This window comes from Pezoporus wallicus, unplaced genomic scaffold (genome assembly GCF_028554395.1).
Source record: "Pezoporus wallicus isolate ANWC-B61680 ecotype Strahan unplaced genomic scaffold, APGP_CSIRO_Pwel_v1 scaffold_2584, whole genome shotgun sequence".
NCBI classification, from domain to species: domain Eukaryota; kingdom Metazoa; phylum Chordata; class Aves; order Psittaciformes; family Psittacidae; genus Pezoporus; species Pezoporus wallicus.
The window spans coordinates 5834775-5901683 of record NW_026642851.1 but is presented as its reverse complement, the minus strand read 5'-3'; the positions used below and the strand labels follow the sequence as shown (position 1 = coordinate 5901683).

The 66909-nt window shown below is 41.4% G+C and overlaps 2 protein-coding genes across 3 annotated transcripts; one reads left to right on the top strand and one right to left on the bottom strand.

Moving 5' to 3' along the window:
- The first annotated feature begins 9710 nt into the window (after positions 1-9710).
- C1QL3 (complement C1q like 3) lies at positions 9711-18341 on the top strand. The gene is made up of 2 exons (XM_057432745.1): positions 9711-11007; positions 15542-18341. Exons 1-2 carry the CDS (start codon positions 10420-10422, stop codon positions 15719-15721), a joined length of 768 nt encoding a protein of 255 aa, XP_057288728.1. The 5' UTR covers positions 9711-10419; the 3' UTR covers positions 15722-18341.
- On the bottom strand, positions 16832-39332 carry PTER (phosphotriesterase related). 2 transcript variants are annotated; one of them, XM_057432740.1, is made up of 6 exons: positions 39267-39332; positions 28556-28991; positions 26179-26444; positions 22615-22755; positions 19112-19318; positions 16832-16966 (listed from the first exon to the last, which is right to left on the bottom strand). In XM_057432740.1, exons 2-6 carry the CDS (start codon positions 28985-28987, stop codon positions 16939-16941), a joined length of 1074 nt encoding a protein of 357 aa, XP_057288723.1. In that variant the 5' UTR covers positions 28988-28991; positions 39267-39332; the 3' UTR covers positions 16832-16938. The 2 variants fall into 2 exon arrangements, with proteins under 2 accessions (XP_057288723.1, XP_057288724.1); XM_057432741.1 differs by lacking the exons at positions 16832-16966; positions 39267-39332 and having other exon boundaries at positions 18480-19318; positions 28556-29103.
- Positions 39333-66909: the final 27577 nt, after the last annotated feature.

Here is a 66909-nt window from a genome sequence, read left to right as displayed (position 1 = left end):
GCTGGGAGAGTTTGCTTTGATACGAGGATTCCTTTCCAAGTCAAGAATCCCTAATTCCTAATCAGAGGTTGTTGGAAGAAGCGGTAGTGAACACGCAGTGTGTTTTAGCAGCTACAGTGCCCTTTAGCCCTGCTCAGACATGCACTTCCCATTACCCCTTTACACATGGCAAAGTAGCAGCGGTACTTGGCACCATGGTAGGCAGAAACCCCCTTTGCAGTGGGCCAAGGAGCTGCCTGTTCCCTTCTCCTACAGCAGCCAGGAAAGTGTGTATCCGCTACTGGGGAAAAAAAAAAAAAAGGAACACCACCAAAAAAATTTAAAATATGCCTTTCCTTTTGGAGAAAGGACTTTTCTTTTTTTCCAAGGACTTGGAATTTGCTCCCCTTCACAGTGTGCCTGTGCGAGATCCTTTGGCCAGACAGACACTGGATGTTGCCTGGCTGCAGACAAGCATGCCCCTTGCAGACGACCGCCAGCGCTGCTTTACTGGCCTCAAGCTGCTTGATGTTACCAGCAGCAAAGGTGTTTTCTCTGTGGGTACTGCACACAAGCAAGCACTCTGCTTTCCCGGCACAAGTGGGCAGCCTCATCCTTCTCAATTTTGTGAGCTGTAAAAGCCTCAAAGCAGCATTCTCTGTACAGGGGAGCAGTCAAGGAGAGCTATGCTAATTATCTTGGGTAGAGGATCCTTAGGTCTTTGCCAGTTTTTATCAAAGCATAAAAAGCAATTATTAAAATTAATGCAATTTACCATGTGTTCTACTTCTAGCAAAGCTATTTTTGGCAAGGGTTTCCATCTGTCCCATTCAGCAAGATCAGCCACAGACTTTTGCTATTCCACTTCCCACAGTTCTCATGTGGAGCTAGGCAAACACATGCCTTTTTGCAGAATCAAGAACCTCAACTGCAGCATGTAGCTTACCTGAAAATGGCCATCACCTACCTTGTGGTGAGTGGCCTCTGCATGATGAATGCTTTTTCTTCTCTCCCTATTGCTCTGTCTGCAGGGTGACAAAAATCAGCTTCTGTCTGTATTTTCACTCTACCTGAAGCAAGTGGAGATTAGTTCGTTTATGGTTTTATACGGCTGAAGATAAACCAGTGCAAGGGGAATAAATGTGTAAAGAATAAAGACCCGACTCCAGGATGGCGTCTGTGGGCCCAGAGCATTCAAAGTGTTCCCACTAAGAGACTCTGGAAAACTGGCAGTAACACCTGTATAAACAGGAACCCAGCAGGACTGATTGTCCAGAGTGGAAGCAAGTGAATTCTCTGTATGACTGGAGTTCTGGGGATGGTTTTGCATTTGCCATCCCCTCACAGTCCTCTGGCAGCAACATCCTCTGCACTGAGACCTCTTCTCTGTCCAAATGAAAGAGAGCCCTGCAAAGGAAATAGCACAGGCAGCTCAGTCTATCCTTTGTGCCACTCGTCTGAAGTTGCGCAGATGGAGGAAGCTGGGCAGATGAAGAAGGCTGTTCTAACGTGACACACTGAATCACAGCGGTGAGCCGGCTTATTTTCATTGGAAAATACAATAAAACAACTGTATTTTTACCTGTCCACTGAGCATAGTAAGAGGGAGGGAAGCCCAGATGTGATGCTATCACTGAGATAGACCCCTCACCCTGCTCCTCTTTACCTGGGGAGAATACGTTAAGCTGTAGCCCTATATGTAGTACATATACTAGAGTAGCTGCTTATTAACATTTTAAAATAAAGAAAGATGTAATAGATTGAGTGAGGAGATGTGATAATGACACAATTAAGAATGGAAACCTGTTAAAATATATGTTAATTGCCAAATTGATGTCTGTCCCTGTGAATAAATAAATAAATAAATGTGGGATATAATCCCTAAGGAGATTATTAATACATAAAGAGGGAACTCTGACTCTTGAGTCTTTAGACTCAGCCTGTCTGATGGCTGTATCCCATGACATCCATGCTTGGCAGCACAACAGCATACTGCTTTCCACTTGCCATGCTTCCTGAATAAAGGAACCTGAGTGACAAATCTGGCAGCAAATTAGTTTGTGCTTAAAGTCACTAATATCGCTACCTGGTGGGAGACAAATGTTGGAAGCACAGTTGCCAGACAAGTTGTCTGGAGGAAGAATTTGGTCAAAGCTGCCTTGAAGTTTCCACTGTTCACCTTCACTGCAGCACTGCCCTGTGCATCCAAGTACAAAGATTCCTCCTGCAGACACACTCTCTCTGCTGTGTTGTGCCAGACTTAAAATGAAACTCCTGAGTATGTTTATTTCAACACCGTGTCACTACAACATTATGGCTAGAAATGCTGCTCTCCAGAAATAATGTTCCCTCTGTAACCTAGGTCCACAGCAGTCTCCCAGTCACATTGTCTTAATCTGCTCAGAGGCACTGCCCTCTCCTCGGGTATTTTCTTCTTATTCCTCCAAGCTCTGCAGGGAGAAGTGGCATTTATTAGGATACTCAGTGCAAATTCTTCCCATTTCATTCTCTCTCACAGGCATTCAATTCAATAAAAGATTCTTGCCTCTTTTAGATATTTAAAGACTGACATTAGCGATTTAAAGTTAATTAAACAGAAGATTCAAGGCTAAAATCCATTCTCACAAATAGCAGTGAAACTCTAGTATAAGTATAGTGTGCTTCACTGCGTAGTAACACAAGAGTGAGGGCTCCTTCCAGGCCAATGGAGTCACTGATGTGTAAAGTGCAAACAGCATTTGGCACTCTATCAATTAACTCAGTAGAGTAACTCCACGTGTGAGCCAGTGATTGAGAATATTTTCATGGAATATTGTGTATATTATCCTGCTCTTCTGGATTGCATTTAAATAATAAAATACTAAATATGTGCTTATATATATACATATTCATGTATGTATAGGTATAATGCACAAAATTAGCTCTAGGTAGTCCTGTGAGGAGCAGGGAGCTGGACTCGATGATCGTTATGGGTCCCTTCCAACTCAAGATATTCTATGATTCTGTGATAAAATAGCAGGTTGCTGAATTGCAATAAACACAGATTTTAGTGTTTTGTTCTGCTTCCACAAAACCATACACATTTCTGTTTTACATTTGTGTGCATATACGTGCATGTGTGTGCCTCTGCATATTATAAACATATGTATAATGTCTCACTACATGACAAGAAAATTACAGTTGAGATTTTTTCTTCCTGGAGAGTAGGAAATCTCAGTCCCCAGATGGTAGACATGCTCCCCAGCCAGTCGCATTCCTCTTCTCCTCCAATGCTTTTTGGATTTGTGCAGCAATTTTGCATAGTAGAGTTTTATTGCTGTATGGAAAGAATACCAACTGTCTAGCTGAAAATGTATATATTGCTTAGGAACACATGCATATCTCAGAAGATGGTAAATACTTTGATTTTTCTCTCCAATCTACATCCTTTTTTTTGTTGTTGTTGTTATTGCTAAATGCATAAGTGCAAGTTAAATTCACAAATACCAAACCCAAAGTTACATCCAATGCAGGGTAGCCTATTAGTAATGGCATTGGCAATGCATTATGCTGGGAAACATACACAGTGGTTCTTCTGCATGGCTCGTATCTCTACAATGCATCAAGGAAACGTCTCAGTCCCTTCCTCATGGTGCAATACAATCAGTCCCCTCTGGGGATGAGAGCACTCCCTGTATCTCCCTGTGCTCTGCAGTGCTCCAAATGTGACGCAAAAAAGTAGATCTCACTTGTATTAGTTAACTACTCAACCTCAGTAGCGCAATTCAGAGTTTGTGATGGATCAGGCCTAGAGATCAATATTGCAGCATGGGTTTTTTTAAAGATGCACAGACAAATTTCACAAATTCTGATCACAGGTGCCTTCCATAATAATCGAAGGCTCAGTCTTTGATCTTGCAGGATCACCCCGAAGTCCACTGTATGCCATTTTGTCGTAAAGAAAATTATTTGGGATCAAAGTGTCTCCCACTTTAACTAATGAAACAGATAGGAAGAAAAATGAATGATCAGAAATAACTGCAATTTGAACAGTAATTTACACCATTAACTACTCCAGAAATCAATAATCAGGCACAAAAAGAAAATCAGTTGAGGGGATGACTGAAGAAAAAATAAATCTCTTGGGCATCTTGCCACTCCGGGGATTTTAATTTTGAGTTTTCCACTCCCAGCCATCCATTCTTATTGCTCACCCATCAACCTCCTGATGAATATAAAGGACTCCAGTATGAAGCGCCAGAAGATTGCTGGGTTGGTAGAACAATGGAAAGGGAGTCCTTTGGGTTTGGAGGACGAAGGGTAAATTGCAGATGACAGTTTAGAAAAGCTTGTCTCTGCTCTTGCCTTTCCCCCCCTAACATCTCTTTTTAATATCATTGGCAGGCTAATAACCATTTCAAAGGTAACCAAAATCATACTCACAGGCAAATCACCTGGAAATCTCCTCCTGATTGACTCTAACAACTGACATAATTTTTAATAGAAGTGCAACATGATTTATGCCTTTGCTTAGTGGTATAGTTTTAAGCAGGGACAAAGTGGCTGTTTAATCTTACTCCCATGTTAGAGGCATTTATCTTCCACCCCTTTGTATTTACTATTTACATCTTCATAAGCATGCAGACACTGTAGCCTTCACTATTAGCAATACTCCTTGATTTAATAGCACTTATGAGAGTATCTCTGTATTTTGAGAGTTATTAATGAACATTGTGAGTTCATCTGTGTGCCTGTTTATGACAGGTTATCTGCTATGGATTTTGATCAGGAGGGAGTTGAGGGGGCTCAAACAAAAATCTTACATGAAAAATATTACAACCGCTGATGTGGTTACATAGGCAGTTACAAAAGCCGACTTCTACACCAAAAGAGTGACAAGTTAAAGTACCCATCCTACAGAAAGGGAGAGGTGTGGTGTGTAGGTGAAAAGGGTGTTTTCAGCAAGTATGGCTGACCTAGACTGTGAAATGGACCCTGCTTCAAGCAGATACTATCCTGGTGCCTGGGGGCACAGGGTGTCCAGGCTCCTGTGATGAAAGCTGGCAGAAGTGCTGTGTAAAAAACCTCACTGTTTGAAACCCAGATCCTGAAATGCAGTGCATTTATTGGCAGATAGAGGCTGTTTGTGGAGGAGTTGTTTACTGGTTGGTGCAAGCGTTGCTCAATTGCACCTCCATAGCACCATGGCTCTTGGAAACCCCACTAGAAACTGTCCAACTCACAGCTCCTCCTGCAAAGGAAAGCATGGGCCTGCCACTCGGAAGGCGTGACAGATATAAAAAGGATCTCAGTGGGTGCATCTTTACCCAGAGACTGTGAAGCTGATGCTAGGTACAGATCTTTGCAGTTCTATACCATCACCAGTGCAAGAGCAATCAAGTGGCCAGGCACCACTGGGGCTGAAGTACGAGCATCACTGTGAAAAAAACACAAAGAGAGAAGGAGGTTTGCAGCACGGGAGAAAGGAGAGGAGAAACCTGCAAGAACAATCTTTTATGCTTGCAACTAGTGGTTTAAACTTTGGAATAAACAAGGTCACTTGCAATTATGGGTATCTTTTATTGCTAATTACTGCTATTTATGTTGGCATTTATAAAGTGGCATGCATGATTATTTCATATACTTAAACTTGCTCAGTTGAATGTGTAATCTTTAGCTCCCTATGTGTTTAAGACTTATTTTTACACACTCAGACATGTTTCTGTATCTGCTGTAATTCACCAGTCAAAACATGATATACATGACTTGGGTACCGATCTTTCCATTTTAATTGACACCCCACCCAGTAACTAGTCATGTTTGACTGCTTTTTCAGATTAAAAACTAAAAAGGAAGAGTTATGTGGAATTTATTTGCAAATTCTCTTTGTTGAGCCCTGTCACTTTAGTGACAGCCCTCCCTGAATTCTCCCTCTTTCGGGTTTGAAAAGTGGTTGTAACCCTTTCAAGCCTGGACACATTTTCTTTAGTTCATTTTCGTGTTTGCCTTTGCATTCAGAGGCAGATCTTCAAAGGGCATTATTAGCAAAACTAAATCCAGACTATTTCCAATTGCAAGCAAACACAAAGATGGCTCAAATCCCTGAATAGCAGAGAATACCCTGCAGAAGAGCTTCCGACATTCCAGAGGGCAGGTTAAACCTTCAAAAAAACAGCACAGCAATTTTTTTCTCTCGTATGTTGAAGATGATTTTCCTTCCATGAGCATAAAAGTCTAATTTTATTAAATAATCCAGTGGGCAACTTGCACCACTATAAACACAGATGGTCTTCAGTCATGCTGACCAAAGCAAGTTTCTGGGAGAGCTTAGTTAACACTGCCTATACCAGCTTCTACCCAAACTGGTACAGGATGTGTCCCTGTCCAGAGCCTACTACATGACACATGCCCTGAGACTTTAGCAAACTGAGTGAGCAGAAGTGAAATAGGACACCAGGAATGGTTGAGGCAGCAAAGGTGTCACCACCACGGTAACTTTGAGCCATCTGATATGAATATTTGTCCTCCTTTTATGATATATTTTATTTTGTAGCATTGAACTCACATATTGGAGTGAGTGCCTGTTTTTCCTTGATCCGATCACTTGTATTCAGGTTGGACACATAACCTTGGCACACATAGTTAAACCAGTGCATATAAAGGTACAGTGCAGCAAAGCCTTAATTTTTAAGTTGACTGAAATTCAAAATGCTTCAGTAAAGTAATAATAAAAAAGAGTTAAAATATAAGGAAGAGCAAAACAGATGCAGATAGGAGAGAGCAGAAGCAGTATGGAACTTGGCTCAGCGTTCGAACACTCCTTTGTTCGGCATATGCCTTTTTCCACATTACTCCTGCTCACCGTAGCTGGTATCGGGCTGCCCTTTCTCACATGGTATTTTTGCTGGGTTAACCCTTTGAATTTAGCACGTCAGGCATAAGAAGCCATTTTGTGCCTGGCAATTGCAGAATGTGTTCCCCTGTGTGCCAGTGGATGCGTTCTTACACCATTTTCTCCATGTTTACCCTATATTAGCGCTGAGGCAATGTCACACGTGTAAAAGGGACATGCATGTTATGCTGTACATCTTTAAGGCTCTGAATGAACATTAACTAATTAGTCAGTAAGGAAAAGAGCTGTGAGAAGGCTCTTTCAAAGAACAGAAGCTGCAGGGGATACAGCTTGAACACCAGCTGCGGTCTGAATGTGTAAAGGCCCAGAGGACGGGAAGGGAAACAAACAGGCTGAAAGGCTGGAGCAAGCCTGCAAGAGGGCTCCAAAAATACAAAGAAATTTAACGTTAAGACCGGTTGCAGCTCACATAGGTACAACTAAGATATTAAGAATGGACTGTCAAGCTCGACTGTTAGCCTTTAGCATGAGAGGAGATTGTATTATAGCATAAATGCTACTCAAGCCTTAATTATAGTGAATCAATGCTCTGACATACCACTTTAGGAAAACAAAGGTCCCATGATAAAAAGAGGTTTCTACATTTCCTTTAACTTTGCTCCAGAATACTGAGAGCTCCAGTGAAAAACTGAGCCCTTTGGTTTCCCATTCTTAGTTTTCTTGGACAATGAATATTTTTTTCCTTAGAAACTAAGGATAATCTGGTAACTAAAACATGGGTCTGGCATTCAAGGTCTCAGGCTGTATTCCCAGCTAGCTCACAAGGTCCACTGACAACCCACCACCAGTACTTTCCCTGTTCTCTCAATTCTGCTTACTCAAGGTGTGATTTTTGTGGCTGTCTTCTTTGGGAGAAAGTCTGCAAGAGTTTAGAGTGAATGAGCACTCTTGGCAATATGCACGCGAATAAAATTATTTGTCTATTGAGAAGGTGAATGTGGTTGGCATGGTAGGACTTCACTTCGAAAATCAGGCTTATCAATAGCTGGAGTAAGAAACTGAGAGCGTGCTTGATGCCAGTAAGTCACCCAGCATCACTATGGTTTGACAGGGCATGAGAAGTTGGTGCCTATTTGAGAGCAAAGTGTTTTTCCCAGCGTCTAACATGGCTGTTGCAACGGAGGTTTATGGGCATCTCTGTCATGAAAACCACTTGGGTTAGGGATAACTAAATACAACGCCTCAAGGGCCCAGCTACAGGCTGAGACGGACCCGTCACTCTTGCCATAACTTTTCCACCTGCCCAGATGAAAGAGCACCGCTGAAAGCCCTTTCCTATGGGGTGAGGAGAGCAGTGAGATATGAGCATAATCCTCCAAGTGTGCTCAACTGCCTTCCTGGGTCTTTAGGGGAAGCCCCTAGCTGAGGGAACTGGCTAGCTTGTGTCAGTGCCAGATAAAGCATTTTTTAAAGACAGAGCATTGGAGGAGAGAAAGAAGGAAGAAGAAAAAAGAAATAAGGGGGGGGGGGGGGGGAGCAAGGGATATTTACAAGTGTGGGAAATGGAAGCTTTATCGGAAGATAAGCATCTGGGCTGGCCCGTCTCTACGAAGCGTGGACACACTCGCTGCCTCTGAGTCTCTCAGGAAAGAGCAAAAGGAGCTGCTGACATTTCTGCTGAAAGGGAAGAATCAATGAATCTTTGTTTCCCAACGCCTGCTTGTTTGACCTTATTGTGTTGCGGAGTCGAAAAGGAAGAAAAGAGAACGGGTGAGGGGAGAGGGGATAATAAAATCCAAGACAAGATCACAGCCCTCTGATCGCTGGAGATGCCATTATTTGGTTGTTGTCCTATTTACCGCTGTTGCTCATTTCTGATTCTTGCCTCGCTGTAATAAGTCACACTCGTTCCAGCCATCATCCCTGTATTGATAGGCAAATGTCACCCGCGTTTGATTGACGTCCATTGCTCCTGAATACAGAAGTATGATTTAGGAATCAATTCTGTTTGTTTATTTAAACAGCTCTTTGTGTACCTTGTATATCTGTAAGCAGGACAAGTTCCTTAGTATTTTCTCAGGAGAAATGCCACTAATACTGCACATTCACCTTCCCACTCAGTCACGGAGGTGCTCATCACCCCTTAGGGGAGGAGAAAACTTTCACACACAAATAGGAAAATTAAAAAGATCGAGAATTTTTTTTTTTAAGGAAGAAAAATCAGGACTTAACAAAACGCTTTGCTGGCCCCGGGTTAAGCCAGAGAGATGTTTTTCTTAGGTCCAGGCATCTGTTGATCTGCGTATGCCCGGCACTTGCCTTTGGCTTCTACAGAAAAGGCAACTCTTTCCCCCGATGTCAGTTTGCTAGCGAAGCGGCGGCTGACTTTAACACCGGGAAAGCACGACAGTCGGTGATGAGTGCCGTCAATTCCAATTCACAGAACGCACCGCTTCCTTCTCTGCCTTCATGGTTGCAATCGGGGAAGGGGGAGAAGAGGGAGATCCGAAGTTGTGAGAGATGCTAATCTCTGTTACTGCGCGAGGTGGGAGGTTTATGTCAATAGGCAATGGGCAACTGTAAAGCTTCCCTACATTTAAAGCAGTATTTCCCAGAAAACACTAATATGTCAGGTCAGCCTCAGGGAAGCCTTAAGCAGGTGGATTGACCTTTTAATTCTCGATCGGCGACCTGAAGGGTACCCAGAGGCTGCTAAACACATGTCTTCCTTTCGGTCTGCTCCAGAAAGAGCTGTCATTGCGAGATGCAGCTAGTGAGTGAGGCTCACGATTTCACTGTTCATCCGTTTGCGGGAGGGGAGGGGGAGGGAGAGAGGTGTGGGGGGGGAAATACATATTTCCCACACTGCCAGAGTAATGCCAAACTCTCTGTGAGTGGGAAGAGCAGAGCAGATGCTGGAATGAGATGCCAAAGCAGCTCCCCTTTCCCCTGCGCTTTTGGGTGCCTATAAATTGCTCCAGCGCGCTCGTCAGCCTCCTCGTCTCCTGGCAGGTGGCACCCGGGCAGGATCCCGCTCTCTCTCCGGCTCCAGCTCGGGCTCGGGCTCCGGCGCGGCGGTGCGGTTCGGGCTCTCGGCGGCGGGCAGCGGGGCGGCGGGGCTGCCGGGAGGCGCGTCCCCGCTGAGGACTGTCGTCTGTGCGAGGGGAGGAAAAAGAGGAGAGAGCGAGCAAGCGAGGAGGCGAGCGGGGCGATCGCGAGAGGAAAGGCAAGTTCCAGGGAAAGTTGACTCAGACTGGCACAGCCTGCAAAAAAAAAAGTCGATCGCCAGCAGGAGCATAAAAGTGCGGGCGGCCGGGGCGCGGCGGCAGCGCTCCCTCCCCTCCGCTGCTCTCCTCTGCTCTCCCTCCCGCCCCGCGGCCGCAGCGGAGCCGCGACCCGCTGAAGCCCCCGCCGCCACCGGCAGCGGGAGGGCGACGAAGCCCCAGGGGAGCCGAGCTCGGGCGGGCTCGGCGGTTTTTCGGCTCTGAGGAGGTCCCCCGCCAACCATCAAGATTTTGTCCAAAAGCAGGCAAGAGGATCGCCCTGCGCTGAGCCGGCTGGTGGGCAGCAGGCGGCGGCTGATCGCTGCCGGCGCGCTGGGGGTGGTGATGGTGCTGCTGCTGGTCATCCTCATCCCGGTGCTGGTCAGCTCGGCCGGCACCTCGGCGCACTACGAGATGCTGGGCACCTGCCGCATGGTCTGCGACCCCTACGGCGGCACCAAGGCGCCCAGCACGGCGGCCACGCCCGACCGCGGCCTCATGCAGTCCCTGCCCACCTTCATCCAGGGGCCCAAGGGGGAAGCCGGACGGCCGGGCAAAGCGGGGCCCCGTGGCCCCCCGGGGGAGCCGGGGCCGCCCGGCCCGGTGGGGCCGCCGGGTGAGAAGGGCGAGCCGGGGCGGCAGGGTCTGCCTGGTCCCCCGGGCGCGCCGGGGCTGAACGCGGCTGGGGCGATCAGCGCCGCCACCTATAGCACCGTGCCCAAGATCGCCTTCTACGCCGGCCTCAAGCGGCAGCACGAGGGCTACGAGGTGCTCAAGTTCGACGACGTCGTCACCAACCTGGGCAACCACTACGATCCCACCACCGGCAAGTTCACCTGCTCCATCCCCGGCATCTACTTCTTCACCTACCATGTGCTCATGCGGGGCGGCGACGGCACCAGCATGTGGGCCGACCTCTGCAAGAACAACCAGGTGGGCACCGCGACGGGGGATGTCGCGGGGAGCAGGGGACTTGAGGGCAGCGGAGACCGGAAGGGAGTCGGGTTTGTTGAGGGCAGCCGGGTACCGTGAGGGGAGCAGGCACCCGTGGGGAGACGGGGTCTCTGAGGAAGCGGGCCCAAGAAAGTGCATTGGGGTAGTTCGGGGGTTGGAACTAAGCGATCTTCAGGTCCCGTCTAACCCTGATCATTCTGTGAGTCGGCACCAGAGAGGGAAAGCCGGGCTCCCTGAGGGAGTGGGCGCCGTGAAGACAACTGGCGGGGAGGGGCGAAAACCCTTGGGGGAGTTGAGGGGAGCGGGCGCTCGCTGCTCCGGAGCCGAAGGGGGCCCTGCCGGCTCCGCCTCGGTTGCCCCGCCGGCCCGCGGGGTGAATGCGGACTCAGAGCACTCTTTCCCCCGAGAGTCCCGCCGCTGGCTCCCGCTCTCAGCCTTCTGTCCGAGCCCGCTCTCGGGCAGAGCAGCACCTGTAAGCCGGCCGCTTCCCTCGTCCGGTTCTCAGTGTCGGCCGCAGGCCGCGGAGCGCTAGCCGCAGCATGCCGCTCCGGGAGCGGAGGGCGTCGGGGGCGGCTGCTCCCGCGGGTGCGAGCGGGACAGGAGATCCCCCACGGAGCGGAATCTCGCTGAGAAGGAACAAGAGCCGGGGGAGGCGGTGAGCTCAGAGGGGTGATCCTGCGTGGGGAAGGGTGAGATGTGAGCGAGGAAGACACCCACGGGACGGGGCTCCCACGCCCGATTTGGACACGCTCAGACCCTGCTGGGAGCGAAGTCTCCCTCTGACAGGGAAAGCCGGTAGCAGTGAGAGCACGGTGCCCGCAGACCATTCCCAGCGGCGGGCCGACACACAGCCACTGCCCGAGGTCTGCCGGCACCCCCGACAGGAGGGAAACGTTCGGAATAATTAAAGACCCAGCCGTGCTAGCGTCTGAGAGACAGAGGAATCATCCATTTTAATTAGGGTGAAGGTTGGCACCGCGCTCGCAGGGGCCGTGCCTGTCACATCGCCCCCGAGGAGCGTACTTCGCAATTTTTCCTTTCTTCCGTGCGCTGCTCGCAGACAGAGAGCTTGGCTCTAATTATGAGAGCGCTTCGCGATACCGCCATGCCTCCTGCCCTGAGTGCCGAGGGCAGCACGGGGTTCCCCGCGTCTCTGGGAGCCCCGTGGTGCTTCCCCGGCCTCCACTGAGGAAGGAGGGCGAGGGACCCGCCGCTCAACAAGTCCTTCCCCGCTCGGGTTGTCCCGGCCCGCAGCGGGTTGCCGGCTGCAGGCTGTCCCAGTTTGGGGTACCCGGCGCTCTGCCCGGGCTGTTCACCCGCTGGCGGGCTGGGCTGGGGGTTGATCCGGTGTCCCCGCCGTGTTCGTTCGCTCGCCGGTGCGCCCCGTCCCCGCAGAGCATCGCAGATCAGCGGAGCCCTCAGCCCGCCGGCCCTTGGCGCTCGGCGCAGGCGGGAGCGACGGCGGCCGGTTAATTCATTTAATAGAGCACTTAACCTTCTGTTTATGGCCCCTCAGAAGTACCAAGGAACCAGAATAATGAGGCCATCAGCAGCAATTAATTAAATTAGAAAATGTCCACCATAAATACTACCACAGCAGATAAAGCAGGACTAGTAAAGAGAAGTACATCGCTACCTACTCACTTCGATTTCTTCAGACAAAGGCAGTATTTTCCACCTAGAGGATACCATTTTATTGGCATTAAAACATTCTTCTGGTTTTGACCCCCATTTATAATGTTTTAAAGTGTTTATTTACCCAAACCCTGAACAAAATACACACCAGCACATTTTAAAAAGTACTCAATTATTGCATTGAACCTGAAGTCTAATCGTTCCCAAATGTAACTGCTTCCAGTACCAGCCATGAGACAAATTAATCTCGCAGCAGTTCAAAGGGGGGGGGGGGTGTGTGTGTAATGCAAGAAAGGGCAGAGGCTTTATGTATATAGTTGTATCTCTCTATGCAAAGATAAGAGTTTAGGTAAATACAAACTATTTAAAATTGATACATAGTTTTAATGTAGCAGTGCCTCCTTTTGATGATGATTTATGCTTGAAACACTAAACGCTGATCTGACAGCGGTTAATTTTGCGTATTATTTGTGAGAAAGCTCAGACATTTTGGAAGGAAGTCGTTGAATGGGAGTCTGACAAAGGTCACATTATAAATCCGGTGTTTTCTAACAATGAAAAGACCAAACCCCTGAAAAGTGAATGACTTACAGGGGGAACAAATCATCCCTAAGCAGTGCGCAGGTAGAACCTCAAGGTCTCTGCTGTTAACACATTGCCTTCTTTAATGGTTATGAAGCTTGATCTCACCTTTAAGGTAAACTGAGATCACACAGCTTACCTTAGATCACACTATTTAGTATGTGTGTGCAACCTGAGAGCATAGCTTCATGAGAGAACTTGCACGCAACTTCTGAAATGTATAGCCCATTAGCCGTTTCATTTTGAGATACATTTACCGTTTTGCAGCAGAGAATTCATTTGAGACTGTTCTCCTAGCCTTTGCTCTGGCTAACCAAACAAGCAGGTAAAACCCCCAAGAATAGCACTGTAGAGTATAGAGGGCATTTATTGCTATGCAGAGGGCAGGAAGATCGGTACTTTGGTTTCTAGACTTTCAATACTGTCTTTTTTCCTTTTTTCTCTTCAGCCAGTATGTACTGTATGTAGAATCTTAACAATTAAATATTCATTGCTGTTGTAGTCAGTGACCATGTGTTGACTCCCTTAAGATAGTCACTAATGCAATTTGATATCTCCTTTACCATCCACAGAAGCACAACATTTTAGACAAATCCACAGAAGTAGCACTTCATTACCATGTAAATGGGAATCTGGAATGTACTTTTAACCATTTTGTTTGCCACTATGCAAGACACTAGCTCTCTATGAAAGTTTTCCTACCTCACCTGTAGCCTTTTCTCTCCTTCCCATTACCCCCTCTGTTTACACTCTCACCTTCCCAGCGAGTGTCTCAGCCCATTATTTCCTTTGCAGGGTATTTCCAGGGTTAATGGCCCAGACTTCCAACTCCACCCTGCCTGTCATTAATCCAGAGGAAATACCCAGTGCTTAGAATAATTATTGCTTAAACACCAGCAAAATAGCTCGTCTATTTTGTAACAATCCCAGGCAGTTCAGGACCAAGAAATCCTGAAATAGTTGGGGTTTATCATCCTGCCGTGTATCAGTTTAAATTTGCAGCCTGTCACACCCCTGCAAGCCTTGTAAGTCTTTCTCCCTCTCTTTACAGGATGTATAAAGAATTTCCACCTACTGTGATTTTTTTTCAGCTCCATAATGCCATAAGAACCCGTGTGGTAAAAGAACGTTTCAGTATTAATGTGAAATCCTATCACATGAAAATTTAATTTGGAAATTTATCATTTAAACTTTGAAAGGAATCCATTGAAAATTGTGAGTTATAGCCTATTTTTTCAACTCAGAACAGATAAAATCCCACATATAGTACACCAAGTCATGCATTATTACTTAGTTCAGGTTTGCAGGACCACTAAATCACTTACTGCTCTGTAACTATGCTAGAACAAAGCCAAGCAGATGATGTGTTACACTGAAATAAATCACATACAACTAAGTTTAAATATTTTACTGAACAGGGTCAAATTATATATAAATGATTTGGAGATTTGCAATGGCACGGGCTATTCAGTGCTGGAAACCAACACGCATCTTGAAATCACAGATTACTTCCCGTTTGCTAGTAATGTCAAACGTAGTCAGCAGCGGAATAGCAAGGGAGGAATGCAGAAAAAAAATTAGGTTTAAGTGAAAGGTGCAAATGAAAAGCCCTCAGTGACTTGTATATCCCAAAACCTCCTAGTGCGAAGAGCCACTTGCGTGTGATTTTGCACATTTGCATCTCTTAAACCACACCAAAATTAAACCTTTGCTCGCTGAAATGTGGCAATAGCAGTTTCCCCAAACCCTGACCAGGCTCTTTACCTGCTTTGTGTGCACTGGAGTGTGTGTGTGGTTGGGTGCGGATGTTTTGTATTCTTTTTGCAGCATAATGCCATTAGTAGTACAACAATAAATCACCTCTGGGAAAAGTCCAGCCAGGTATTATCAACAGGGCCTCACTGCGGATCCTCACCAGTGTCAATCACTCGTCCCACTCAAAGAAAAGCAATGCCAATGTAAAACTGGCACATGACCAGATTCAGTTGTCCCAACTCCAGCTGTTATTCCGCGTGTATTTAAAAAGTCTCCAAACATCTACAGGAGTGCAGGTGGTGGTTGTGTATTAATAAGATGACTGAGAAAGGATAGTTCTTAGTTACTGCTTTCATTTCAGAGGTTGTTTTATAGGAGAAAATAAGCAATAACCGTAGGAAAGAACTACAGTATATGTTGCCAGGCATTTAATGTGGCAACTTGTGCATGCTGAATAAAACATTTGAAGATATGCTTTAATTTCACCATGCAGGAAGAATTATCCGAGTTTTCTTAACCACTCATTATGTATTTTATGTAGGTTCGAGCTAGTGCGATTGCTCAGGATGCTGATCAGAACTACGACTATGCCAGTAACAGCGTGGTTCTTCATTTGGAGCCAGGAGATGAAGTTTACATTAAATTAGATGGAGGAAAAGCACATGGAGGAAACAACAACAAATACAGCACATTTTCTGGATTTATTATTTATGCTGACTGATAATGAGTAAAACAGACCCACCAAACCAGTCCAAAAATGAAGCTTGCTCTTCTAAGCAATGGATTTGCGTGGCAAAAGTCAATGAAACAAGCACCCCAGCAGAGAGAGACCATCGAGCACCTCACTAGCGGGGGGGGGGAAAGTCGAATGCTACCTGATTCACATCTGTACAACACAGAGAAACCTTATGTTAAAAAATTGCAAAACAAGTTAAACAGATGTGCGATCCAGTACCGCCAAAGCAAATACTTCCTCATTGTCAGTGTCCATGTGAATGAAGTCCTACATAGAGCAAATTTTTATAGAAAAATAAAACACCACCTAAGGACGCTGAGGTATTTTTTCAATGTATATGATACTTTGATGTGTTATGATCTTGCTGCTTTATCCATACTTCAGCTTTGGTTCTTGTGACTTACTTGCTAACAATGATGCTTGGAGTCCACTCGTAGTGTGATAAGGAATGATTTTCCAATAAAAGGAAGGGGTAATCAAAATACGCTTTCTCTCTCCAAAGGAATTGTTTCACTTGTACTTCTCTTATCCTTCTACATAAAACTAGAAATTAATCAGCTTCAAGCCTTAACTCGATGTTCCTGCTTTGTAGGTTTACATTAGACTTTTGACATCAAATCAACCCAGTGGAGTTGTTTAAATTTTGTTTTCCCCTTAACTGTGTTCTAAAAGAAAAGGGATAGAAGAAACCTTTCCTTTTTCTTACTTCCTGAAAAATACAGCTATATAAAATAGAATATGAACTATTCTATTGGACCAAATCCCTGATTCCACCAAAGCCAATGGCGAAACTCCCATTGATATTAGTGGAAAAAAAGATGATTTGGCCTTTAAATTGTAAACATGTAAATATATATATTTAGACAATTCTTACAGGCCCATTCCTGATGGTTAGTAGTGTAAATATTTAGCAAGGCTGGCATCCACATCCTCAGACTAAGGTAGAGTGTTTCCTTTGCAGCAATTAGTTGTCATTAGTCTTTTAGCGCTTAGTCTGTACTTGGGTACAATTTCTAATAAAATATTTATGACTTAACATACTGCAGACGTTCAACTAGAATTTCGCAGGAGTATAATGGGTCAAAACATTACTTGTCTTAGGTGTCTTGTCTCACTGATGTTAGTGGGCTTATTCCTACAAAGGAAGAATGGGAGATCTGACGTGTGAGAAAATGCTGTCACACAGACCTTTTCCATGGTAGCTAGTTACCGGTTTGTAGTAAGGTGTGCCTATGAAATGGACACAAATAAGCATATTACCAAAAATGATAACACATATGCAAAGAAAGAAGCAGATATTTACATGCAAAAAAAAAAAAAGTGTGTATTAAAACCTATTTTTCTCAGTCATATAAATATATATATAGATATATATAAAGTCTCAAAGTTTAATCCATAGAAAGGATTAATGGCTTGGAGAATTAAACTAAACACAGGCATTATGAGTTGCATAGTTATAAAAATGCTTTAAAATCAGTTAATACCAGTAATGTCCATAGAGTATTTTTATTCAGAAAACGGATTTATTATTTGGTTTGGTTTGGGGAGGGGAGGCAGTCTATTTCTCTCAGGTTAAAACTTGCAGATCTCATTCTAAACCGAAATTATTATAGCAGGATAATTAATAAGCTCCTTAGCACAGTTGGTTATGTTGCTTAACATTTTGGCAAAATGAAGGTAACATTTTCATAACTTCTTAAAGAGTAATAGAAGCTACCCCCAGCATTTCTGTTTCATGTACTTTGCCAAAAGCAACCCTGTCTAATATACTAAGGGTACAGACTCAGATTTATCTGTACTAAGATGCTGAATGTGTCTGCCACTGTGACAAAAAAGCTCTCTGATGCTGGCTGCTCAGTAAAAGGTTTTATGAATCTCTCAGAAAATCTCTTGTTTGAACGAGTTAAGCTTATTTTAAACAGAAAGTGTTACTCTTCCTGTTTTGACTTGTCCAATTCAAAACAAGTATTGAGTTAGTCTAGGCTGACAGATCCAGTCTAACTCAGCTAGGATTTATAAAGGGACATTGTGCTGCCAATTCCTTGTTTATTATCTCACCAGGCTGGTAACACTTTTACTTTATGACAAAGTGCCAACCTATACCCGTACATTGCAGTGATTGTTCCTGGGTTGTTTTTTTTCCTACAAGGTAATGTATTTTATTAACAGATGTGTAACAGACTTCAGGTCTGTTCGCTCCGTGGCTGCTTTCACTGGTTAGTACACTCACAACAGCAGTGTAGCTACAGATTCTTTACATAGTATTCAACAGTAGCGTAGCACGCTAGAGATCATTTACAGCTTGCAATGTGCATTTACTAAGGTATCTATTGGAAAAGTGTAATACTACCAGATGATATGGTCCAAGTTGAAGAAGTTTTTGAAATGAGGCTACCACTGCTACTGCATAAGACCATTTTTTGGATAAATCACCTGCCCTGGTTAAAGTTAGACAAGAGCAAAGAACACACTTTATGTGAAAAACACATAGAAGGCAAACATTTCTTCCTTTTTCATCATATCTTGATATACTGATTTGTAAAGACTTATATCACAACCTTTGTTATAACTATTACAACTCATTAAAACTGTATTATGTAATACATTTTGACTTTTGGTGTTGCCTCCTTACAAAAGAGAAGCTGGTCTGCGAGACGTTTCACATGATCGTTGTGAGATGCCAAAAGTTCAGGATAAAAAATTGGTTCAATTAAAAGAAGACATCCACAATAACACACATAGCTTAAGAAGTCATCAAATTGCTTTATTCAAAAATATATTTTCCACGTGATTTTTGCACTCTCAGTTAAAAATAAGTTGATAAACTAGAAAGAAACAATATCATTTTAGAATTACTTGAGATTCTTTTTGCCTTCTGTTGTCTGTGGAAGCTACACAGAAGTCACAGATCTTTTAGCAAGCATTATTTAAAGAATGTAAGGATAATTAGAACATTGTCAATATTACAAGGATTAAAATCGCCCCCCTGGAGAAGGAGAATTTAATTGAAAACTCTAATTTCCTTCAAAGTCCAGATGATGCATCTTCAATAATACTTTGGGTAACATTTAATAGTAGTATTAGATTACCCTGTAGAAACAATCATTTTAAAATTTCAGTAGAAAAGATTTTGCAGGTAGGCTCATATCCAGTAAATTATTCATGGACAGACTTCTAAGAAGGAGAAAATGCAGAGAGGATATATATTAGTTTTTCTCATTAAAGAGAAAAATCATAATCAGTTTGTTCACATCTAACTAGTAACTTCCAGCTTCTCTGAAAAGAACCATGTTTTAAAATGACTGCTCTCCTGAAACAAACGTGAATTTTATCAAGGTTCCTTATAAAATAGGAATGTTTATTCATTATTCTTACTTAAAAGTCAGCCACCGCTTTGGATTCGCTAGGAGTATTTTATCAATTTTGTCTTGGGATATGCCTCTAATTAGCATTTTAGGAATTATATTTTTAAGGATATGTGAATATCCATGGCCTCCATATTTCATCAACCTATTCTTAGTATGCACATCATGAGCAATCAGAATTCTGTCTTCATAGCCTTCATCGACCAGCATACGAATCCTGCAAAAGTAAAAAGCATACCTGTCAGTGAAAGGCTCCCACTGCAACAGCATAGAACTGAGCAGGATTTACTCTTTTTCCTCATTGCTGGACTGTATAATAATGGAAATACTTATTTTCAGCTACTCAGAAGACATATTCCTTATATGCAATTGAAAATAAAACACGTAATTTATTGACTGAAAAAACCCCAAACACCTCTGGAAACATACCACCACATCTCAAAATGGAGAAAGGAAACACTTTGCAGTTGGTACATGACTTTGCATTCCCAGCCCCATTAAGTCCGTGGAGGAATTCAAGAGCTTCAGCATCACGAAGCACGAGACATGGGTTTTACATACACAAGTAAGTAGTAACTTGCTACATAAACTTCTCAGCAGGTTAATTCTTGCTGCTCTCACAGCGCTAGTCCCATTACATTTGTTAATGACCAGACTCTGTGTGTGACAGGTCCTTTGAGAAGCCCAGCTCAATCACACAAATACTTCCATATCTTTAGTTAATTCCCATTTAGCAAACATTCCATATAGACAGTTATCATACAAACATGTTTCAAAGATGTTTGTTAAAGAAGATAAGACAGGTGTTGCACAGTGCATCTGTCAGGAAATGAGAGGAGTTAGTACAACAGCCCAGCCAAAAAGGACTTGGAAAAATGACAAGTCAGCTTGGAAAAAGAAGTAATCCGTCTGGTCACTGCCTTGTAGCAAGCCCGCCACAAGCCCTTCTGTTCCACTTTTCACCCTGGTAAACTTAATCCTTTGCTCTGCTCACTCTTTAAAATTTATTCAGTGGGTGTCTAAACTCCTGTTCTGCATGACTGTTATGTTTCCCACTAGGCTTCAGTTTAGTTCGGCAGTAGGTTGCAGCATTTAATGCAGAGATGGACAGACCGGACCTAGGAAGTGCTTGCTCCTCATGAAGGCACCCAACTCTATTATTTGCCAGCACTGTGAAATTCTAATTCTTAACTTCCTGACTGTGCTTTGAACAGCAAGAAAGCAAATACCAGTTTTATAAGGAACTACACCGTATCTGAAAGCCCTTACTGTCAGGTTTTATTACAATTAGTTATGAGGAGATACATGCAGCAGGATCAAATCAATATGGGCAGCAGGAAAAAGGCAAGTAAGATAGAACTTGGTAAAATATGAGCATCTTCCAAAAACCTACCATAAGCTGTGCTTTTTAGTGCACAGCACTATGTATACTGTTGTATTACAACATCACAAGTATCTTTTCCAGCCTAAAATTCAGACAGACCACAAGCCAACCAGAGAGTAAGAACAATGACACTGGAGTGACTAAGTTTTTTGCAGACCAAACATCTTAGAATCATCTCCCTTCATGTCTGGATGAATTTCAGGGGCTGGGAAGCATATGGTCCTTTATATCCCGTACTCATTCTTGCTTTTTGCTCATTATTGTAAGTTTTGTTAGTACTTGCTTCTGACTCAAGGAAAAACTGCCCCTGAAAAAAATCAGTTCTTTTACTTGCATTGACAGTAGGCTGCAGCAAAAATATGGAAGTACACACATGGCTAAACTGTGTTTGAGTACGTATGGCACGACTACAGGAGTTTACGTTTTGAATAGACAAGACCCAAATATATATTTTCTCTTCAGTATTTTCATCAACATATTTAATGTCTATTTGACTTCCACTTCTCTGGTGCAGTTTTGACAAAAACCAAACCCTAAGGAGATGATTGCCACTGTCATCCTATATCCAGTGTGGATACATCAAAAGCCCAGCAAAACCCATTTAATGGCACATCTAACTCAAATGCGCATACTCACACCATACAATCAGAACACTTTTTCTGTTTTCTTCCTATCAACAGCCTGCTGCAACAGATACTCAAATGCCAGAAAGCTGAAGGAGAGACATCAATGGCTGAACAAGTATCATGGATGGAATGAAAACTTTGCCATGGTTGAACAAACACTTGCTAACCACGGCATACCCCATTCTTCTACACACACTCCTCACAGCCCTGTGCACACGCTGACCTCCCATGGCACAGGAAAGGGGGGGAGGCACAGGGGAGAGGAGCAGCTTTACCCATTCTAAATGTGAAAATGGTGTATTTGGTGCAACAGTTTAAAATACCAAGTGCAAGACTCAGAGCCCTGTTAAGACAGAGATAGGATTTCTCCTGTGAAAAGCAGCAGCAAACACTTGGCAGTAAGTGGAATAGTAACCATGACACCTTCTTAAGAAGAGAACAGTCTGAAAACAGAGAAGATTAGTTTTGAGGTTAATATGACAATGAGGGGGAGGGAAGCTGTGTCTGAAATGTAAGTGAAAGCTGAAAAGTTACTTAATTAGTGATCAAGGATCACCAAATGTTTCCAATCAAGGAATTCTGAAAGGAAAAAAAAGACACAGGCAGGATGGCAGCCCACCCTCAGAAACCTGCCACTTCACTGCACACGAACATTGTGGACAAACAGCAGAGGAGGCTCCCACCTCCAGCGTGGAAGGAGTGAGATGCCCATTCCCAGCTGATCCTACCTTCTCTCTTACAGTTTCTGCAAGGAGTGCATCTCCTTGGCAATACCTTGTGTTAGCACAGCACAACAGATTTGCTGTGCAGCTGAGCTGAGACTGCATGGGCTGACAAGCAGCAGGGAAGAGGTATCCTGCCAGTGGGGCCAATATTTTCACATTGTGAGTGTGAGGAGCATAGGAGTGCTGAGGAGATGGGAATTACACCTTTTGAAAGAGAGAAAGGGCAAAAGGAGAGGGGAAGGAGAGATGGTAAAGTGCCTGGAAGAAAAACAGTGTGGTTTTCAGGATGGAAGCACAAATCTACCTAGGACAACCAATGTGCTCTGCTGGTTTACTGCATTTGTGAGGAGATGTAACAGGCTCAGATGATGCTTGGCAGCAGGACTAGCTTTCCAATACTGTGTTTCAAATAAAAGCCAAACCTTAACACGAATCCAGTATCTCCAACCTTTTTTACCGACTATATAAATGCAGTAAATGATAAAATTCAACCAGATCAGCACAGAATTAGGACAGAGAATGAAGTGAAAAAAGCTCTTGATCTTCTCAAGTAACTTTCCACAACACTATGATTCTACATCTTCCTTTGCAGACAGAAGAAATTATACATGCTGCTCTAATGATGTGCCAGCAGCAGGGGAAAACTGTCATTATTTTAATATGAAGAAAGGTAATTTTGAACAGCAAGCAGAATCACTGTGACAGCCTTAAAACAAGTGCCAATAATATTCATTTGTCAATGGCAATGCTATAGCTTAAACTGCATGGAAGCAGATACCTTGTAATTCTGTCATTGTCGCTCGGCATGTCAATCTCAGGGTGGAAGTGGTAATGAAGAAATTCTGTACCAAATAGGTCATACTCTAAATAGCACCCAAGGTCAGCAAATTCCAGAAGTTTCTTTTTATCAAATATGGTCCTGAGGAACATATAAAACAAAGTCAGCATTGTAAAGGGAAGAAAAAATCATTATAACAGGAAGAAAAAAGAGGATAGGTATTTTGTGGCTTCCTACTTCAAGAAACAAAACCAATAATCTAAGATGTAGTTCACCTTTTTGGAAAACAGGACTCCTGTTTGACACATGCAACTTAAGCTCATACACCTTTCACCTCCATCTGGGACTTCATGCATTAAAACAAAATAAACCAAAACAAACCCAATTCTTCCCCCATGAAATAATGAAAACATTTATGATAATCTTTAAATGGAAACAGGAAAGTTACTTACTTTTGATATCACTAACCCTCTCAATAGACAACCTAGCAAGGAAGGACATTTAAGGAGGAGGTTAATTCATAGAGACATTTAAGAAAGACAATGGATTAGTTACAGAAGACAGATTTACTTTCTCAAAAAAGTTACAGGAGACAGCTATATCCAGGGCTCATTTCATCTATCACACACCAGTAATACACAACTTTGTCTTTAGTTTCTATTCTGTACACTGACGTTTCTAGATTGTCATTAAAACAGCAATATATCATTGTCTGCAAGGGGATCTGGCCAGAATGCTTTAAGGAAATGTTCTCACCAAAATACATAATGGCACTGTGAGTACCTGGAACTTGGGCTTTGCAGCAGATCTGAAAAGTGAAGGAACAAAGAGAAACAAAGCTACTAAAACCTGTCACTCACATGGGAAAGAATGGCAACTGAAGTAAGAGCTCTCTGGAATATATCTTTTTTCCTTGGAAACATTTTTGCCAAGAGTATAAGCTATCCAAAAAAAAAAAAAACAACCAAAAAAATCCCAGAACAAAACCCCTCAAATGATACATTATAATTTTATCTTTATAACCAAAGTACAATTTTTTTCATCTAGGGAATAAACACATGTCCACAAGAATAGCACAGTTAACCAAAAGGGCAGTTGTTAGGTTTATTACTGCAGATATTGATGACACAAAGTAATTCTACCCTCTACAATGACATCACAGTCTGTTGCCATGGAAATGGCTGATGTCACAATCTCAATATTATGACTTTACAACAGGGCCAAGTAGGAGGAACAGATGGGCTGAGAGAGAAACTCTTGTTGAAACAAACCTGCCATCAGCGGGAGTCTAAAATTTGCCAACTGTAATTAATAAAAAAGCATTATTTTAAAATAAATGTCACAGTTTACAGAGATTGAACATTTATCACCAAATGAGTTCTCAAAGTGCAGAGCAAAAGAATGAGTTATTTTAGATCCAGCCCTGCTCAGTTCACATGAAGATGGTAGCCAAGAGTATTCAATCCTGTGCAGGTGTCAAAACCCTCACAATGATGCATCTCAGAATCAGAGCCAGAAAAGCGTCTTTTTAAAACTATTGCTGGTGTTGTGCTTTTGGGTGCTCTGACCCAACAAAGAGCAGGAGAGAGTAATTTCATCATCCATTGGATCCCCTTGTAAACCACATGGATGTAGCAGCAGCAACAGTTACCAGCTGGAACTCCTAAATATCTGTGCTAGAATTAGGTGTTTGGGCAGCAACGTTCCTGAGCAGCCCTGAATGCATGGGAAAGGAGATGGCACACAGGGAAACATCCTGTACTTTGGACCTCATCCACACAACACCAGAGGGACACCCATCAAACCATTACTAAGCATTCGTAACAGTTGCTGTGAGTCTTCTAACAAAAGTTGCTCAAGTGAATGTATGTTGATATCTACCAAGATACCTTTATAACCTTGGCCCCTAAGAAATGGGCAAAGCCAAGACCAAGTAGCTTCTGCTTCCCAGCCTTTATCTACACTACAGTTTCACTAAGGACGCTTGCTACTTTTTGTTCCAAGATGCTAAACTGAAAAACAGTCTTATCATTTGATTGTAAATCCACCTGAAAACTACCATTCTGTCTGTGTCAAAGCAGACATGAAATATGGAGCTATGTACAAATTTATCTCACATTTAAGGGACTGGGATGCTCCCATGTGGATTCTTCTCACTGGAGGAGACTTAAAATGTTAAGTGCACATTGCACAGCCAAACTTCACAGTAGTTTAGAGACTATGCTACAGCAAATGCCAACCCAAATGTGTGAAAGTAATGATAGAAGGAGTGTAAGAAAATGTCATATTGTGTACCAATGGCTGTTAGTGAAATTGCACCTCTGTTTTGCCTGTTTCCCTACTTACATTGCCTATTTTCCACCAATAAATCACTGAATTCAATGATTTACAACAGCATACAAAGGCAAAACCCCATACCTGTGTGTTTATGTTGTATCAAAATGCCTGCACAAGTACCGACACAGGCAGCTTGCTCAGTCCTCTATTGTAAAAAGATTTATGTAATCATTTTTTCTTTAAAAAGGAGAGAAAAATATAGCTACAGATACAATGAAATGCAGGTAAATATATAAAGTAAGCTCATATATGATCAAATAAAAATAAAATTTCATCATACTGAATTTTATGCTCCAAAAATTCCCATGTAAAACATTGATCTCTGTGTGAATACAAAACACCTGTAGCTTTATTTGCAAGCTGTTAGAGCCTGTATCTGTTAGGAATTTGGTGCACAGTTCTCTTGCCTGTATTACACTCACACAGAGGGCAAACAATCCAATTGCTGAGAGTCATATGACCACAAACAGTCTCCATTATTCAGCAACTGTCCAAACTGATCAATGCTTGGATATTTTCCAGCTCACCATGAGCAACACAAGGTCACACAAAACAGATTTGGTAATAGAGGCTGTGTTTCTAAACTGAAGAGAGAAAAGCGCCCTAATTCTTCTCCATGTCTAATGTGAGGCTCCTGGTTTTTGTTCTCAATGAAACTAAAAGTTAGCTCTCTGGGCAATGCTAAGAACTATCTAAACCCCAACTATTTTCTTTTTAAGCAATATTTCTTCTGGCTGGTAGAAGAACGTTAAAGATCTGCCTTCTGCTTTGATACAGAATCCAGCCAAATCAGGGAGTTCTCCATTAGCTTTTGTGAGATTTCGGTAGGCCCTTAAGAGTGCTCCAGTTTTACAAAAATGCCAGAAGCCCAGAGCTTCCCACCCAATTTGGTGAAAGGGGATCAATTTCTAATGCTTTTGTGCACGGACATGAAATAATGGAATTCCATTTTTTTTTTTAATGCGGCTACAGTTAGTCCTAATCTTGCTCCAGGCCTTCAAAGAGAGCATTAAAACCACCAAAATCTCTGTATCAATGTGAATCTCACAGATGATCCTGACTGAAGAGCTGGAAGCTGATGAAGCTCTATATAAGCAGTTATTTTTAAGTCAGTAAACTTGAAGATAATTCTTCATGCCATGATCCCAGTGCACAACAGAAACCTAGCTATTTGCAGCTGCTATGGGTTGCAGCAACACTGCCAGGACAGTAGAACAGTCTGCTTACCTGTCGAGGTGAGACATGACTGTCTTTGAAGCATCAGCCCCAGCTTCCTGCAGAATGCGGATAAGCTGGAAAGGTGAATTGCTGTGCCTGCCAGGATGGATGATAATGGGGCACCCAAGCTGTGACTGAGCCTGCGCTGTTGCCTGAAGCACTCTGTGTTCACTCTGAGTCAAAGGCCAGGAGCAACCTATTTCTCCCACTACACCACACTTGATGTCAGTCCCATCCGCTCCATTGAGTATCTCATCAACAATAATGCCTGTAAGCTAGAGAAAAGGAAAATGACATTTTTTGTTATTAATACTATTTGTGTTAAATAGCATCAAGTTTGGGCTATGAACACTCTCCTAGTTATACTCCCAAGGTCTTTCTGAACTTACTTAACAGTTGGGTGTGTGAAAACACGGTGGTTAAAATCTGATTTCTGTCAATTAATGTTACGCTAGCCATTCACTAAGACCAAAATAAACACAGAAGCATATCGATTTAACAGTATCCACTCACACAGTTGTCCAGGTTTGAAAGGAAAAGAAAGCTGGTCTACATGTAATTTGAATACTGATTTAGGCTGAGACTAATTTTTCTTAAATCTGTGCCTCACAGTCCTGAAGCAGATTCAGAAACAATTCAATGCAATTTTTTGTGAATAAGGCAACCTTGTCATTCAGATGGAGAAGGGAAATCTCTGCCAGATGCTGAAGAGACAAGTTTCAGGCAAATCTTGCTTGTGTGAATGCCAATGTAAACCTCAAGAGCTCCCCTGACTTACCAGAACTACACGAACAAAACTCAGCTGACAAATTTACAGGGTCAAAATCAGCCTGTTTTTAAATATCAACAGGCAAACAGGACATCAGAATCTCCTAATAAAAGCAATTTGCTATAAAAACTATAGCTTTTCTTTTCCAGAATAGGCCATGTATCTTAAATCATACATTCAGAACCAAGAGCACAAAATGGCACTAATGATCACCTAACTCTTTGGCCTTGAATCTTAAAGAAATCATGATTTCAAGGAAGAATAAAGTGAGCAAAGGAAGAAGGAAGGTTTGCAAGCAAATCCAGAAAACTAAATTAATCTGTAACTTATCTCTACTCCACAACTTATCTCCTCAACAGCCTCATACGACATATTAGTAAATACTTAATCTATATAAAAAAGTCAGCCCAAGGTATTACAGTTTACAGCAGGCTTCTGCCCAATAATTTATCCTATAATTACGCATCTTCTGCTTCACGTCTAACCAGTCTGCCAACCATTTCTGTAGACAGATACAGAATTCACTTCTCTCCTGAAGAGCATCTCTCAAAATACTCAAATTGTCTTTGTCTAATCATAAAACATATCATCATGTCAAATTCACTGGCAAATAAGGAACCACCAGTTATCGAGGATCAGTCATTGCACAACCCTTTCTAACTAACTGTCTTCTGGACTAGATTAAATATTGATGACCTGCTGTATACAGGACATCTCTGGGTCTCCAGCAGTCCATATACAAAAGGGAAACCTTTGCCCCAAGAAATCTATTTGTTATCAAATTTCAAACAATGGAAGAATATTAAGGAAAAGTAGTTCTGTTCCACACAGCCTGGGCCACTGTGGCTGGCAGACCTGCTCAAGTTACGCCCATTGATTTCTAAAATTAATTTGGCTCATTTGTAAACTGTGACAGATTTTAAAAACCTTTTCCCAGCTCTGTTCATCTCATTCACAGCCTCCTGCCCTGGAGAGTTCCCTTCCCTCTTCTCGCTATCATCACATTTTCTTAATAAAAGCTGAATGAATATTTATAACTATAGGAATATCTGGGGACCTCAGTCATTATTAACACATTGTCTTAGGCACCACACAAACAATCTGATGTAGACTTTGCCCTGAAAAGTCTGGACAAATGGTAGAGAACAGAGATGTAACACACAGCCTGAGCAGAACAACGATTTGCAACTGTCCTGTAAATACTACAATTATTTACGCTTTTTATAAAAATCCTGGGTGGTCTCATTGGGAAGCAAAGAAACAGAAAAAGACAGAAGCAGCAGAAAGGATATACTCCTTCCTTAAAAAATGTAAAAATAATAGGATAATTGGTGCTGTATCAGATACCCACAGACGAAGTACTTTATTTCCGCTTTACTGTTGCATTATAACAAATTTCATCAAACAGAGCTTAAGAATTGGAAATGCTGACAAATGATCCCAGGACACACAAATAGTGCTGTTCCAGGTATAACACACAAGCAGTAATGCTGTTCCCAAGGTTTTCATGTTGAGAACTTCTAGATTTCATCCATTTTGCTGGAATTCCTCTCCAACTTTGACTTACCCAGGGATAATTCATAAGAGAGAGACTCTGAAGCAATGGTTAAGACTTACCTGCTCCACTGTCATGGCCTGTGTTTGAGAAGAATGAGTAAAACCCACATAAAACCCAGCACCAGCAATAATATGGACTCCAGTTTCTTCAGCAAGTTTCTTCAAAGTATTCATATCTCGACCAATTCCTGTAGTCGTGTTTTCCACAATCGTCCCACCACCTGCTGCTTTAAAATGCAACAGCTCCTCCTTCACAGCATCTGTTTCCTGATACAGAAGAAGGTTTTCCTTATGGCTGTAGGGATTTTGCTTAATCCAAAACAAGTTCTTCATCTCAATGGGCCCATCAGACAGAGGCTCTTGGCCTGGAGAAGGTGGCAAAAAACTGCTGCTGTAGTTCATGGCCAAGTGTTCATGAGTCAATGTATAGCCAAGGTGGTCTGGCTCCACAGGGCCCAAGACAGTCTGTACTTTCCCGCTCAAGGAAGGCATTTTTCTTCAACAAAAAGGGAAAAAAAAAATCAGCTTCTAAAAGAGTCTGGGAAAGAAGAAGAAAGGAAAGAACATTTCAGAAAGAGCAAACCTTTCTTACACAATTTCTGAATTCCCTCCTCTCTCACACACATGTACCTACAAGCTCTGTGTGTTTGCTGAATGAAATGTTTTGAAACGTTTTCAAATGCTACTTCCAGTAGAGTGCTCAACGTGAAAAACATTTATTTTACCTAACTATGCTTGTATCAGTACTCTAGCAATGTAAACATATCACACTCATCATCAAAGGAAATCGTCATCACTTATTGCGCTATAGTCAGTATCACGATTAGAGAAATGTTTCCTATTTAATTAACAACCACTGTATGCTCATTTAGGATTCTCTGCTTGACATCAGCTGTCAGATTTTGCCAGCTTGAGCCACCATGAACATACTCAGCACCAAGGCTGAGTATTCCTGGTACATTCAGTTTATTCATCTGTGTCGTCCAAGACACACTGTAGCCCGCGCATGCCGAGGAAGCTGTCTGTGTTTGGACACCTCATCTGTCCGTCTGTATGAGGAATGCAGTGATGGGGACAATCTTCTGTTCCTTCAGCTTCAATGGATCTCAGGTTGTTTTGCCAGCTGTACTGTAGAGGTCTGGAACAGCCCAGGACAACTCTCCCAAGGCTAACAACAGCTGCTGAAGATACAGGGTGGCCCTCAACCAGCAGCGAGAAGCCAAAGAGATTTTCCCATCAGCTTCATTGGCCAAATATTTCATCAGTTAAGAACAGACCTTAATCTAACAATTTACATGGCTCAGCCTTTAAGATACATTCATCTTTAACATGAACAGAACAATGCTCTTCCTCAGAATCTGAAATGAGTTATGACAGACACACATTGACTCTGCTGTCTGCAGTTGCTTCATGTCAAACGCATCTGCCCTGTGCCAGCTTGGCCTGACTCACTGAAGGTTAGAATTAGCTGCAGCTCTCACCATTGGGATTTGGGGGGAGGTTTCTCACTGGGGAGTGGGGGCACTCCTGACTACCCAGTTCTTGTTAGATCTTCATGACGCTAGTTGCAAAGGCTTGAGGATATATAGTTATAATCCCTAGTCAACCAAAATCATCAGTTATGAAACAAAATACATGTTTAATCATGTCCAGAGGACAGGACTAACTAGAGCATGCATTATTGATTAAAGAGAGAGGTCTTTCCCATTTCTGTCTCCCTTTTAGTGAATAATGTCATAAATATGGTTTTGTTACTGGTGATGCCCTCAGAGGACATTTTCCTTTTAACTGCTAAAGTTAATCTACCAGGATGCCAGAAAAACTGAAATCTGAAGGGCACTGAACTCTACATATCAAAGGGCACAAGAACATCGAGGTCTCTCTGGGGATACTTTGATCTCACAAGCAGCAGTCATTCTCAAGAGTACCAATGTACAAGTGACTCAGCCCCTGGAAAAGGCAGTTATCACCTGCCTAGTGATGTCTGGAGTGCTGGCAGTTATTTTAATACGGAAACTTGGCCATCCATAAGAAAGAGAAAGGACTGACTGTCTTGTGTAAAAGCACATTTAGGAAGAACTGTTCTTTTATGAATTTCCTATCTAGACTAGTGTGTTGACTTGTTTGAGAAGGCAGAAGAATAATTACTCTCAGAACAGACTGCTGGCTGATTAATATAATGATTTATTTTTTGCCAAATAAATTAAGAAGTGCATGATTTCAGAAAATATTATTCTTGAGCAAATAATCAAAAGCAAAATACCTGTCTTAGTCAGAATCTGCTGCTAGCTGCAATTCAATTAAGTTGTCCAACCCAGTCATTAATTCCATCCTTGAACAAAGCTGGCGCTCTATAGAGCAACCCACTATTCTGGAGAAAGTTCAATGATCTGAGTCATTCCTAGATGCACAGCAAGGAGCCTAACATAAGTCTATGATAACTGCATTACATTTGCTTCACCCCATCCCTTTTTTCTTAAAACGTTAAATATCTACATGCTGGTATTCAGTAAAACCCTGACAGCATAAAGAGTGATAACTACTGTCTGCATTGCAGACATGCTTTTCTTTCCCCATGTTCATTGGCAATTTTCAAATCCATTCAGGAATTTCAAACACATTTCAAATTCAAGTTAGGAAAACAAACCTATATAAATATTTTGTTATATAATCAAATACGTAAGTACTGAAGTTCTGTTACTAAAACTTCACACAAATTTATTGCAGTTTGTTTCCTTAAAAAATTTCCACTTCAGTTTTTTAGTTATTTAATAGTGCAGTTACTAAAAAAATAGAATGTGAATTTTTGCCCACTTTTAGATTACTACTTTAATGAAAAGTTGACTTTCAACGTTTGCTCCCACTCATTCTTTTCCAACACAGCTAATTTAGATTACCCTCAATTAGTCTGGCCTGCCCACTCAAAAGACCTACCGTTGCAGGCGTGAGATCATCTTACAGCCTGAGGTGCTACAGATCTCCTGACTTATAGCAGTAAAAGAAGATCTGAAATTACCAGTTCCAGTGAAAGGTTTTTCTTATAGCAGATACCAACCCATTCATTTTTAGACTCTAGATTTCAGATTATAGCATACACACAGAGTTTACACAATCAATGTCTAGTACTGAACCTTTTGATTGAGGCCAAGGATTTTTATAAATACAAGCAGCATCACAAAAACAGAAACTGACACTAACAGCATTTAAAGTAGGCCTAATTTTATCTGCATGAAAAATACGATTAATATTAATGTTTGCACTTGCTTACTAACACAGTTTTAGAAACCCACAGCTTTTAATAAAAATATGAAAAATAAAGACAACCAACAACCTGTGACTGGAATAATTTTTAAAACCACCATCTTGATATCGTTCCTGCTGTCATTTACATAGGCAGCATGCCCTGATTAAATGCTCTAATGATATATTATTCCTAATAATATTCACCTGATGGAAACAGAATTTAATTAGTGTCTTTAAAACAAATTCTAGGTGCAAGCAACTTTTAAATGCAGCAAGGACTGCTTAATTTAAGCATGTATATGTTAGTACAGGATTCAGTGTTTGTGTGCTTTACTAGTGACTGGCATGCCATGTTTTACTTTCTTCTGAGGAAGTTCCTTCTTTCATACATCATGGACTGAATTCATATCACCTCCTTTAGCCATCTAACATGAGGTTTGCCTTCTACAGAAGAGCATTTTCACAGCCAAGATGGAAAGATATATCCATAGGTAACTCATCCAGCCTATTTTGCATGTTTGTAATAGGACACGAAAAGTCACTTTCTGTAGTATCAGCCTCCTTCCAAGGACTATGGAGGGAGCCAAGAAACCATCCTGGACAAGAAAAGCGTATTTTAGGTGGTTCTATATAAGATGTGTGAATTATATTTCCTGAATCCTAGCCCAGTCTGAGGGAAGGGGAAAGGTGCTGATTCCTATGACAGAAGATAAATAGGTAGCTCTTACCTGGCAATAACAGGTATTTTGGTTTAGGAAATCACTAATTTATGCTGTGGTGTTGCCATGGTATTCCTGCACAGATCAAGGCTTCCGTGCTTCAGGTACCATATAAACAGAGAAATAAATGGTATTTCCTGAAAATTACATATTTTGATAAAAATTAAATTATAATTGCTTTAAGATATAACCAAAACTTGTATTATTTCATAACAGCCTTGAAAATACACCTCAACATTTCTGTAATAAACTGTGGACAAATCTTTACAACCAATCAAATGGTGCATAAAATACAACTCTCGCCATTAGCCAACCATTAAATACTGGTGAAGTAAATGTTTTTCCTAGGGGTACTGTTAAGAGAAAAGAGACTTGCTGCTAAAAAGGTCCTGGTACTGCATTCCTGACTCTGGTAAAAACTCCACTGAGTTCAATAGATGTTTTGCCTGAATACTGATGACAAGATTTGTGTTCCTGCATTTCCCATCTGAAACCTGCGCTTCAGTCATTGTGTCATTTTAATGGTATCGTAATGGGAAGTCTCTTTAGGTTTGGATTAGCTGCTTCCCACAGTAATCTCATATTGCAGAAACATTATAATTGCATAAACACAGTTTCCACATGCTAACGCCGCATTTGTTTTGATTCAGTAAGCACATTTTAATGGTATTAGCATAGATTCTCCCTAGGCTTACATGGGAATCATTTGATTGCCATTACATTACAAAGTGAGATTACAGTGACACTAAATCCAGATTGCTGTGGGAAAAATTTACCAAAAAAAAAGCAAAAAGAATAGCTCAATAGGTATTTATTATAGTCAGAAAAAGTTAAACACAGCTGCTATTTAGGAACAATTTAGCCTTGGCTGCATGAAGAGCACTGTAAGCGGGTCTTTCCTTTATAACCATGCAGTCCCAGAATATGTGACATAGCACACATTTGCTATATACTTACAGATGGAGGAAATGCTCAAAGAGCATTCAGTTCTATTCTGAGCTACCTCTACAGAGCATGGGAAGCCCCAAATTAGAAACACATGACACATCTGTAGTAAATTACCATTAGTTGGTCAATGCCGTGTTATCTCACCATTCCCCACATGCAAACATTGTGTGATGAGGAAAGAGTTAGCAAGACAAAGGAAGAGGAGAGGCAGAAAGTGTGTTAGGAAAAATGTAAAAAAAGAACTTCCTTCTCTCTTCTTCCATGCTTCTGCCAACCCTGAGGAGGTTTACAGGGTGAAAGGAACTCTGCTGCCAGCACGGTTCCTCCTCTATCCCACCAGACAAGCAAGCTGTCTAACTTCTCTGACAGATGTGTGCCAGATCTACCTTACTTTCTAAAAAATGTATTCACAAGTGCCAATTACAGGACAAACATGCCTGAAAACCAGCTTTCTCATACGTTGGCTTTTTTGCTCAGGCGTAGTGTCAGGAAAGTGCAGCTACAAGGGCTGTGGAGCAGAGCTCACCACAGCTGTCAGCGTGAGAGCAGCAGTAGGACTGAACTTGCATCTGCTCCAGGACAGGTACAGGCTTACCTGTCATTTAGCCCAGCAACATCCTGTGTGTCAATGTCCAACACTGGTGTCCACCAGCCTACAACACTATTCACAGGCACTCTCACAGCACCACTGGTTGTCTGTGTTACATGAGATAATAGCACATCTCCTACTGCTTCTGGATTACTCTGCCCATGAAAACAGAATTTGGAAATGGTGTATAAGTACTATGAAAAAATGCAGGTTTCTGGGCAAAATACTGTCTCTTCTGCAGAAAGGGAAGATATGCTTCTCTGAAGGTGATGCAGATTATTCTCATTACAGTCATCACTGTTCTTCCCTGTCTTCAGAATTAACAGTGGCTGGAAGTGACACTGCTCTTTTTCTTCTCCCATACTGGAGCTATGAGATTATCATGATTTGCTGAACTTCAAGCTAACTCACAAAAGTACGGCAAGAAAAATAATCTAATCTATTCAGAAGGAGTGTATTGTTTTCCATTTTTCACTTCCTTCATACTCTGTTAATTACAAAACCCAAAGCAAAATGAGTAACATGACAGCTTTTCACAGCATGAGCCCTTGCCTAGTGCTGAAGTGTACTAAGGGGAGAAAGGCATGCTAGTACTTCCATGAGCATCAACATGGAGGCAATGCTTTGTGTCCTAAGGATCTATGTCACACGATAGATCTTTCATGTTTTGACTAAAGCTCTTCTCAGAGAGGAGGGTAACACAGTGCTTCTCTCCTTCTAAATCTCCTAACACCATACAAGCATCTGCTGCACCTGCTGCAGCTCTTCACTTAATGGGGCACCTGCAGTTTTCCATCTTTGGGTGGCTGCATGAAAATGCAGCAAGTAAGAACCTTACCATTTCAGATACGTGTAATCTCTCACCTACCAACAGAATCTGGCCAACAGATTAAAAACCAAGAGAACTCTTGGGGAAAATATTTTAAAAGTATCATCTCTCTGTACTATACCACATTTTTTCCTGAAACACACTGTTCTAGAGATAGGGTAGTGGGTTAATGCTGTGGCCTTCAACAACCTTCCTCTGATCCCCAAATCATTCAGAAACATGCATTTCCTCCAGAAACCAAGCTAAAAGAAATGCTAAATATTGGTTTTCACCACATTTCCAGCAAACAAAATACCCTGACACTACAGAAGTGAAAAGGGATACCCAAAGCAAAACTTTATATAAAGTCACAATACATGCTATGAAAAAAAACTGGGAGAGCTTTAGCTGAGCCTTATACAATCCCACAATGATAAAGAGAAGTCCCAGCAAAATATGCACGTATACATACCACAGCAACTACGCTGCTTGAGTGATACTGGTAATGGTCTACAACCTAAAAGCAAAGTCACTTAAATTTTAAGAGAAATTTAAGCACTTCCACACATACGTCAATGGCCAGTATATTGATTCCCTGCCTTCAGAACCTCTGAAAAGCACACTCGAGGGTGAGGATCTTGGCAAGCAAGAAGCAAAGCTTTTAAATGTTCACCTGAAAGGGTAAATGAAAATGCTCACTGTGTATTCCCTCTGTCACTCAGCTAGTGGCAGACAGATAGACCTTCCAGCTTTGCGAGGTTTGGGGGTCACATTCTTACTCTAGCTAGGCTTTGAGCCAGACATACATAAAACAGATTTCTTCCTTACAGCGACACCAGAACAAAGTGCAGCCTCTCAAATCGATTTCACAGAATGGCTATACCTCTGGGACCAAAGCAAGTACATACAATCTGCACATGAGCATGTATGCACACGTACATTTGCCCAAAAGCAGAGGTTAAAGCACTTAGCATGTAATACGGTGCATAGGTTTGGGTTTGTTTTTTTTTTCAATTTGGTTAAAGATCAGCTGTTGTGAACAGAATAGTCAGACTTTTATTTTACCTTATTTCTGTGTAAATAACAGTTTCAAAATCTAGCCTTTTCCCAGCAAAGTCACATTGAAGTTCTCTTCCTCAGAAAGATCTGAGACCAACATCCCCACAGGTGTTTTTTCATTAACATCTCCTTTACAAGAACTTCAGGGGATTTTACATTTTGGGCGGCTTCCAAAATTACTCCAGATAAAAGGTCAGATAAAAATTCTCCCCTAGGTCCAACATTACATTAATTATATTTTACATGCACACATAGTGTTTTTAGGCAAAGAAATCAGAACTGAAGTCATATTATGCTATATGCAAATATGGTCTGGGTCCTGCATGTGGATACATACATTTGTATTCTTAAGCCTAAAGAGAATCGTATTTGCTTCTCACAGGTTCTAGGCTACAAGCCTTGCTAGGACAAGAAGATACAGGAAAAACTCTGCACAGTGGAAAACAGCATGGAAATGGGGTCTAGCGCCTCAGTCAAGACTGTAGACTGCAGAAACTGGAATATGCAGAGACTTCCAGAAAATCACTCTACTAGTGAGTGATGAGCTTAGATGCATAGAACCAAATTCAGTTTCCCACTGCTGCAAATCGCATCCCAAAAGTAGCAACCAATCTGAAGACCCAGCAAAAAAAAAAAATTATGTTGAGAAAAACCTCCACACTTTCCATTGTGACTGTTCCCTACTGCTGTCTCAGGAAGTGGAAACCATACGCCCTTCTCAAGGTCAAGACAGGGCAAAGACAACTGTGGGATAAAACAAGTCTTCTTTTGCACTTTGAGGTATGAGGTGAGATCCTGAAAGAGCAGGAAAAGAGAGCACCTCAGTAGGTAATATAACACTCTTGCTTGGTCCTCGACAGAAGTCACTTCAGGAAAAAAACACCCTGCGGTTTTAGCTCTATGCAAAACTAAGGTTTCAGAATAACAATCCTACATGCTCCTGAGATCTGACTGAAAAACTGTGATATACTTAAAGATGTCATATAAGAGATGGAGGTGGTGGTCTTCCTACTTCCTTCTTATCAAAGCAGTTAAATAATTTTGAAACGTATCAAAGTCACTGCTAGGATAAGATGACTTTCTTGGATTATTACACATGTATATATTACTACCAGACTAAAGACATGGCCACTGCTTAGAAAATTCTGAGGAAGCTTTTTAATTCATGTCCAGAAAATGATGTTAAAGCAGGAAACCTACCCTACCAGTTTTGAGAAAAAGATGAAATTTCTTTTTAGAACTAAGGGGACGGGACACTCCCTTCCCTTCCAATTCAGCTGGTAATGCAATGACTTGTATATTCTCCAGAAATACAGAAGACCGAAGTTAAAAACTACCCTTTAATAAACCAGTGACTTGAACCTTAGGTTTCCACAACCTAGATGGATTTCTAATCCTCTCCTACCAGGCAGGTGGCCAGTCTCTTGCAAATAGAAGTCTCCTTCCTCTGTTTTCATAGAACCTTAAACCTCAGCTTCAGTTTATTAAAAATAGAACTGTGTTCAGTATTTCAAGTTTTGAAATATGTAAAAAATATTTTAGATGTTTATCCAGTGAAATAAGAGATAAAATCCACAGAATGTTGAGAGAAATCACCCTTTAACAAACACAGAACCCGTTGGTGCCATATGCTTCACTATATACTGATTTTTCTGTGTGATGGCTCCTTAACCACAGAGGGAAGCAGTGACACTCGTTCCTGCTCCACCATGCATTCATTTAATAAGTTAGCACTGGTCACCTATATGAAATGTAATTAAGCATCTGAATGCCATTGTTGCCACCTTTGATTATAACTACAAAAATGAATGTGATGATAGTGACATGATGGCAAACATTATGTCTGTTAAATTCCAAAACGTGAGAGGCATTCATAATAATAAATGACACTTATGTAGTCTTTCATATAACAGACCCAAAGTACCTGACAAAATGATACAAAACTACCTCTTAGAACCATCGTTTCACCCATCACTGAAACATAGCCCCCAGCGGAAAGAAGGCAACAACCTTTAAAGACTACAGAACATATTACAACAGAGGACGATGAATAATGTATCCAGTATAAAGCACAAAGGAATTCCAGACAAGCAAAAACACAATTTTCCAAAAGCAAGTGACCTCCGGCTAAAAATGTGTTTCATTCCAGAGTTACCACAAGAGTCTAGCATAAAGAAGACACCATCCTTAACAAGACACACAAAAAAAAATATGCCTGCAAGTTTCTTAGAGATCATACACAAATTCATGTACTTGCTAGGCCAAAAGATGCTTTTCTAAATTCCTCACCAACAGGACTTGTACGCTTCAACCTGGGACCAAGTTCACTACAGCACAAGACCTGCTGCAGAGGGGTTGCCAAAGCACACCCGGCAGAGGGGACCCGAACCTCCTCCACTCAGAACCAGGACGCCTCTCTGCAGCTCACCAAACCAGGGCAAGGGGAAGAGAAACCAGAGCGTCTGCCGCACTGCATCTTGTAAAGGGCAGCATCCCTCAGACCAGGGAGAAAATGCCTGGTGTATGGATCCAAGTGAGGCTCACAGGCAAGTCTGGAGCTATGCTGTTGGGCTTTGTCAAGCTTCAGCAACTTCGGAAACATCTTGCAGAGGGCTGCGGGTGCTTCCAGATGGAGAGACAGCTGAAGGCAGGCTTTGGTGACGGTCCCAGTTTTGGATTGAGGCATTTGTTCCTTCACGGAGCCACTTTCAGGGACTAACGGGAGAAGACTACCAAGAGGACGTAGTTCCAATATTTAACTTGCTATGACTCTACAAGTATTAAATACCAGCACTAATAATAGCAGCACAGCTGCCCTCGCACAGTGAAGCCCGCCCGAGCCCGCGGCTTGCTTTGCTGGCAATAGCCATCAGACCCTGTGAAACGCACGTCTAGAACGGAAGAGGTGTTCACCACCGCGGGTGGCCCTGCAGAAGCCCTGCCCGACCCAGCGCCGCTCTCCCGGCCGCTGTCTCCTCCCTCGTCCGCTCAGGCCAGGGGGACCCTCCGTCGGGGCTGCACTCGGCAGGGCCGGGCGCCCAACAGCGCCCTTACCCTCCGGAGCGGCGGGACCCGCGCCCCCGGCTCCCAGCCCTGCGCTTCCGGCCCCGCAGCGTCGGCCCGCCCGCCTCAGCCGCAGGGCCCGACGCGGCCCCGGCTCCGCAGGAAGGGGACTCGCGGCCGTCACCGCGGTGGCTGCTCGCTGCCCTGCCCGCCTCAGGCCCCCCTCCCTGGGCCGGCAGCCGAAGGAAGGGGTGGAAACAGCTCTTGCTCCCCAACTCCAGCGGATTTGCTAGGCCCGGGCGCTTGTCAGTCCGAGGGCATTAAGGGCAACCTTGGGACGGGGTCTGGGCCTTGGCAGGCTTAGGAGACGCGCCCCGAGGTCCCGCCGCGCCAGTCGCTCACCCCGCGGCAGGACCCTCCGCCGGCAGCACGTCAGCCCCGCGGCAGTGCTCTCCGACTGGCAGCCAGCAGCTCCCACCAGCTCGGGGCGGGACTCCCCGCCGCGGCCCGGCGCCGGGGATGGGGGAGGGCGGTGGACTGGGGGGAGCGGGCTGGGTGCGAAGGGGGCGGGACCCGGGGCACCGCAGGCCGGGGGAGCGGGAGCAGAGGAGAGAAGTGACCCACTGCATCCCTGCGGGGACCGGTCCAACTGTGGGCACTGCCGCTGGGCCTCTGCTTCGCCACCCGCTGGTCGTGCGCCCCAGAAGCCCGTTCCGCCTTAGAGTAAGGTCCAGCAGTGCTGTGTGCCAGCGCTGGCTCAAAGTACAAACGGGAGCCGGTGGATGCGTGCATCCTGCCTGCCCTTGCTCGTACGTACCCCTGTTTACACAGCAGGGAGGAGGCTTGGATCTACTGAGTCATTTCGGGGGGTTGGGAGATCGTGCTGAATGCTTGGGCTTGCAAGAGGCAGTATTTTCTAGTTTGCCCTTGCAGTGCAAATAGCAGGGAAGGTTGAAGAGGCGGTTCCCAATATCCACAAACAGGATGACATTGACACTGATTCCAGATAAAAACAGGTGCAAAGTATGAAATGAAAACAGCATGCACACCAAGTTTTTACACTTTCTGCCAAGGATCTCGAAAGTGTCTTATTTTCCAAAGGCTCATGGCATCCTGTGTCGTACTCTTCCATTTTATAGAAGGGTAAACAGATGCTGGGAACATGACTAACAAAGACACAAAGGATGGTGAACTCCTCCAGCCTTTGCGCACAGCCAAAGCTGCAGCAAAGCCACCCTCTGCACTGAGCCCAGGAAGGGAACCTCAGGCTTTTGTGGGAGAAGTACTTGCTGTTCTCATTGCTGGCCATTCTGCTCTGACTCCTGCCCCGTTTCCCTTTGTACGATGCTGAGGCCAGCAATGGCCATGCATCCCACTGCACCCCAACCTGCACCCAGCAGCATAGTGCCTGCAAATGAATTCTGGTGTGTCAGCCTTTAATACAGCTGTTCATTGCCTAGGGGAGCTGCATCCTAGCTTTTATTCAGATCCTAGGTAATCCAACGATGCAGAATGTGAGTGGGCAAAACGGGGGATGAAAGCCAATGCATGCTGATGCTCAGGCCTTTTACCATCTATCTTACAGTGAAGGAAGAACAAAAGTGGAGGTAGTGGATGAAAAATGAGGAGGGTGCAGTAGTAAACAACTTTATAGAGGTAGGAGGTAAGGGAAAGTTGTGCTTTTATAAAAATAATGAAGTGGAATTCGTCTTAAAAAAAAAAAGAAAAAAAAAAGAAGTGGAGCATTGTGAGAATACTAGACCTATAGGGTAGAGTGCAGAGTGACTGGTCGCATTGGTGTGGGGAGGGCTCAGCCTTTAGGATCTCAACCCAAATGGAAACTACTGCTCAGTAAAGGGAAAGTAAAAGGTGAAGCAAGTGAAATGGTTTGGATCTTTTGAATTAGCAGCCAGTCACCAGACATACGCAGCAGTGATTAATACAGATAGATGTCTAGAGCAAAGCTGCTGGGATGGTTCTAGTTGTCAGTGTCACTTGTTTTTATTTGCTTCTCATATGAAGTCAAGTGAGTATGGGTCCTGTAAAGATTAAGTGGAGATATGAAAGACTGTCATTTATAATGCCTTGTATTTCAACATGATCCTATTGCTGGGCAATCAGTGCAAGAGAAATTATGTATGAGAGCTATGTTAAAAATAGTCATGCAATGCTTTATGGAACATCATTTATCACTGGCCATATCAAATCTGTTTTTAAGATTTGCGATGAATTTTACATAAGGCCTGCACTTCTACATCTCTTTTTTGTTTTGAAATAAAAGCAATATTAAAACTTGGGTATGTACAAAGTAAAACCATATTCAATCTGCATTTTTACGCAAGCAAAATGAGCTTCTCTTTAAAGCAATCTTCAGTATGTCCAAATCAAAGTAAGGTGCTATATTTTTATTTTTTATGTCCTTGACTTCAACCTGCTACAAAACTGAGGCTTGTAAACATAAAGTAATGAGGCTGTCTTGTTCAGACCGAATGTGTAGTGAACAGTGAAAACAAGCCAGCAGCTGGCACAGTCTGTACATATCACACTGTATTCACAATTTAGGTGATATACAACCTTTTGTAATCTGTCTGGCATTTGTATCCCCTTTCCCAAGTCTGAAAACCAGGCTGTGGGCTTCCTAGAAATATTGAATTGGTTACCACATTAAATGGCTTATGAAACCGGGGGAAACAAAGGCCGCAAAAAACCTCAGCTATGTTGCCATACAAATGGCGGTGGCAACTATCAGTAATAGCACAAACTAGAACATCCATATATGGTTCAGAAACAAGGAAAAGCAGTTTACTATCCGCACTAAAGAAAAGCTTGGTGTCAGTGGCTTTTGTAAAAGCTACAGTCTGATCAGGGCTAAATAACACCCATACTTTTGTCGGCCACTGTCATGCAGTGAGCAAAAGGGATTGATTCTTTACCCATTGGAGACATTTTTGTGCACTTTTTCCATTATTTAACAGTAAACACAAAATAACGAACATATCCTTGCAGCTTTGGTAACATCTCTTTCCAAGAGAAAAGAGCAGACCTGTAGGTGCAACACCAGACCTGATGCAAGGGAGTGCTCTTCAGGGTGACCTAGGGGGATGTGCCATAGAGAGGCTGTACCCAGAGGGTGCACAGAGGTCCTAAACCCAGGTGGGATTCCCAGGACAGAGAGGCTATGACAGCCACTGCCACCTGTATGGCTGTGGATGCACCTGGGCCATGGCTCTAGGACCTTGGGAACTTCAGGATCTTCTCCAGCCTGACAGCTACTCAGGGCTCAATTACTCAGGTGCTACAGAAGATATAAAAAACATGCTGTGTTTTGGTTTATTAAGAGAACAATTGATAATGTTTTCACTAGCTTAAATGTAATATTTTTCTTCTTTGAAGCAAGCCCCTTTTGGTGGCTGTGGTAACAGCAAAACATTACAGCATTCAGTAAGCTGACTAACGGTAAGTGGAAAACAAGGCAAACTTCCAGGCACAAGCAAGTACTTCTTTAATATGAAGCTGTATATGAATTTTTCTTCTGGTATGACTTGAAGACAAGAGAATTCCAGTTTGTATTAATAAAAATTAGTGGTTGAAGACTACAGATTGCTATTATTCTTTCTTTCTTCAGAAATGGAATAAGCGTGTAAAGGAAAAAGACACAAAATGTAATTTCAAGCTGTATTTGTGCAAGGGCCATTGTAAACATAAGCATTTTCACGTACTGTTGAAAAATGGAAGCGAGAATATCAGTTGTGCACATGTACATATAATCCATAATTTGCAAGTTAGTAGCATGAATAAATAGGAACCCCAGAGAAAATTCATGCAGCAAGGGTAAAATATGCAAAATTTAATTCTTCAGGGAAACCCTTTATTGATCATGGAAAAAATCCCCCCTGCCCCCCTTTCCAAGTGCTTCCATAAATTGAGAGGGTTAAAAAGAATAATTTGCTTGTCAGTGTGGCACAGGCCTGTTGCTCTTAAATAACTGAACAGCAGACAGGAGTCCTTCAGTTCATTCAGGAGATGAATTATATGGAAAGTAGGGGTTTAAAATCAACCATGACTGTTTGGAAGGCTTTTCACATGTGTCTTTTTTGCTTAGGAAGGGTTGTTTTTTGGTTAGCAGTGTAATTCAAAGGTTAATAATGGATGTTCTTGAAAAATTCTGATGTGCTTCAAATGTAGGTACCATTTAAGTGAGTGTTAAATTGCAGATGCAAATGAAAATTGGAAGAAGTAGGCAATACATAATACTTAACTGGAAATAACACAAAACTATTCATTAACAGCAAAAGTAAACATGTCTCTGAAGAATATTAAGTTACAGTTTTCTGGAGGCAAAAGGCAGAACGATGTTAACTTTGACCAAAGATTTACTTAATCTTACATTCTTAGTTATTATTTGAGTTAGTGGGGGGTATTTTGAAATAGCCAAGGTATGTTGATCATTAAGAAAGTTTGCAGTATTCAGCTCAAATATTATTTCAGGATGCTGTTGAATTCAAAACCATTAAATACAATTCTCTCAGCACCCTCATCTTTGAGTAGGTTAGAAACTCTGAGCAGGTTATATGATGGTGCCTCTCCTGTTATCTTGTTGATTAATATTTTAGGAGGGTAAGTATTTTCAGGCTTTTGTTTGATCTGATTTAGTATTTTTTTATCAGAGAGGAGGATGCAGACAAGTATTCCTGTGAGTCCTCAAGCTTCTGAGATATTTTCAGCAAAAAGCGCATGTTCGCTTTCTGAGTTAAGAGGAATTTTTTCAAAGACATGTACGTAAATCGACTCTATCCAGATGACAAGTGACTACACAGACATTTTTTTTTCCTTAGAAAATGACAGGTTTACCAGTCACATATAATCTGAAACTGCAGGGGTCTTACTGTTGGTGGTTATACAGTAGAGGAACAGAAAAAAGAGAGAAGTAAAATCTCTCGTTGCTCTGCTGGAGTGGAAGATGGGATGATGGGCAATTTGCATAATTTATAATGGGCTGCTGGTTGAGAGCAAAAGGTTCCACAAAAAAAAATTCCATTTATTTTCAAGAAATAAAGATTTTTTTTTTTTTACAGAAACAAGAAAAAAATATCTAAAAAATCAGAGTGACTTTTACTGTTTCACTCCCTACTATTGACTTGACTATATATTTAATAGTACTATGTGGAGGAACTTTGGAAAAAAACGCTGCTTTGTTTCTAGCTCAGCGCTGGGATGATTTAATTCAGTAGCACAAAATTCAAGTTTATTTCTGCAGGTGATCAGTGATAACACACATGAGTAAACCAAGACTGGTCACTTCAGCCTGCCACTTTTCCTTTGTTCTTCTGATAAATCCCAAGAGCTGCAGATAAATGACTTCTATATCGTCTGTACTAGCAATTAGTACCAAAGTTATGAATATCTTCATGTGGATGTAATTGAGGGCAAAACTTGTGGCTGCTAGGTTTCAATTCACTGTACAAACACAATTTCTTCCAGTTAGTTGCCACCTTTTAAATTTTATGTCTTTAATGAGAGAAGCTGAGAATGAGAAAACTCCTTAATGAGAGGAATTGAAATGGAGATGGTTCTACAGCCTCAAACTAAACTGTAAAGGGAGGCTAGACTCTTATTTTCCCACTAACTCGCCGGATCAAATCCTATCTCCTTAAATCAGTTCCCTAACTCCCATTTCTTTGTTACAAACAAGATCTGTCCTTTATAGCCTCACCTTTCAATTGCTTAGGAAAAGGCCTTTGAAGGTCATGAAGTTGCTTATGTTTAAGAAAAGATAAAATTAAGCCTACAAGCCTTTGGCTTGTTTGCTTAAAGCACATTTCTATTTTGTTTAAATGTGTTTCTCTGCTAATTTGGGAACAGAAAGATGCTGTAAGTAGTTCTTTAAACCTAGGAATGAATTTAGAGGCATGGGATCAGGTCTTCTGTGCCCCACCCTCTCTAAGCAGTCTTTTTGAAATCAGTGAGGTGAACATAGCCCTTGTTCTGTCCAGAAAGTTGTTGAACATTATTTAATAGAAGATACAATTGATGGCAATTTAGAAGCATATGAAGTTAACATGAAACATCCACACGGCTATCCAAAATGGAGCAGATGGAGCTGAAACTGGTTAATGCTAGATCAAGAAAAGCTGGAGTATTTGTACTTATTAATGCTATCTAAGTTACCCCTAGTGATCATGCATGCCTTGGCTTGCTCGCACTTTGCACTGGGCTACCCTGATCCAAAGAACTACAGAGACAGCAAAGGAATTATCACATGGTGTCTTTAACCCTTTCCCTGTTGAGTAAAACTTTGATAGTTCTGTCTCCAGCCATTCACATTCTAAAAGTATTTTTTGTGATGGCTTTTTTTTTTTAAACTTATATTATTGGTCTGTATTTTTTCCCAAGTAGAGTTTATTTATTTTCCCTTCTTGCAGAATGGCAATCTGCTACCACATCAGCTTTAGCCCTATCTTCTTGATCTTTTATTCTCACTTGTTCACTTACCCGTTGTTTTCACCTGTCTCTCTAAATAATACTAAGCATACATCTTCCCATGCTTCAGTGTCTAGCTTCTTGCTCTGCTCTGTCCTCTCAGTTTTTGTTCTCTGTCATGGCTCATGAGACACACGGTTAAAACTTTCTTTTAGAGCAATGAAAGATATTGCTTTTTCTCCAGTCTTCCTCTAACTCCTCACTTTAACCTTGATCTTTTCTCTGATTTTTTTTTTCATTTTGATATAAACCAATACATAACACTACGCCAAATAGATGCCTCCCAATGCAGTTTAATATATTATTATTTCCTCTTTTATTGAAAAAATAATATTAGTTTATACTCACAGCAAAATCGTAATTCAGCTTTAGGCCTTGCAGAACTGTGTTTGGGAGATTACAGTTGTTCTGATCCATGAAATTAACTACCAAACACCAATCTTCATTAGATTTAGCACACTTAAATGTGTGCTAAATTAATGATTCCATTAAAAATTTAAATGCCTGAGAGTTTTACGTCTGATTTGTAAAGCTCAAGCTCACTCTTACCATTCCTAACTATGTTGCTTTTCCCTAATACCTACATTGAGATCAGTAATTTCCATGTGGAATCCTCTCTTGAAAGCCTCTTTCTGGACAGCATCATTATATCTGGAGGGACAATCTCTCTTACTCCTACTCTGTTTTCATACTTTCAGTCAGTAAGGCTGCTGTGATGGTAGTTCTGTGAGTGACCTGGAAGCTCCCCTGGGATCAGATTGCTATTTAAGAATTGAGCCCTGTCAGTTTGCCTGCCCTGCCAGGAACTTGCTTTTATCTATGGTAATTGCTTTTAGAGCTGGATAGCAAAGATGCTCTTCTCTGAGATTCCCATGCTTCATCCTTGCTTGTGGCACACTAGTTTCACAGCTGCTCCAGCCCATTTAGGAGTCATTTTTCTTTCACCTAGTGGATATAAATCTGCTGCATTCCACCTACAATTGACTGTCCCTCTGCTTCACTTTAGGACTTGTCCATTCAGCACTGCTTAATGATCCTGATCCTGCAGTCCCTTGGTGTCGACTGTAAGCTGGGTGGGAGAAGGGTCAAGTTTGAGACTGATTGATAGAAGCAGAAATGACTGCCCCTTTCAAATCAAACTAGGGTGAGCAATTTCGCTCTGACTAGGGTGCAGCTGCAGTCCGTGCTATTTAAAAGCAAATGTTTACAGGAGAAAAGCAGTTTCCACAAGGCAAACAATTTTCTGTGGTTCTAACAGATTCTCTAGTTACTGATCAGCACAGCTACTTTTCTGAAAGGGAAAGAAAGAGCTACTGGGGTAAGCAGCAAAGTAGCAGCATTTACCCTGTATTAATTTGTATGATACCAGCTGTGTACTACAGGGTATTGCTTCCAGCTATATTACATAGCTGTAGAAATTTCAAGGCTGACTACTGTCACTGCCAGGGGCTATCGCAGCAGCTGGGGATTGCTGGAGTGAGGGTGACCTGGATTTACCTTTTTCCTGAATAATTTCTCAGTCTCAAAATTTCTAACAGGGACAAGAATGCAGCTCTGAAAGTAAAAATACTTCCCCTCTGCCTTGGGCATCCCGTGCAGGAATTGATGTGGCCATGGGGAGAGGGGATAACTGACAGCTTTTCAGGAATAACAAACTGGAGACCAAGTGAATAAATAAAAGGGATTTTCTTATATTGAATGTTTGTGGGAGAAGGACAGGACAAAAAAAAAAAAGTTATCCATTTTGCCCTTACAAGGAGGTGCTTGAGTTTTTAGATCTATATTTTTTTTCTCTTTAGTCAAGTGCCTGCTTTGGGCAACATTTTGCATCATTAGTTCCCCTGATCCTGCAGGCTGTTGCATGTGGGAAACCCCATGCTCCCATGTAGAGCCTCACTATTTTAAATGGGGTGCTTTGTGGCCAAAGGCATTTCCCCGTGGAGAGAAATTTTCAGTGTGAGGTGCATTAGTCAGTCTTCCCTTGTTTGTGTCCATCTTCCAGGCAATAAAGGGAAGATAAAAGGTAGAAAAAACCTGAAAGTCACACATGCATCCTCATATGCATGCACACAGAAGTACACATGCATGAAGGTAGGAGCAGATGTCAAAAGAAGCTATTGTGGTTAATTTTTGTGTTGTCTAAATTATGAGCTGACAGTATCTCCTTGTATCCTGGAGTAGCATTCATTAACAGCAAAATCTCACAGGGAGAGATTTCTCATTTTCCCCATGTTTTGATTTCTGAGGCTAGAGCTGCAGTTATTTCTATGTACATTTTTAGTTCTGTTCATATTTGCTGTTGAATCTTAGTTTTACATCCAGATGAAGAAAGTCAAGGACAGTTCTCTTTCAGCTGAAAACATTCTTTCTTTGAAAATTTGGCTGCTATGTTCTTTCATTTATTTCCTTTCTTATGTTCAACAACATACCACGTCTCATGTCACAATATTCCTATTATGAACAAGAGTGGTGTTTTTCTCTTCTGTCAGTGACAGACAAAGCAGAAGAGCTTGCGTTTTAGAAGACAAAGCTACAGTTTCTGAATATTATATTAATTATCTCAGACAATGCACTTGGGACACTGTACCTGCCTATTTAATCACCTTGCAGAAACTGTGAGTCCTTATGTTGCCATGCAGATTTTATAATCCGTGACTCCTGTGCAAAGGGGTATGAAAATTGTATGTACTGAAATTCCTTCTCTTGTTTGTACCGGTGACAACAATCACACATGGAAGCTCATGTTTACTGAGAGATCATTTTGTGAGCAAAACAGATGGGACAAATTAATCAGAGATAATAGGCACATTTTACAAATACGGGGTATATTTTTGTTTCCTGTTTGAAAAACTAACAACTCAGAAATTTTAAATTGGTATGAATATTTGATGTAATTGTCTGCAACATGGGTGACAGTTTGCTAGAAATATGCAGAGGCAAATCCACCTACTTGGGTTCTATCAAGTTGTGGCTTCCTCTACTAAGTTAGGGAGGGTATTTACAACTCAGAAACAACGTTACGTGCTAGAGTTTTGGACTCAGCCCTCAGTGCTTGATCTATATTGATTTTCCAGCCAGTGGCCCTCAAAACACTGTCCAGATGATGAGGATCCTGGTCAGAGCTTCTTTTCAGTCATATCACCTATCGTCTCAGGGACTGATGTTGTGTAAAGCACAAGTTGCCTTACATAGCTACTTTATCTACAGAAGAAGGTACTTGGAGACTGGCTGCTGCACAGCCAGTAGGGCTTTATAGCTCCTGCTGGGAGCAGAGAAGTAATATGTAGTAGGTCAGCTCCAAAGTATGTCTACACATAAAATAGAGTGGAGAGCAAACAGCCATGAAAAATCTGGACAAAACTTTGTCATTGCCTGTATCTGAACCTGATATAAATTAAATAAAAATCTACTAATAATTAGTAGAATGAAGACTGGGATATTATGTTCAGAAAAGACTAAGCAACTGTTTTAAGCAAGCTAAATATTTCTATGACCAATATCATAAAAGCATCCAATGTTATGAAGTACCAAAGAAAGGTCTGAGCATATCTGTAGGACTGCTTATGCTCCTAGCTATCCTCCCATAGAAAGACCCTATTAAGTCAAGGTAAATTGTACCAACTACCTTAAAGTGGTGCCTGTCTGTTCTAATTCTTTTGATACAGCAAGCTGAAGCTTAGTCTGATAGTGATTGTACTGACCTATTAAGGCTGAAACTGATAGGAAAATGCATTTGTCACCTGCAGGTTTGTTATTGTGCTGAAACAGAAATATTCTTTTCTTGCACCGTTCTTGCTTGAAAGTGAGACAGCAGTCCGCTCCTTTTGTTGTCCGGTTGGATAACACTGGTACATTTGCTATAAGGATGCATTTCAAATGGGGTTCTTTTTAAAAATGCATTTGGCAGCCTGAAAACACTACCAGAATAAATTAGTTATGCTTAATGCTGCATTCAAACAGCAACTTTTCAACTACTTTGAAAATAAGTCATTCCACTTTCAGTTGTTTATCACAGCTCAGTGCAGCTTGTGTCATTCTGTAAAACTAAGACTTTCCCCTCTTTTTTTTTCTTTTTAGTTTTTTGTGTGTGTGAATTTAGCTCATGAAAGATGCCAAATTAACAGCCTTAAAGACTCTGTTTTTCCAGAGGACATTCAGAGTATCACTGGTGAGAGTTCAGTGTTTGCTGTGGTACCTCAGCAATCTCACATTGAGTTGACCACCCCAACTGAAGGAAGAGATAGTTCAAACTCTTGCAGGCTAGGTTTATGCCTATCCTGCTCACACTGCCTTAAAAAGTGGCATTGCAATGCGATGTGGCATCCAGAGCTGAAATGATAGATTTTGTCCTGTTTGACGTGTCCTTCATAACAAGTTCCTCACGCAATCTTGCCAGGTCTGTTTCTTGCTATAGGAATGTGTTTTGCAAGGTTTGGTTAAAGTGCTGTATGCACATTGATGGCTATGTAGGCATGAGTTAAAAAAAGCAGTTGAACATGGTCCTGCAGAAGATGATGGGCTCCCTGTCTTAATTTAAGCACTTGCTTAAGTACTCTATTGATCTCGTATTCTCAATGTTCATTATATTTATTTTACTAAAGCTCCATGTGAAATAACTTTTGCTTAATATTGGAAATTGGTGATCAAGTCCTCCTGTAATGCTAATGCTTTATGAAGTAATATAAGTCCAGGTCATAGCTTCTAGTTTATGTATGGAAACCTGAAGACGTTTGAGGGCATAGAATATTTTCCCGTGTGTCTGAGTGACATAGAAGCTAGCATCCTGCCTGAGAAACAGATATTGTTCCTAGTGTGGACAGGACTTCAGGTTCAAAGAGATATATTTTTAAAGCCATGATATAGCAGGCATCAAGCTTTGCTTGCTCCTTCCACTTAGAATTCAATTGTGTAAACTTTACACCTGAGTACTTGGACCATGAACAATTTATTTGAAGATGCCAGTCAAACAGTCAGCAGTACAAATACTCCCAAATGCACCTGTGTTTGATTTTGCAGATACAGCAGAAAACTAGTTTTCAGTGCCTTTGAAAGCCCCTAAATTTTATTTCTTAATTAAAACTTGGTTTGGTGTGTTTTTTTTTACATATGTACGAGAGGCTGGAAGAGAGGCAGCAGGAAGATCAGCAAAAGCATTTTTAAAACTAGTGTCAGTGAAATACCCAGGAAGGAATTATGACATTAGATCATTATCAGGAGATTCACGATGGATTTTTCTCATGATTTGAGAGTTAGATTCCCAGTCTAGTGAAACAGTTTTCTGCTATACTTGGTTGACCTAATAAGAGCCAGATAAGGCTTACAGAGATCTTTTCTTCTGGTGCAGAAGTGTTAGTGAAGGTGCTGATAACTCCTTTGCCAGCTGACTGGTGAGCCACTGAACACATGGGTCAAGAACAGGCAGGGGGCAAGGCAAAGCAGAGCTCAGAGCTGTGCTGTTTGATCTTTCGGTACGTAAGTGTTGCATCAGGAGAGATATTGAATCATAGAATCATAGAATGGTTTGGGTTGGAAAGGACCTTAAGATCATCTAGTTCCAAACCCTTTGTTATGGGCAGGGACACCTCACACTAGACCATTTCATAGAATCACAGAATCATAAAATAGTTAGGGTTGGAAAGGGCCTTAAGGTCATCAAGTTCCAAGCCCTCTGCCATGGGTAGGGACACCTTGCCCTAGCCCATGTCACCCAAACCTCTGTCCAACCTGGCCTTGAACACTGTCAGTGATGGAGCATTTACCACTTCTTTGGACAACCTGTTCCAGTGCCTCACAACCCTCACATAATTTTTCTTAGGACATCGGACTGTTAGCATTGAGTCTTGGTGTATTGAAGCACCAGGGAATATGTCTTCCCTCACCAGGAAACCAGACTGATGCAAACCTACAGAATATATCAGTTCTACATTAAAAAAGCATATGTTCATGAGATCTTGCTTTGGTGTAGTTAACTTAAAGACAAGGTCTTAGGTTGTGTATTCCTATAGTTTTGAGGGTGTAAGCATGTGCTATAAAATATGGTGTGTGTTACGCTGTGAAAAAATTCTTGGTAATGGATTTGGGTAAAACATTCTTGTCTTCAAGGCTCAGAGTGCGGTTTAGTATCGATGTGCCCTGTTAAATAGTTCTTGGGTTTCACATTAGAGCTGTCTGTTTTTTGCCATTAGGCATGTGATTCAAGAGCATGTAAATCAACTTGGCATCTCACTGTAGGAAAGGTGCTTCATTTAGATTAAGCCTATGCCCCTAGTGTCTTTCCATGGCAGACTATTAAAACAGGGATGTTTTCTGTAACTGGGGGAGCAAATACAAGCAAACAGTCTCATTTGTGTTATAAAAGCATAGACACAATTGACTAATAGCAGCTAAAATATGAAATATCTCAAGAAGCTTCGTCTCCTGAAAAGAAATTGTCATTTTGGGTGTGATCCAGCTCATTCTAATATGTTTTCTCTTGACAAGTCTGTTTCCTCATCTCCTCAGAATACTCTCATTTTATATCTCTTTGTAAAAAATGTCTGCATTTCAGATGTCTGAGAATCAGTGGAAGCTGACAAAGACGATTTCTTGAATACCTTAGACCAAAGGTTTGGTTCCTATCCTCGTGAAAGACTGAACACAAACAGTGTTTATCTTTTCTAAATCTCTTGTCCTTGAATATGATTATAAATTTTTTCCTTCATGTAATCTCTCCTCTTAAAGGTACTTCAGCAGAAGAAAAAAGCTGAACCTTTTATCACGTAAATTTGTTCAAAGCAAGAAAGCTCCAGAAAACCGATTTATAAGAAATATGCATTGTACAAAATTAGCTTATATTTCTGAAGCCTTAGTCATTATGCTTCCAAGTGCAGCTTGCAATGAGGACATATTAAATAATTAGTGGTAATTGCATGCTGAAAAAATGTTATGTACACATTAACAAGTGTCTTTTAGGCCATAGATACACAGACTTTATAATTGCTGTCTGAAGAAAGTAACAGTCAAATTGCTGGATGATAGTGGTTTGCAGATGTTGAGATACTGTTTGGTAACTGTAGTCCTTGAATAGGCTGAACATTCCCAAAACAAGATGAGTAGTCTACAGATACATTTTAGAAAAAGGAAGTGTCCCTGAATTTGTTAGAATCATCAAAGAGAATGGCTTTTAGAGATTCCTGAGTAATGTTTTTTCTTCATTTTTTCTTTTTAAGGAAAACTCTACTTTTCACACAAGACATAAAAATGGCAACATTTACAACTGACCACTTCTCATAACTATTTATAGAAATGCAATTGAAAAATAAACTGCAGAAGGTGAGATTGACATTAACTGTGTTGCCTGGAACATGGCTACTTAGTCAGTCTCACAGAATAATTATAAATGGGAAATAATTATCTTGGCTTGTTGCTGTTCAGTTGTTTTGCTAATTATTTTTGAATCATGATGTTAAAATTTACAGATAGATCCAAAAATCACAATGACATGAATTATATATGCTATGCTTAACCTGAAGAACATATTTTTTAAGTTCATCCCCATAGGAAGACTTATATCTTGACTCAGAGAAAGCATTGATAAAGTGAGGGTGTGATTCAGTAATTCTGGAAATGACATAGGAATCACAGCAGTTAGATAATCAAAAGAAGCTGAGTGCCCAATCTGAAGCTGTATGCAAGACAGCAGCAGTGTAATTCCTGCAGGCTTACATCTGCCAATATCAAGAAGAGGCAGGAAGATGAAATTACTTCAAATCTATAGTGACAATGACTCAAGACATATTTCAGCATTCCTTCCCATTCCTTCCCATTCAAAGTTACAAGAATGAGTCAAGGAAAACATGAGAAGAGGAAGACCCAAAAGCTCAGTCTACATTAGTTTTCAAATATTGCTTATAAAAGGTAAAGTAAGAAAAGATAATCCTTATGCATTAAGAAGAGGTAGCTGCTTGTATATGGGTCTTAATCTGAAAAGGTAAAAACACTAAATACTGAGTTTCACCATGGCTTTTTTTTATCTATCTATCTATCTATCTATCTATCTATCTATCTATCTATCTATCTATCTATCTATCTATCTATCTATCCATATATATACATATATGTACATACAGTCCCCTACTTCTTTTTGTTCTTTTGTCTTAAATATCTCCCCATTTTCTTGCCCTGTTGGTTCTCTTTTAGAACCAAGAGCCTCTGACTGCAGCTTGATGAACAATTACAAATCCACTTAGTACACTTAGTATTGCTTTAAAAAATAATTAAAAGGTCTCATTTTAAAATTAGGAAACTGCATATGAATTTGGGGATTTATTTTCTACCTCCTTGGTGTTTAATATGACAGTACACATCATAGCTCATTTTTCTGTGTAATAAACAGTGACTTTCAAACAGAGTCACTATTTAATATCCCTTTGTTTCTATGCCTAAATCATCCAACCTGTTACCACCATTGTTAACACCTAGAAATTTGTTTCTCAGTTTCATGTATAACTACTTTCAAAGGCTTCAGGCATGTTTGTTCATTTACAACTGCATTTTTGGCAGTTCCCTCAGTAATGATTTTTCAAGGTTTTAATGGCTGTGAAGACCATATGAATGCTGATATTACCACTGTGGAAAGTTCCAGTTGTAAAACAAAATTAAATTTCAGTGGTGACTTGAAAAAATATTCAGGAAACACATTCGAATGCCTTGTTTTCACTATCTGTTTGCATCAGTGTGGCAGAAGGTATGCAGTTAGATAGCAAGCTGTTGGCTATTAAATATGAACTCATATAGTTTGCAGTTTAACATTTGATAGAACTGAATTTGAAGCTCTTTTAGCTAGTTTTGCTAATGTTTTTAATTATGAAGATAGTTACCTTGCTGTCAAGCTTTTTTTCACTTATCTGTGAAAGGAGGTTGTTTTTTTTTGATGCCTTTTTAAGACTTTGAAAGCGCCCTACAGCCACTAGTAATATTAAGTAAGTCTAAATAGGAATTGCTTTTCAGCTTCCTTGGAAACGTTTTCTTGATTGCCTGTTCCACATGGGGATGAAACCAAGTATGCTCACCTGTTTTCAAACTGGAGAAATGGGAAAATCAGGTAGACTGGTTCTCATTCAGGACAGACAAAAATCTTATGTGAATAAAGGCATGAAAGGGAAGACTTATTTCCTATCTCAGGTTTAAAAGCAAAAGTCACACCATACAAAATAATGGGTGCACAGCCTATCCTTCCCTTACAATTTTAGTGTGGGGTTTTTCCCACTTCAGAATGACTGAAAACAGTATTTTGGCCACTCATCTACAGGAAAAAGGCTAAGATGCAAATTTTAGCTCTGAATATCTTGAGTGTTTTTTCCCTCCCCAGCACAATCATTTTCATTGAAGCACATCTATTTTTTGCACAAACTTTTGGTCTTGAGCTGTTGACATATTTGTGACGGAAAGCTATTTTACCAGAAAAATTCCTACCAACTCCAATACTGATCTCTTGGAAGGTAGTAGCAAGACTCCAATCCTATCAGGAATTCCATCAGCAAATGTAAAAGTAGAGAGTTTAAGGCATATATTTTCAAATGTTTTCTCTAATTTGAGAAAGAGAATTCACATCTCCTGTTGCCTTTTGCCTTGCTTTTACAAATACGCCAGATTTCTTCTTGCTTGAAAATGTCATTATGCTTGTTCCTTCAGCTGCTCTAAGCGGGCAGAGTGAAACATCTCTCTATTTTGAAAAAGAATATGTAAACTTTGCTATTTGAATCTTTCTGGCTGGTTCAAAATAATCTTTATATGTGATAAGCATCATAATTATTTCTTTTTTTCTGCATTAAGATAAAAAAACAACTTTTATATGTAAAAGAACAAATGACTCTCTCCATTTAAGCTTACTGTAAATGTGGAGCATGAGAGCTAAGGTGCAATTGTTAATATGACAGGGAAATGGATTACTGTGGTATTGTATTTTGGGTGACAGGATGGGTAACACAGGAAAAACATAGGGACAGATCAAAATGTTCACCAATGCATGTCTTCAGCTGTGTGCTTACCTTCTGAAGTAGGAATTGAAATTTTCATGTAAATAGATTTATTATCTCTCAGAAACATTTGGTTTTAACTCATGGTTTCTTAGTACCCTTTGCTCTAGATTCCTGCAGCTATAGTCATGCAGTTTATAAAACCCTGCTTTGCTCAGAAACATAACAGAAAAGAAAACTAGCAGCTCTTGCCAGCCACCAAGTTAGGTTTTTCCAGTAGAATGTCTATTTTCCTACCCTTTGTGCAGGCTCCATTTTTCTTTTCTGTTTGGTGGGTGTTACCAGACCGTGTCATTCTCCACAATGAAAATTGGGTAAAATTGAAATGCTGTCAGCTGGCTCAATAGCAAATTTTGGTGTCTAATATTGAAATGTTTGATCCAGTTAAGCTAAGGGATTCATGGCTGAAACATGGAAAATGGTACATGTAATGAGTAGGAAACTGAAAGAAATGGTTAATTATGAGAGAAGAGGAAGAAATATTAACATTTAGATTTGTTTTCTTCTGAAATTAAATTGTATAGCATCTATGTGCATGTGCTTATAAACAAACAGCTGTTTATTGTTCTACATGGCTATAACTGCTCAATTTGCTAGATCAGCCAGTTCTTGTCACTGTATTTCTGATCGTGTAACAAACTTGAGTCTTAACAGGGATTGTACAGAGAAGAGAAATGGGATAAAGGTAGCACCAGACGTCTGTGTTAAGAGGTTAGAGAGAGTCCTGACTTACTGTAGTGAGATATTTTAATGGAGAAAGGGCCGCAACCCAAACCTGTGCTCTTAGTATACTCTGGAGTCTCTGTGTCCCTAAGCTGGCAGGATTGCTAACAGTTTTCCCTGGACTTGTAAGAGAGAGCCCTGTAGTGGCCTTTTTGGCAAGGCTGTAGGAAGCTGTATTCCCTGACAGGTCATGTTAATTTGCCTGATGACTTGGTGCCTGTCTACCTGGGCTAGAGCTGGATGCTTTCTTTTTTTGGCTGACTTTTTAAGCAAAATACAAACACAGCTTTATCACAAAAATTGTTAGGAAAATTTTATTTTAAAAATAAAAATGGATTTTTAAAATTAATTATATTTGATAAATTTGCTTTGGAAATATTTTAGGCTTCAGATTCTCAATGAAACTTTATAGGGTAAAATAGGTGGGGTTATTTCTTAAAGGTGCTTAATGACAAATAACTGAATTTTTAACCAGCTCCAGCATATATGTCTGCAGATTAAATAACATTCCTGAAAGGCTTCAGTATTTTTTTTACTCAGATCTGGTATTTCTTTTCGTTCAGGGTATTCTCAGAAATTATGCTATGCATTCAAATGAACCCATCATGATATCAATGAATACCAAAGCAATTAATAATGATTACACACTTACATTAAATGTCATTCTCTATATTTTAGTAAGAAAATAATTTCTGGCATCTATTTTTATTTGAAAAGAGTCACATTGCTCACAGGAAATTGTAAATGCATACTCAAAGTTTAGCAATTAGCATAGGTCAGAAGGCCAGGAACAGAACAGACAGTGAGAAGCAGTTTGGAGTTTTGGTTATTTCATGGGAGGCATGTGCTTTATCAAGTTGTTTCTTTCCTGGAATCAAGATAAGAATTAACATGAAAAAAACCAGAATATCCTTTCCAGATTTTTGAAGAAGAGAGGAGACAGAAGTCGATTCTTTGTTGCTGTTGTCACACTTGGTTATGAAAATGCAGAGTGGAAGTTTGAGTACATCCATTTTCTCTAGGTCTTTCAGCAGTCCTGAGGTGTTAGGAGAACTTTTTTTCTGTCTGTTTTGTCACAGTGGACCTTTCAGCTGTCACTGTTGAGCCAGACTGCAGGGCTAATGGAGGCCCCCTTACCCTCCCTTTTCTGGTTTCCTTTGTGACCACACATATTTTTATATACACAGACACTAATAGTGGGGAGGGAACCAGGAGACAATCAGAGCAGTTCCATATATCTCTGATAATATAAAATACAATAAGCCTTGTAGTGGGGTTGAAAAGAAGGTGAGGATATAAACATCCTCCAGGGACAGCTTGTCATTGATTTATGACAAAATCTTCTCCAAAAATCAAATTGAAATGGTTTCCATTTTGCGTTTTGCAGGCCCCACTGTAATAGCAGCCTCATCACCTTTCAAAGGACAAAAGGTAAAGGAGTAGTAGGTTCAATACTCATACAGCACTCCAATATATCTAACCACAAGACTATTGAAATTATCCTCCTTTTCTGGCATGACTGTGGACTAGAAGGACATGCAATTGCTGAACTTGTAATAAGATTTAGTAGTTCTGATAGAAGTAAATTATTTATCGTTCACTGCCCCGTTTATAGGCTTGATGATGTTTATAACTGTATTACCCAGTGTCTCTCACTATGCAGGGTAGTCTTCCTCTCCAAAGAGGAATTAAATATAGCCAGCACCTGACTGACAGGGCATGGAGCAGATGGACAAATGGATAGTGCACTTCATCTTGGTCACTTCTTGCATGGTGGCCTTTATGAAAGAACCACCCACTCCTTACCCCCCCCCCCCTTTTTCTCAGCGTATAGCAAAGTGACATTAATCTGGCATGATTGAGATATCAGTTTGGTTAGCAGGCACAAAGCAACCTTAAGTGAAAGGGCAGAGCAGCTTGAGAAATGTTGGTTGTTAGTCTTCAGTAACAACCCGATTGAGAAGCCCTGAAGTGGTTCAAATCACAGACTGCCTGCTAAGTGGTCTTCGGGGAGGCTGTTCTGCATCAAATCCCACCAAAAGAAATATGCACAGAAGAGTGGAGATCAATGTAGGTGCCTTGCTCGGGATGTTAACTGCCCCACCTCCACTTCTGACTCCTGCAGTATGCCAACTCTGTTCCCAGAGGGGCAGAGGATTCTGCTGGGGTCTGTAGCAAAGTCTGTTGAAAGCAGGAGAACTGACATTTTGCTGATTGTCTCAACTGCTTTGACATCTCACAGGCAGTACAAATGATCACTTATGTAAAGGTTATTTGAATAAAGGTAACATCCCTTGGTGTGACTTAGCTGTGAAAGCATTCCAGTTCCCTTTCGGTGTCCCTCTGAGATTTCTAGTCTTCTAAAATGTGCATGTATTTCTAATTTGCCTGTAGGCTAAAAGAAAGCTGGAATCTAACGTCTGCAGAGCTTGTCTGAACAGGCAGAATGCATTGAAACTAGGTTTATTCAAAAAGGCTCTTCCAGGGCTACAAACAAGATATGAAAAAAAAAAAACAAAACTGAGACATTCCTGTCTCAGGGAGCTGGCGTGGGAACAGCTGGAGACCTGCTGGGATGGACTCTCCTGCCCACAGAGTTACTGCATAAGCAAAGGATTTGATCTGCAAAGGGAAGCTTTTCTGTGCAGCCCAAGCTCCACTGGGGAGTGGCATAAGGAGGGTTCCTCCAGCAGCCTCAGAAAGGGGTCTTCCCTTCCCAGGAGCATCGGTTTTGAGCTCTCATTTAGCTCCTCAGTCTTTGCAAACACGTGAATCATGCTCACAGAGTTTTCTCGTAGCTCCCCTTAGGGCTGATGATGTTGAGGAGGGAGAGATGAGCTGGTTTGTTTGGGTTTTTTTAGAGCAACATCAGACATTTTTAGATGGAACCCTCTAACTTGAGGAGATGATAAAGAATCAAACACTGCAAAGGGCTCAGGATATTTCAACAGCAAAGCTGTGTATTACATGTAGCCTGGACACTCATTCTTCACTGCTCTGGTTGTGGGGACCCTGGAGTGGAGCCTTGTGGAGAATCCCTCTAGAAAGGGGAAAGCCCATCTTCTGATGCCCTAAAGCAAACCTGCCATATGCTGTCAGAGCTCTAATTGCAGGCTTTTGCAATTAGACCCTGTCTTTGCATGCCTGTATAGGCATTTCCTTCATTAACTGTGTAGTTAACTATATCTAATTAGTGTCCACAGACATTGCTGAGATATGTAAAGATCTGTTAAGGAGAACTGCAAGCATCATTTTAGATATTGGTTTTGTTCATGTCTGAAAAATTCTGATACTTTGCTGCACTGATAGATACTGTTAGATCATATGTCAAAATGAAGTCACCCCAGGTTAGTGAAAATGCTATGCATCTGTAGGTGAGTAAGAAGTTCAGTTGCTCTGAGTATGTGTCCCAAGCTCTGAATTAACCTGATGCAAAATCATTCTGAAAAGATCACAGCTGGGATTAAACCCAATACTTCTGCTTTGTGCTGGAACTGTGGTCAGAAGCACTTGAAGCTCCTCCATGTCTCAGAAACTCCCTTAGTTGCCCTTCTGTGGTAAACTGGAGCTAAGGGAAGGGGCCTTGGCCACTTTGTTTGCAGAAATGTGCTGACTGCCTTTGTAATTATGGTCTTGCCCTACTTCTAGGCTCAAGAAGGGTCATGAACCTGGTGCAAATGTAGGTTCATGTGTGTATTTCAAACTATCCTATGAAGTGGTATCATCTTAAAATCATATGAGGGTCATATAGTAGCTATGTGGACAGTGTTCGTATTGCTCCTTTCAAAAGAGTGTCTGCTGTGATGTCAAGGTCTCACTAAATGCGCTGGGAAAAAGCCCACATTTGTAAATTCTGTGCAACATAGCTCAAAAGCTTTGTACCTCAGTAGTAATATTCGTTATGAGGCTTTTCTTATTAGGCCATGGACCAGAAATCCTGATTTACCTTAAAGACCATAAAACTTGAGCCTATAAATTTTCATAGCTCTGGACGTGGTAGCAAGGTTTCCATCAGAAAGACACAAAACTAAATCAGCTTTCACAAGAGAAGATCTATACTCTCTAATGGCACAGAAGAGCTTAATACATTTGAGTGTGGGGAAAAGAGCTGGAGATTTTTTCTGTGTATTTTGGTAGTGAAGTTTTTCTGAAGCTCTTTCTTTAAAACGAAAACGCTGTACCATAAGTACATTAAGAACATGAGCTGATGCCAAGCTATAGCAGACATCTGGAATTGCCTGTTGGATTCATAATTTCAGTAAATTAGTGTATGATGATTTTTATAACAAATTATTAAATGCCAAGTTAATTATTAATTATTGGACACTTATTATACAGTATTGCCTGTCAATGAGTTACTCCATCTGCTCTGAAACTATTGCAGATACTCTAAAGCAAGACTGTTTAAAAGTGTAAGGAAGGACTTTATAACAAGCAAAGTAAAATGATGACAAAATAGAAAAGAACAACTCTTTCCAACTTATAATTTCATTTGGTTGGTGCTTAGGTTCAGTGAAATTGTTGCTAGAATCAGAGTCCTATAAAGTACCATCCCTCCATGCAGAGCTGATTGCATGCAGTTCCCATGTGATGCAGTCTGCCTGCTAACTAACCCATGTAGGCCTGTTGGCTGTACAAGAGGAGTGGCCTAGCAATGAGAGAAGAAATACTTCCTCTCTTGTCATTGTCATTGTCGCTGTCACTGAAGTCTCATTTAATGACTCTGCTTTGGCAAACTGTAGGAGATTGCCATGGCAGCCAGATTTGATTCTAAGTGTCCCCCAGATCAGTGTCCTTGATCAACATTTACCTTGCTTGCTGCAGCTTTCTTGCTTTCTGTCATATTTTGCCATTTGCTCTCCAAAGAGAGCAGGAGGTTTCCTTTACTGGATAAGTTGGTTGACCTCTCACATCCCATCTTCATTTCCTTCTGACATGGCCTTTCAAATGTGAAGTTGCAGTTTAGTTGCTGAAAGGCATTTGAACCTGCTTAGGGATAACGGTGATACCAGATTCTGATACCAGAAACAAGGGACTTTGCTGATGTAGCTATTGATCACTGTAATCCCACCATTCAAGTGGGATGTGAACAGCTGGCCCAGCTTCATGCAAGTGTTACTCACATCCAAAGCTATGAGGCATCCCAGGTTCTGGTTCTAAATATTTTACCTTCCAATTTGAAAAACAGGACTCCAGGTCCGAGTTGGATCTCTCAAGCATTCCTGAGTCAATGTGGATAATTCCTCTACCTCTTGAGTTCCATTGTGATTTGGTTTTGATGATACACTTGCAGCTTCCCTTTAGAGAGGATTTTACTTCAGTTACACATCTGCTATTGACAGCCAGCTAATCACAACCATTTGAAATCTTTGGGCCAGAAACTCCACTGGTGTCATTTCAGTTGACATGTACTGATTTCCCGAAGGCAGCTGAGGATGTGGGAAGATATAGAGACCTGTCTTGCAACCGCTTTTACCTATGGACGGTTTGAGTGATCAGTTTCTACTAAAAGGCTGGTTATTTTTTTCTCATGGGCCACAGTAAATTTTTAGGTCCTTTTCCCCCCTTGTTTGTTTTTCCCCTTTTCCTTCTTAAGTGTCAGCAGCATTTGGTTGGGATTTTTGTTTTTCCTTTTATTTGTGTGTGATCTGTTTTCTGAAGCTTCCTCTGAATTCCCTGTTTGACTCATTTCTCTGTGCTTCCTGCAAAAAGCATTTTGTTTTTAATTCTAGGCAACATCTGACCATCTCTTCTGTCCTTCCTGCTTGTCACCATAGTCCCTGCCAAGGTCCGCACAGTAAGACAGGAGTAAACACATGTTTTGCCACACTTTCTGCTGTCCAGACTGCAAGGGTTAATTTTTACTCAAACTACAGTCACAGGCAACCCTAAAGAGGGATTTTTTTTCACAGTCACCACAGCATCCATCTTTAATTAAAACACTTTTCCAAATAAAATGATGAGCTTTAGGCCTGACCTTGCCCAAGTGAGGTCTCAAAAGAATTTTCTGTATTACACCCCAGAAGCACTTTTATTTTCTGCTGAACAAAACAAATTGCTTTCTTGCCGACCACCAGCTGTCTCAGAACCAAATCACAGCAATTAACAAGCAAGACTGGTAGGCTGCGGCTCTTGTCGCCACTTGACTTCAGGATGTCGTCAGCACTTAGCTCCTTTTTTCACTTCTTTGTGGTAGTGCTTCTGGTGGTAATCACCTCATCTATCAATTACAGTGGGTGTCTTCTCAACCAGGGTTGATAGTCTGCAGACTGCTGCTACTGTGAATACTCATTCTCACACCAAGGAAAGGTATTTCTGGTGTTTTATGAGAGTAACAGGTGCAGAAATTCAGTATGGAGCATTTCCACCAGCAAAAGAATGACCAACAGAGGAAGAACTGAATGGGAAAACACATGTAGGTTCAGGGAAAGAACAAGTTTCCTCAACGCCTTTTGAGTCCACTTCCAACAACCCTGGCCCTTGCCCAGGACAAACCACCCACTTGCAGTTTTCCATATGTAATTTTTCATGCTGCAAACTGATCAGGAAGCTGAATGTAGCCAAGTGCAGCGCATTTAGATGCGTACAGCAAATTTAAATAAGCCCAGTGAAGCATGTTATCCAAACTCCAGAAGCACAAATGATTCTATTAGTGGCAGTGTTTTGGCAATAGGGCTAATACATTTTCAGTGTTTTAGTTGCACATGGCTGTCTCAGCTTTCCTGAGAACCTGTGGTCACCTTTACCTACCTATTGCAGCATCTTAGAGCTCTTGGTCCCTAAGAAACCCCTCAGTTCAGCTTGTGGCTTGAAGATAAGATGACAGATTCCAGGGAAAGATCCAGACTTTCAGCAGATGCAGCTACTGAGTAATATCTATTCTAAAGCCTATCATGCACGAATCCTGGCTTTCTGCTAGAAGTAGCTGCCTGTTTTTATGTATATATTTTTTATTTGAATCCTTGGCACCCAGGGACTGACTGGATTCTGTCATATCCCAGAAATCGAGCAGCGAAGGCAGACTTTAGCAGTTTTCTCTCAACTAACAAACGATGCTTTTGTTGACTTATTGTTTATTTTACTTCTGCGTTAAAATGTGGTGCTTAAGAACTGTGTTTTAATTGCAAATGAAAGAAACACAGTCTTCTTGCTTCCGTGGGACGAACGCCTCCCTTCCAAGAATGACTAAGAGAAGAAGGCTCTTTTGCCTTTCTCCTCAGAAACCCTGGGAAGATGGGGAGCACAGAGGAGCTCAGTGGTGCCTGGGAGAAAGAGGCTCCTCCGTCGGGATGCAAAGGTGCTGTCTCAGGTGACACAGGAGGGTGGCTGGCATATTGTTGTGGGTAGGTAGAGAGGACACTGGGAGAACACCGTGCAGTGTGGGATACTGCAACCCTGCCTACAAGATGGGGGGCGTCTCATGGAGTGATTAAATGCAGGCTCAGGATCACTGTTCTCAGTGTATCATTTCTCCCTAACCTGTTTTCCCTTCCAGGCTCTCCTGTTCTCTATACTCTGTATTTGTTGCCATAGTGAGAGGACCCAGCTCAGACAGCAAATGCTTGCTTTTACTTTGACAGAGGTCCAAATAAAAATAAGGGCAGAACAGTCATGTATAGTCCTACAGAGAATCCTTCTGTGCCTTCAGTGTTTGTCTCTCAACAAGTTAAAACTCACACTCATGGAAAGAAATGTGCTCAGGATAGCACACCACAACCTGCCCTGAGGACCTGAATTCAGGACTGGAGCTACTGGGACATGAGAAAGAGAGAAGGAATACAAAAAGAAGGTGCAGAAATGCAGAAAGGGTTGTTCCTTTGTTTCCTGGCTGAGAAGGAAAAATGGTATGGAAAGGGAAGAGAAGAGAAACATATCTGTACTGCCTACAATAGCATGTTATGGCCTCTCCAAGCCAGAGGAGAGCAATCCCGTAGCCAGGAAGGAAGAACAGACTTCTCCCAGGACTTAAGCTAGCAGTGCTCTGTATGTGAACCTATGGAGTGCTCTAACATACGGCTCCTCTGTGGCACATGTGTAGCCTAGGGATTTAAGAAAAAGATTTTTTTTGACGCATGTATCTTGCAAGTCATCAATTATGTTTTCCTCTCTACCAAGATCTTTCTACGTAGTTTTTAATCCAAATACCTCTTGATATGTGCACTATCACCTGTCTAGCTGTCTAGACTTTCCACCTACAAAGACTCAGAGGCAAGGTTTTGCTCACTTCTGTTGAATGACCATTCTCCTTTGTGGCAGTACCATGAAGGGAAGCCCTTCAAGTAGGCAGAACAAGTGTGCTAGTAAAAAGAAACTCGGTCAAATATTTTCTAAAAAGACAGACAAACGTCCAGGTATAGGAGACATTGATCATGATGCCTGTGCAATCAATGCGAGTTTTGCCAATGACACCAATGGGAATGAATTGGCAGGAAAGAGAATGGGGAACTTTGTAAAAAGTGCATCAGCTTTGCATTTGTAGAAGAAAAAGCAGCTGCATTAGCAACTGTCCCATTAGAAGGTGCTCAGGGAAATCAAGATCCATTGCTTCTATCTTCCAGGCATTAACTGCACATTTTTACTCTTAACTTCTGATTAAAACATTTAATTGGACTAAGCCCCATTTTTTCCCCTGTGTGCAATGTAATAGGCACAAGTAAGAAGGTAAGTTTAAAAGAAATGAGAGAACTCTCATACAGAAGGGTGCATGAGGATGTTTCTTCAGAGATTGGCTGAGATGCCAGCAGCCTCTCTCCTGGAAGTGCTGACATGTGCCATAGGTAGACCAAGAAGTGACAGTGTTGTCAGTGTCTCCAGCTCAACATGCAGGAGGTCACATTTAAACATGACCTTCACTACAGCATATAAAGTAGGTGAGGGGTATCAGTCCTCAGATATCTCACTCAACCACATCTTTGCCATTACCCAATTTCGGAAAGGAGAAGACATATAAAACACAATGGGCAGGATGTTAAACTCAGTTTAGAAATTGGGAAGCCCCTTCTGAAAATGTGATCCCTGGTGGTAAAACATGGTGTGGAAAGATGCAGCAGTGTAAGCAAGAGTCATCTATGATTTCTGGGGGTGGCAAAAGAGCACTGAATGCTCTGGATGAATGCTCTGGAGGTTAACCCACAGCATTGATTTTCTGTGTGATCTAAAACTGTTCACTTGAAGGAGTGGCTTGGCAATTGCAGCTGAAAGCAAAAACTTGCCAGAACATCAGATACTGTGTTAGACTTGAACTTTCTGGATCAACATAACCCCATAACTGATAGACAGTTCTCCTGATGACACAAAAGCATGTTCCATGACTCTACTAATCAGCTGAATTTCCATATGTGATGTGATTCTTTTTATTAACCAGACTTGTTCCTTCATCTTGGATCTCTAAAATACCAGCTTTTAAGGCTTTGCCAAACTACTAATTCTTCCTTTACAACAGTCAGTTATGAAAAACTGTGATTTTGAAAATATGTCCTTTCCTTGAGCGATCTCAGCCTTTTGCAGTAATGATATCCCAAAATATTTGGGGAGACAAATGTTTACCCTTTATTATGGAAGTAAATGCTTCTTTTAGTAGTAAATGGACAGTTGCATGGCACCCTTCGTTATCAGTGACATGGAAAAATTAAGCAATACTGAAATATGGTTGTAGCTAAGATGTCTTCTGGTATGTAATTTTTCCCTCTTTCATGTAAACAGCGTATTTGTGTTTTTCGTATGAAATACGTTCTGAATATAGAAAAAGGAATCTCTTGGTAGAACTTGCTTTCTCTACTAACAAATGGCTTAATGTTAGTAAGTAGGCAATATTCCTAGCTGGTAGCTTTTCTTAACATCATCCTAAAAAGTGGGACCATTGTTGTATCAGAAAACAGTGTAGAACAACAAATGAGGATACCATGAAGAACTGGGCAACTAGAGGACTAAAATGGATTAGGTAGTAGAAAATGGATAAAATGTAATTGCACTTAAGGGGTAGTAACATGATCTTTTTAGGTAAATGGGGAATTCATTGATTTGAAATGAAAAAGAAGAAAACCAGGGTGTGTTACTCAATGTCAGAGTGGCTGTAAGCAGGAATTACCATTATTACTATTACCATAGTTATGAAAGCCTCAAATTTTGTACTAATGTAGCATATGAAGCATTTTCAGAAAAAAAAAAGGAGGAAAGTATTAAAGTCATTGTACAATATAGATTATTGGAAAAAGCTCAGGCTATCTGTGTGCTAGAAAGATTAATTAAAATTAGAATTGGTGCAGGATGACCAAAGGAATGGAGATTAAAACATTTGGTTGGTACATCTTAGCAGACTGGCTGGGTGGAAACTGTGAGAGCATGTGATTGTGATCTATAAATGCATAAAGGACATATGTAGTCAGAATATAGAAGAGCTATTTAAGCAAAAGAATCAAATAAACATAGGACAAATAAATACATATTTTAATATAGAAGTTAGCAGGAAAAAAATTCTAATTGTTGGTGAGATTCTGGATCAGCCTGACCCAAGAGGTAGATTCAGTAGTCTGAGCGTGATTACTGCATAAGAAGTATATAGTACAACTGTCTGGAGTTGCAGATTAAAGATCCAAAGACTTCCCTTCCTATTCTAGTTCATACACTGTGTTTCCTCACTTTGCCATACAAGCCAGAAAAAAGGAGACAACAAAGACTTAAAAATGAACAGGAACCCTGAATCAACAATCCAGTTGTACTCAACACCCATACATGTTTTGGCAAGATGAACAGCCACAGCCAAATGACCAAGTTAATGGCCAATGCAATGGCTTTTCTTCAGAAAGTGTATAAACAGCCACTGTCTG

Excerpts from the sequence above, each read along its gene's own strand:
- C1QL3 (XM_057432745.1), top strand. The coding sequence starts at position 10,420 with ATGGTGCTGCTGCTGGTCATCCTCATCCCGGTGCTGGTCAGCTCGGCC. Across the intron at positions 11,008-15,541 it reads ACCTCTGCAAGAACAACCAG|GTTCGAGCTAGTGCGATTGC; the intron begins GTGGGCACCGCG and ends TATTTTATGTAG.
- PTER (XM_057432740.1), bottom strand. The coding sequence starts at position 28,987 with ATGCCTTCCTTGAGCGGGAAAGTACAGACTGTCTTGGGCCCTGTGGAG. Across the intron at positions 26,445-28,555 it reads AGGCCATGACAGTGGAGCAG|CTTACAGGCATTATTGTTGA; the intron begins GTAAGTCTTAAC and ends CCTTTTCTCTAG. Across the intron at positions 19,319-22,614 it reads GACAATGACAGAATTACAAG|GATTCGTATGCTGGTCGATG; the intron begins GTATCTGCTTCC and ends TTACTTTTGCAG.